Source organism: Impatiens glandulifera, chromosome 6 (assembly GCF_907164915.1).
Source record: "Impatiens glandulifera chromosome 6, dImpGla2.1, whole genome shotgun sequence".
Taxonomy (NCBI): domain Eukaryota; kingdom Viridiplantae; phylum Streptophyta; class Magnoliopsida; order Ericales; family Balsaminaceae; genus Impatiens; species Impatiens glandulifera.
The window spans coordinates 26514015-26586103 of NC_061867.1; the positions used below are offsets into that span (position 1 = coordinate 26514015).

Consider the following 72089-nt stretch of genomic DNA (forward strand, 5'->3'; position numbering starts at 1 on the left):
TTATTGATTTTCAGAAAAAATCAATTGACGACTCTATTTCAGAATAAATAATCTTTCAAATTAATTTAAACAACGAATTTCTAAAAAATCAAATTATAATTTGATTATCGCAAATTCCCAAATTATTTAAACTTGAGCTCCATATTAATTAAAATTAATTATTTTTAATTAATTTCAAAATCTGTTTGGGATAATTTAAAAAAAAATTAAAATAATTTTTTATTTTAAAAATAGGATTCCTGACACACAAACCGATGTTGAAAATTCTCAAATCTTGAGCTTTTCTGTAGAAACTGAACAAATGATTTTTCTGGGGTTACACTCTCTTATTCTCTATTTAATTCTGATGCACCATGACTATAACATAGACACAATATTAGAGAGAAAATGGTATTAAAACTATACGCATTATAGGATTGGAATATTTTATATATCTATATGCATGAAAGGGCGTAGATAAAACATGTAAAATTTGTATTTTTAATCATTTGTCAAATATTTGTAGTAAAGACCACTCTCGAAGTGGGTACACGGGACACAGCGTTGAACAACTTTCACATGTATAATCAAGCATCAAACCATAAACAAAATCTCAAAACCCGTGTTAATACACGCGACACTTTATTTTTATAGTTTTAAAAAATTGGGTGGCGACTCAAAAAACACTAAAGTTAGTTCTCGATATTGGATCGAAATTATGCGTTATAGTTATATTACAATTATAATAATACTATGTAAAAGAATATTAAATTATATTAAAAATAAAATTATAATAATTTGTAAGCTAAAAATGATACATATTAAAAAAGAATATAGTAAAAAAGAGTGATTATTTTTACCTTTTTTGACAACAAATATGGAATGTGTGAATAGGGATGGCAACAGGTACCCTACTCGCTAGGCAGTGAAGTATTCATTCTCGAACCCGACGAGTATCTGTATTTATATCTTCATTCATGATTCGTCGGGTACCCATAGGGTACCCCATTACCTGATTAAAGTGTGAAATTATATTTATTATATTTTAAATATACTAAATATTAAAAAAAATATTATATTTTAATTAACACATTTAAACTAAAATTATTTAAAATTATTATAAATTAAATCTAATATCTTAATTAATATGTTAATATAAAATATAATTGATCAAAAAATATTAATAAATATTTTATCCTTAAATAATAGATAGTTAATATCCATACTATATAATATAAATTTATTCATGCTACAAAAATATAAATAAATTTAAAACGGATAGAACATAATACTTAATTAAACACAAACTTCAAAATATTAAAAAATCATCATGGCAATTTTCTAAAAAAAACATATCCTTCTTAATAGTCTTGTAAATATTACAGAAATATGTTAGCTTTGTTGCTACGAAAACGAAAAAAGAAACTACGAAATAGATATTGAAGATTAAATTAATAAATAAGTATAATATGATTATAAAAGTTGAAGAATAAAACATAATTTTATTAAATAATAAATAAAAGTAAAACTAGTAATATTAAAATTTTAAAAACACACCTGAAAACATTACTTGTATAGTTAGTTATGTTTAATTTGTTAAAAAATATAACAAATTTTTTTATTAGAGACTTGGAGTTAGAACAAAAACTATAGAAAATATTAAAAATAGAAATTAAGATGAAAAATGAAGAGTGAAGATTAAGAGTCATGACTCATGAGAGGGAAACACTTATTACAAAATTATGTTAGCGTGATCTATAATTTTTGATAAGGGAGAAAATAAATAATATATTTATTGTAATGATGGTGAAAATGTAAAATTTAAAAAGTCATTTAAATTTTAACAATAAATATATATATATATATATATATATATATATATATATATATATATATATATATATATATATATATATATATATATATATAATATTCGGATATCGAGTTTAGATTTCCAATATTCTCTATTCCTGACCTCGAACCCGATCAGGTAACCTTTTTCGCTCCCCAATCCCAACCCCGAACTCAACTATTGAGTACTCACGTGTATCGGATATTCATTGTCATTCCTAAGTGTGAAGTTTGTCCTATAATTTGGGTTTAAGATTGGAATATTCTATATTTTTAAATGCATGTTAGGACATGAATAGAAAGAACATGTAAAATTTATATTTTTAATAAATTGTCAAATATTTGTAGTAAAGACTACCATTTTGGGTGGGTACAAGGGACATTAGCGCTGAAAAACTTTCACATGTGTGATCAAACACCAAACATAAACAAAATCTCAAAATCTGTGTTAATACACGTGACACTTTATTTTCCTAATTTTAATAAAATTGAGTGGCGAGTCTCTTAAAAACATGCTAATCCAGATTTACATTTGACTGAAATTAGACCTTACCATCATAGTAATTACTATGTAAAAGAATTTCAAATTCATACAAAATAAAGTTATAATAAGTTGTAAGAAAAGATGATACATATTAAAATATATATAAAGAAAAATAGTTATCCTTTTTTACCTTTTTTGAGAACAGATATGGAAGGTGTGAAGCTTGCCATACAATTTGGATTTAAGATTGGAATGTTTATAAATGCATGTTATGAATCTTATGACGTGAATACAAATAATATATAAATTTATATTTTTAATAAATGACTAAATATTTATATTAAAAACCACCCTTCAGGGTGGGCAAATAGGACATAGCACTGGAAAACTTTTACATGTGTAGTAAAGCATCAAACCATAAATATAATCTCAAAACTCATGTTAATTCACGAAATTAGGCATTACAACTATAATAATTGCTATGTAAAAGAATTTTAAATTCATATTAAAAATAAAGTTATAATAAGTTTTAAGTTAAAATGATAATATTTTTAAAATATATATATAGAAAAAAAGTAATCCTTTTTACATTTCTTGACAACAGCTATGGAAGGTGTGAAGTTTGTCCTACAATTTGGGGTTAAGATATTTAATAGTAGAGTTAGGGGATAAAATCGTTCGACTGAACCGATGAAGCTCGGCGAGGGCCTATTTTTTACAGTTCTTATAACTAATTATATTTACTTGCAAAAAAAAGAACAATTTATGATGATGATGATTATGTTATCATTAATAATAAATAAATTAAGATTAGAGACAAAGTTGCCATGTAATTGTACACAAAAACATGTCTCCTATCACTCACTGTACTGCTTCATCAACTAAACTTTGACCAATATCCAAATTGCAATAATTTATTTAAATATACATAATGTATAATATATAAGAAAAATTAAAAAGTTATGAACCTTAAAAAATATTATATCATTACTTCTAAAAATTGACAAAATAAGAAATTAGAGTGAAGATGTTTGTATTTTATATAAAAAAAAAAATCTAATTGAATTAGGAGAAACTTTTTTAAGTAAAGTTTAATTTTTTGACAAATTTTTAGCCAGAATACAAAATGTTGTATTGATCTCTCTAACCATCATCAATAATTTGAACATACATATATAAGAAAAAGGTCCAAGATTGAAAATGAACATAAAACTTCAATGTTATATAATTGAAAAGCTTGTATAATATGGATTTCATGAAGTAATCCACTCACATATGCCATTTCAACATCAATTTCATGAAAGAAATCACTCATATGTCAATGAATCAATGTCAAAATCTAAATTGATCAGTCATATGCCAAATGGCTTATATAGCTTGAACATGTGATATTTGTAATGCTATAGCAAATATAGAAAAGACAAAACTTGAAGCTAATCAAATTAGTTTTCTTTAGTTTTGTTACATTATTCATCATAATAATTAAACAAACAGAAAAGTGTATATAACTTGCCTTTCAGTAAAACCTCCCAATTCACTAAGATTTGGTGGTGCTCAGTAAGTGATCGCCAACTGTCAAGAACACATGCACTCCAAGAACCACATCAACAGCAGGTTGGTTCTCAATCTGATGAACCTTAATCTGCACAGCAGTTTTAAGTGGTTCAATACCAATCAATGACAACTTATTCTTATTATTATTAACCCTAAATATTCATTAAAAAATGAAAAAGAAGAAATTAACCTTTCCCTTTCCAACTTGGAACTCAGATTTCAAATTAGAGTGATCCCTTGATAGCAAGTAGACCATAAGGTTATTAGCAAATATAGCATTCCCTGCCACAATAAAACACATCAATTTATATTAAATATTGCAAAATAACTATAAAAAAAAATGTTGAGAATGATATCAATAACCAACCTCCATATAATGAAGCAATCGCATCCGAATTGAATGTTAATGCTGGTCTTGCCAAAACAATGGAAAATGATAAATTAGAAATTCCATGGAAGTTTTCCTCGGCAAGGATAACCTGCACATAATAAACCATGTAAGAAGAAGTTTATGTCGAAAGCGCTAAAATAAAGGACAAATTTCAGAATGATCCAAACAGGACTTCTACTTACGGCGTGAGAAGGAATCAAGGAAGAGGGAAGCAAACAAGAACCGAGTGCATCTCTGATGTTTAGCTCCTGAACATGAAGATAATTATAATTAACATAGAATTTTTCAACACAAATCCCTTTTTAAAGGCATTTTAGAAGCTTAAAGGACAAGAAAAAAAAATCTACATCGTCATTCTAGCAGCATTAGATTAAACTACAACTCACTACAATGAAGAAGAAAATTAAACTACAAAAAATGGGGAAAATGTTCTACAGGTTCACAACACATTCTGCACCTTTCCTTGTTGAAAGGAAATACTGTTCAACCCATTAAGTGGGAAAAGGCTTATTTTTTTTGTGATATCATGGTTCCGGACCAGCTTTCTCGCACTTAATCAAGGTGCTTGAACCTGATACTTTAGGCTAGTAAATCCCTTATTCCAATCCTCTTTCCATCTCAACTACCTTTGTTAACTAAAGCTAATGTGTACCTGAGAAAGCAAAATCTGTCGTAATACTGATTCATCTTCATCTAACGATTTGAAGTAAACCTCCACCAAATCAGTTGGTTCAAGGGTTGATTTCTTTCGTAATTTTTGGATCCTATTGACAACCTGCAAGACAGAAATCAAAACCACCTTTAAGGTCACTTCCTTTATCTATGGTAGGATGTTTAAGCATATATTTGTAAAAAAATAAAAATAAAAGAAGAAGCTTCAATCCTACTACCTCACGAGCAACCCCAGCCTCAACTAGTCCTTCATCGGGACGCAAATCAAGAATTACCAAAACATCACCTGTACATAACAAAGAAAGCATATTAGAAGAGCTCAGATCATTATTCTAGGTTATAAAAATACATTTACGATTCCCACCATCTCCTGCAGCATCAATCTGCTCCTCTGTCATACTCTCTGGTCGCTTGAACCCCCTGATAATCTATGTCCAACAAATGAACATACAGAATTCAGAAAATCTTCAGAACCTATCTTTTTAGTGCAGCAGTACAGTAAAAAATACTATTCACAACTAAAATAAGGGAGAAGCTGTTAACATCCAACAAGACAAGAAAATCTACCTTAATATCAGTCATCGCCAAAGTGTGTGAAGCAACAGTTAGTTCTCCAGCTTTCTCGAAAGCTAAAATGTCTTCCTGCGACATTGCTTTAACTTCCTTTGAAACAATCCCCATTGATTTCCCAAGTCGCTTACCCAACACACTGGGAAATAACCAATTCCATCAGAAAATGCAGAACCAAGAGTTACAGCATTGCACTAAACTCAAATAGACTAAATGCAATACCTGAAATCAGGCTCTGCTCTTAAATAAGCATACTTCAAAGGATCGTTGCATGGAACAAAGGATATGACATTGAGTTCCTCAAGAACATACTGGAAAAATGGTATATCGTGAGGAAAACAAGAGAAAATAGGATATTATAGTATGCATGCAACATTTGAAAAGATGAACATCCTAAGTGGATTGCCGGTATTTTTGCTTAAAGGAATAAGTTCCAAAATTAATGTGCTTCCACCAAAAGGGGGTTAATTGGTATTTTGACAGTGAACTTTGAATTTGCCTTATGAAATCTTTTGAATTTGAGCGAGCATCCACAAACAGTGCTAATCTTTTCAAGTTAAGGTCAGTTGGTATAGGCTGCCGCCGTTTCTATGAGTCTGGGGTAAAATCAAAAGGTTTAAAATGTTGAAGGGGTAACAATGAGGTTGGATTTAAGGGGGGAAATAAAAATGAAGATAAAGTTCAGGGAGCATGACACAGATATATCTCTCCAAGAAGCATAGGAATAAAAAAGACCATCCACAATAAGGAAATTTAAAAAAAAAAAAAAAAAAAAAAAAAACAGGCATGAAAGGTGTAACCATATGGGAATACACAAAAACCGTAAACAGAGGACCTTTTTGGAAGGAGAAAATTAGTTGTGGTAGACATTTCTACATCAGCATCCATTTGGAAACTTAGTCCATCCAAATTAAAAATGTCTGGATATCCAAGTAATAAATGTCAACATATTCCCTTGATACCAAATGACAGATTTTAGTGCATCCAACAAAAAAGAAAAATTTATTAAAAAAAATCCAAATGAGCTCAATCTTTTTCTGCATGTGGAAAGGCTATTACATTTTATTAGGGAACATATTAAAACATGTTTGTATTCATGAGCACATAGACAAACAAAGATCAAGTAATATTTCTGTGCATGTTGTACAAGATTAACAACCTCTCTTAGTTTTCCAGCAATGTCATCAAGAAAGTCAGCATCGGGATGTACTACTATCATCTCCCTGAAATAAAGGAAAATCAAGTAACAAATGAGAAAGATATACAAGAGTTGCATAACCATAGAAAGATAAGAATATTACTTTAATGGTGTTTTCAGAGGCTTGTTGTGGCGCTCACGAATATTTCGGCCAAGATCAATGATAGTCTGCATCCTATTAACACTTTGTTCAATACGTTCCCCTCCCTAAAATTTGGACCAGTTTGAATCAATAAATTGAGTAGAAAAGAAGATGATAAAGTATGTCATATGGGCATAAAAATCATACTTGATGAATAGCAGCATACCGATCTGGTATGCGAAAATACAGCACTATTTACTTTGGAGTCCTACTTAAATCTACTTACTAATTTTATTAACATGTTTTCTATGTAACTAGGAAGGAATTAATTTCTGCAAAAAGCTCTATATTAAAACCCATCTATGGCATTGTTCTTATGAACTTACAGTTTTTCTGATCTGAGCCTTGTTTGATGAAGGGTTATTTGAATTTAATCCAAATAAGTCCCATCATCATTCAAATTATAACTAAAATACCCTTAATTTTTTATAACATTTTAATATTAAATACAAAGGATATTTAGTCATTTAACCCAAAAAATCCACTTCTTCATCAAACAATATTTATTCCAAAAGATAGGTTTATTAAAAAAACATACTACATCAAACAAGCTCTTAGTTTAATCTCTCTAATAATTCTTAGATAAATAAATAATTGAAGCAGTAGATTGAGGTAAGCTAACTCAAGTAAGGATCCAACTAGGTCTTCAAAAACATAGCTAAAGAAATAATCAAAATGTAACCCTCACATCCTATTAACATGGACCAGTAATTCTTATTAATTACGCTATATTATATGAAAGTATTTCATATTATAAGTAGGAGTCTTTAATAGAACTCTTCCAATATTTATATGTACCATTTCGTATTTCTTTCCTTGAACACTAGGAAAACTGCAGAAATGAATGCTTTCCTCTGAACCAGCACAAGCTTTTCGCAGATTCTGGTAAAGAACTTCAGTGAAGAATGGTGTGAATGGAGCCATTGCCTTGCAAGAAGTTAGAAGCACCTACAAACCAAAGACATCCATCATAAAATGCCTCAAAATGAAAATAGTATACTTATATCAGACATGATAGAAATATGCACATGTTGGCAACAATAATGATAAGAAAAAAAAAGTGGGAAGTGTCACATAACAAGCACCAATATATACACATGTGATATGTATATCCCTAAAACTCTGAAAGCGATGACAAATGTGTGAAACTAAATCTTGAGCATACATCTGGCATCTTCAAAGCAATGCTCTATGAATAAACACAATCAAATTTCCTACTGATAAGGCAGAGGAAATCAGACTGTCAACCTCATGACTTCCTATAACCTAGAGAAGTTGATGTTTAATTAGAATAAACATGGACCGGCAGGGAAAAAAATATTTCACAGGAACTCCATGCACCAATAAGCTGCCTAAATATTGCAATCTAGGTCAAATCAAGCTAATATACTAAGCATGATAATATGGTGTGGAAATTTCAAACTAGGCCTTATTCCAAACAACAAATTTGTATTTACAAGAGACAATGACTTCAAGTGGTTGGAGTTGTGTCTTCCCATCAAAAAGTTCATTTATGCCTATCATGGAAGTTTTTCTTTACTTAACTAGTCTCATTTATTTTCCTATAAATTGTAGTTCCATTGTAATAGTTTAGAATTTCAAATCAATCACAAATATATCAATCTACTCTCTCTCTCTTCCTTTTTCTACACATGGCTTGCAAGAACATCAGAAGTCTAAGGGCTTGCTAGGTGTGGGTAATTGGAATAAATTCAAATAATCCAACATTTCATCACCAATTAATTAATTCTTCTATCAAATCATTCAAATCATAAACTAAAATACTGAAGCATCCAAACATTATTTTTATAACAATTTAAAATATTAAATACTAAGGATATTTTGGCCATTTGATCCAAATAACCCACTTTTTCATCAAATAATTTTTTTTTCCTTTCAAATAACACTACATCAAACAAGCCCTAAGCAATAAATTGAATTCTACATCCAGAGTACTGTGATTTGATAAACTCCAGCAATGAGAAATTTATCAAGAATTTACCAAGCATTGAACAATATCTTACATAATACAAAGTTGAAAGTGCCATCCTGCAGTCTTCTTCTCCAGTACGACCTTTTAGCCTCTTACGGTTGAAACGTACATAAATATTAGTGAGATTGTCCAGAAACTTCAATAGATAAGGAACCACCTGCAATGAGAAAATTATTCACATTATTTAGTTCCTATATACAAATATAGAACTGGTAAAGGCAATACCAACTCTTCTTATTGCATATAAATATAATTTGCATAAATGTACTAAACACTATATATCGCTTACTGTATATAGTCTATACGCATCCATTTCTTTTCGAACAAAAAGAACCAAACTCTGAGTAGCCGAATTGATCCACTGATCAAGAACATTAGATGATTGCTGAATAATAGCTTGATCAATAAGCACAAAAGGTGCAGATCCCTCAACCTCCAGTCTCTTAGCATTCTGAACCAAGAACCTGTATGCATTGTACCATGGTAAGAATACATCTTTGACCTGCAAAGACAGAATAGCTTATATTAGATAAAACAACATGAGACAAGTTTGTGCAAGAGTAGCCATAGACATAATATTTACAGAAGGCATAAATATGGTAATTAAATTGAGGATACTTACAACACCATAAACACCATCCTTCTTAAAACGTAAAGGTTCTGCACGCACAACAGGGGAGTTGATCATGTATAATCGTAGAGCATCCTGCACAATATAATACACAAGAAAATCACAGCTCAAGGTCATATAGAAATCAATGAAAAACCCAAGGAGTAATAATCCCCACACCCGAAAGGAATGAGTGGTTCAAAACTTAGAAAAGCAAGACTTTGCAAAGACAAAACAATGAGTAACCATGTATCTGAAGAAGATGCAATAATGTCATATCTTATCCACAACTATAAAAGGGGAACTCATTCTAGAAAACAAGCAATAATACAGTTTAGAAAAATATGAATAATGAAGGGAATAAATAACTTACAGCTCCATAGTCATTTATAACATCCATAGGTGATGGATAGTTCTTCAATCTTTTACTCATTTTTTTTCCATCCTCAGCTAGGACAAGTCCATTGCAAATAAGATTTTTAAAAGCTGGTTTTCCAAATAATGCAGTAGACAGGACCATGAGAGTGTAAAACCTGTACCATAAAGAACACCATTTTTAAATTACATCAAAATAAAAAATTAGCTGAAAAGTTCACCCACTATTACTGATTTTTAAAGTATCCAAAGAATAAAGAAGACGGGCATAATCATTAAGGTAATACAAACTTTTAGGAAACTGGGCTTATGCCTGAGAAGTTTATAAGATATGCACTCAAATAGAGATCGATAGCATGCACCAGATAAGACAGGGACCTTTGGTCCTAACTTGAGTTCACCACCATTTAAGCTACCTCTTGGAGACATAAGAATATGGTTGAGTAAGGAAAGGGAGACAAATTAGAAAGTTGACAAGACATGACATTGACAACATCCAAGAATAAGGAAAAAACAAAACCAAGCAGAGAAATTTCACATGACATTGCAAAATATACAGTATGCAAAGGGAGAATGCTTATATATCAGCAAAAGTTTATACATCAACAGAAGTTAAGAAACTCACCACCCGCGAGTTTGATCCAGCCCCTCAGCAATAAAATTACCAGGAAAATTCTTCTCAAAGAGTTCAACATTCTCAAATGGATAATGGAGATAAGCATATGGCATTGAACCACTTTCAAACCAACAATCAAACACCTGATCAAGAGATCATACATATGTAAAATAAGAAATAAACATAGAAACTGATCAGTGAAAGTAGTAGCAGCGCAAGTTCAATACTGTTGGTCACTCTAAAATTGACTATTTGAGCAATTTAGCAAACTAGCTTCCTTAGAATCAACAAATTCACACATCAAAGAAGGCAAAGCATTTACAACAAGAGCAAGGTTGCAAGAAAAGATAAGCACTGGTCCTAACCCTTTCCCCAGACCAATATAATTTTAAACAGTTGAGGAAAAAGTAACTGAGCCAACGAGAGAAATATAGTGAGTTCATTAAATACTCTATTTTTCTGAAAATCAGAAAATGTTGGGAAAATATTGTTTGTGACTATCTGAGATGTTCAATCAATGAAACACATGTGAAATTATGTGTAGCTTTATTCCAGGACTTCTGACTCAATGGGTATTATTCATGTGTATCTAGTGGTGATTGTGTTTCCAAAACCATATATAAATATAGCTTTTTTTTATATTGGGGATAAGCTCACTCACTAAAACACATGCTTTCAAGCAATTTGTACCTATTTCCGAATTTAAGTAACAAATTTTGTCAATCAAGTTCCACTGAATGTAGAAATAGTATTACAGTTTCAACACTAATTTTTTTTTCATTTAGTGTACAAATTAGAATGAGACCAACAATTTTGCATCCATAAAGTCATCTTACTGACACCAAAGCCATAGCTTTCACAAGTTGCAAAGCAACTATGCAATGTCTCAGAAAACAATTTGTTATCCAACTATGATAAAGGCAATTTTTACACCTCATTACAAAACCCAGCTTTAGTAATTGCTCAAAGTTGAAAAAAGAAATTCATATATCTGTACTTAATGATTCCCTATTATATCTCCTTAAACTAGTTACATGCAAATATGCAGCAATGCTCAACATTTTCAAGTCCCCAGGGCAGGAAACTGAAAGCACCATTACTGGTCTAGTTTCTAGTTTCTTATAATCAGATTCTGCCAAAATAAAAGTTATAAACACAGTCACCTTTGAAATAAGGAAGTATACAAGCTATAATCATGATTCACATCAAACAAAGAACTGATGCCCTTACATCTTCAACTCGATGAAGCACACCCCCCCGACTTGATGGAATTGTGATGTGATCAATATTGTGACGATGCAGATCTGTCACCTACAAATAACAATACATGCAAATTAAATATAGAGAAAAGAAAAGTGCAGAATACTAACATATGCCAACTTTTATAGAAAATTGGAACTTAAATCAGAATCAATAACTACCAATCACATAGGAATGATAGAGAGGATTACAAGACAATGATGTCTAGACTAGTATCCAGCACACGTTCAACAAATAGAAAGTGAATATAATAACTGCAATTATATTTTTACAGAATGTGGTAAGAACCAATTTCAAACTTATCCTTTCAGCAAGTACACCAAAGCCAAACAAGTGAACTGTTTTGGTGTAACATTTCCTGCTTATTCTTTCAGAATATACTTCAAAGCCAAACAAGCAGATTGTAAAGACAAATAATATTAGCTGCTAAGATTAGGATTAGCATAATGAAGCATTTGCAAGGCAAAATTGTGCAAATCTATCATCTACCCAAATTTAATGATATCCTGGTCTATTGCTCCTCTACCCAACCAAATTATGCATCTTCATGGGAGGTTCATAACAGTGGAACAACCATATAGTTAAATAGGTAATCATATCAGCTTATGCCTCAGCCAAATCCTTCCTTTAACAGTTGATGGAGGAAGGTTTTGACAAACTTATGAGTGGGAATACAGAATAAAATATATTAGATAGATGAACTTCTTATGATATATTCGCAGGAAATAATTTCGAAGATGTTCGGAAAAAAAATAGTATTCCTCACTTAGAACTCTAAAACATTGTTCTGGCAAATTACATAATGAATGTCACTTCTCCACAACTTGCATCGTGCTAGGAAGAGCAAGAAGACAGAAATATTCCAGCCAAAAGAAAACATTGTAAAATTGAGGTTGCCCGAGAAGAAAATAAACCTTAGTGCCTGAAAGCTTCTCAAGCTTTTCAATAGAATCTATAACAACTCTTTCTAAACCGTCTTCACTAATCCATACAGGAAGTGGTGTACCCCAAAATCGGCTCCTGCTAACTGCCCAATCTCTCGCGTTCTCCAGCCAATTGTGGAATCGCTTCTCCTGTAACATGACATTGTGATGAAAAAGAAAAACAGAAAATATTGCATTAATTAAGAGGAAAAGTGTATTAGAAACAAAGTACGAGGTACTCTTTAAAAGCAAAGTCATATTTTAAAAGGTTAGGTTTATTACCAAAGCGGGAATCCATAAAAAAAATGGACTATACCAAGTTAGCTCATAAAGAGATCAGGACCTGGTTTATGTTTGGAAATTGGGAGAAAACAACCTTTTTTGTTGTTTAATGTCCATATTCCACAAACTTTGAAGATTAGATCAATTTTAATAAGATTGAGGCATAAGAAGTATATCTTGTCCAAAGAGGATGCATGTATAAATTAGCACATTTCATGATGGAGTCTCTATTTCACTTCCAGAAACCTTGCTCTCGCTAATTCAGTTGAGGCTATTCATATTTAGAAGGGCCAACTTAACTCAAAAATATCTAGAAGTAAATACGCAATATAGAATTAGTCAAAGCAATCATTAGAGGAGCAAACCTTCACAAAATCTGGAACCCAATAAGTTTGTTTGTTGTTTTCCAGCAACTGGTCCTTCAACTTCTCAACAGAGACAAACCTAAGAAGTTAAGGCAAAACAAAGTAAACAATGTAAAGTTTTTTCTAACAGATATATACACATGACAAACCAAGCAGAACGATGAACATAGCCCAAAAGAAGAAACAGAATCATTTCCATGATCTCAGATGCATGCATGTATGTGTGAAAAAGAGATACAAGCTCATGAATTAAGAGAATCCGAAAAAGTATAAAAACTTATGGAAACATGTTTACAAAGAAGATTAAGGCCCTAAAGGACTCAAACGGAACAATAAGAAAAAGACTGGCATTGATTATTTTCATATTATAGATTAAAAAGACCTAGAGGAAAGTATGGAATCATGCTCCCTTCTGTTTTATTGGGGTTCATGCCCACGAAATTATATTAATCTTTAAGTCCGGGACACACTATTTCACCTAAGTTTTCTTCCCTTTATATGGTTGCACTCGGGTGAGGCATTTTGGATCAATTCTAAATGTTTTCGCATATGGTAACTGTTGATAGAGCTTAGAGGTATGTTTGAACGCTCCTTGCGTTCTTTTTTCTAATGAAATGTTGAGCTTATTAAAAAGAAAAAAATAAATGATAGAGCTTAAAGGTTTTGCAATTTTTCTCTTAACGGTTGAAACCTCAATTATAATCTGTTCATTTTCTATATTTTACCTTCATCAAAAATAAAATCCATTCAATAGAACAATATGGCCACATAACTTAAAGAAGAATGAAATATCAAAGAATGTACCCATCCAAGAAGGAGAAAAATAGCATCACAAAATAAAATACCAGCTTGGAACAGCCCTGTAGATTAGAGGAGTGTCAGATCTCCAACAAAATGGATAAGGGTGAGTGAAGCTTCCAGTTTTCACAAGCCTGCCTTTCTCCTACAAGGTAACGAGAAACAAAAACAAGATAAATACATCTTTTACAAGAAATATATCATTTAAGATCATAAATATTCTAGATTTTGCTTAACAAAGAGCCAATAAATTCTAGACTTATCAACAGGTAACATAAGAAAGATCAGCTCCAATGCACTATATAAGTGATTGTCAATCTTATTTTATGTGAAAACAGCCAAAAGACTTCAATTCAGTGGCTCACGCATCATTTCAGTTTAATACAAATCTTTGCAGATACATGATTATTAGTTGTGTGTGTGTGCAAAATAGTGTAAATTTATGTAAACATATTATATAAAACTGGTACACATACAACTGAGTTAATGTAATCTATGAAATATGTTGTCAAATTTTGAAAATGGATGAAATGTTAGTTCAAAGTATATCTGTTCAAAAAGAAAATCATTGCCATAATAAACTACTTACAGTAAGCAACATAAACAAGCTTTTAGCAAATGAAATACAAACTTACCTTAACTGCCTGAATGATATCCTTATCTGCATCCTTGATATAGCGACCACAAAAATCTGTGATCTTATCAGTAAAGCAGCCATCATCATCAACTGCTACAATTAGGTTTTCACCCTGCAACATATGACATAAATTCCAATTTTTACACACAAAAAATGAAACAAATGAACACATCTGAAAAATAGCTGCAAGAATAGTTCGCATATACAAGTTGGGCAATATGACCACATTGAACGGGACTATATATAGGGATGGCAATGGAAGTAACCTCCTTACAGAATAAGTAACATCATAAAACTGAATAAAGTTCTTAGGCACAAAAATCAAGAAACCATTGACAAACCTTGCCAATTATTTGATTTCCAACACAAACACGGTAATCATCTTCACCAAAAGCAGGAGCCATGTGAACGATGCCAGTTCCACTATCAGAAGTTACATAATCATCTGCTAGAACTTTAAACGCCACCTCAGAGAACTCTTTGAAGTAATCAAACAACGGCACATACCTGCAGTGCAAAATCTCTTTAAAGTGTAATCATATCACAAGCACAATAACACGAACTTGGTAAGACACAAATAGCAGATCAATAATCTACATCTAGAACCAAGCATGAAAAACAACATTACACTGTTAATATCAGGTTAAAAGGATAATGTCAGCACACACACTCATGGATAATACGCATAAATTTTATGTTCATATCATACACAAGAACACATAAATGTCCGAGTGAAAATATATACACAGTAAGATATCAGCTCACACAGTTTGGTATCTATTTGTTCAAAATTGTCAGTTTCAACATTTAGTCTCAGTATTAATTTTAAAATGCCATGACATTCTAGGCAAATGAACAAAATAGTTACATTTTGCCTATAGCTTTATGCATATGAACTGCGATAAGTTTTTGTAAAAACACTTGGCAAGCTCATCATATGATGAGACCCTAGATGATGGTAACTAGTGATAGGAGGAGTAAGCAGAAATGTTTAATCAGAAGTTACCAGATTGACATGAAATCAATCAATACTAACAAAAGAAGAGGAAAGGAAAAGTGAAACTGCTCACTTTGTTCCAACCAGAGAAGACCCGGGAAACTTCTCCAAGTCTTCATATGTATCAACCACAACATTCTTACTCTTTCCACCTGAGGATCCCTTGGTCTTAGAGTTTGCGGATTCAGTGTCGTTAACAGAACCGTTAGGAGTACCCTTTTTGGCTTTCTCCACCGGAAGCTCAGAACGTCGAGATTCAGCAACCACGTAAATCTTTCCATTGAATTTGTTACGGACCTGGTAATATTTTTCAGATGAAGCTTATAAATGATGTGATGTACCAGATTTGAAAAATCAATAATAATACACAAAGGATCTGTAAGGACAGTTTGTAGAAGATAAAAGAGCAAACAGCCAGAAAAGATTATCATATACATTTACAAGCACGGCTCTTAAACTTGTGCTTTGGGAAGAAGTGATTCTCCTCATGATGCGATTCTCCTCATGAAACCAACTTTCCAAAGCATCTATTATCACAAAATCACTTTGCCTATGAGAGCAAACATCCTTCCATTTCATAAGGAAATTATGTTTGAAGCTGCTGTAAGAATATTAAAGTTACTGATGTGTTTGGTGTTTTTCATGAATATAACTGGTGAAACAAAATGGGATATATATAGTATAACTTTTCAAATGTCATACAATTTTTCCCTTCAAATACTAACATAAGTGAAGGCTTTGGAAACCTAGATTGTTTCACAGGATCAGAAACATCTCAATATGACATCACACTATCCAAGTCAAAGTAAAAATTAAAGTGGCTTGATGGTTGGGTTGTTCAATAAACAGTGTTGAGGTCGTAAGAATATACAATGCATTATTAAAAGTCAATAGACTTTAACATTTCAACAACAAAAAAAAAACTTGAGAAAAACTACTCAAAAAATGTAACACTAGCATGCATGAACAGGGCATATCATAAAAAATCGAGACTGCATTGAGATGGATAATTAAAACATCAATTCACAGGAATCCATAATAAGTTCAAAACAGAATAATCGTACAAGGCAAACTAGGGAGAGAAAATGGTGTTGTAAGTCAGAAATTTAAGAGATTTAATAAGCATTCTATCAAATAGACTAACAATAAGCAGCACCAACCTTTACGTAAACAAAATTTGCATTAACGCATAGAGCGAGATTGCTAGGAAGAGTCCAAGGTGTTGTTGTCCATGCTACAAAGGCTGCACCGTCTGGATCACCAACTATGGGGAAGGTAACCATGATTTCTGGGTCTGGTACCTCCTGCTCACATACAGTACTTGATTTTAGCCTTTAAACTAAATTTCAACCTTTACATGATAGAATTGAATGTAAAATCATGGTTTCATCGTGAAATCAACTTTTTATCCTCCTAAACAATAATGCTTCAAGTTATCAAGTATAATTAGGTTTTTATCCTTTGTGATTAACAATATTTTTTTGCAAAATCTAAATCAGCATCTGGGTTGAGACTCCAAAAACAAACTAGAGTACCATAGGATACCCCAGTAAAAAAATAAACCATAGATACTAGAGATTGCAATAGCACAAAATCGAAACTTGATGCCAATGAAAAGTAAGTACACCATTCTTTGTAAAACTAAAAAAAATCTTTAAGTCGCATAAGTAGGTGATTCTTCTAACGTAGGATAGCTAACAATAGACAGAATTTGCAAACACAATTGAAGTTTTACAACATAAGGAAGCAATAGCTAAACAAGCCAGACAGAAATTCATCTTATAACCTTGTAGTTGGAATTGGCTTCAAAATTAGAAAGTGGGGTTTTGCAGCCAGTGCTATACGGCATGACCTGAAAAGCACCAGACAAGGAAAGTTAAGTAACATGGAGAACCCGAAATAGATCTAGAGCTGCAGTAGCAAAAAAATTGTAAAGATTCGTAAACTCGTCTAGCTTTCCAAAATGTTACAAATTACCTTCACACAAAGTATATATCAGACCAAGACAAATATAATTTCTTGATCTACAAATTAGAAGTCCTCTACTGCTAGCTGTCATGGCTACTTAAGATTGTGCACGAATGTAAAGCAGATGAAATGAACAGCATTCCCTAAAATAAGACCATTACTAAATATCTATCTATCAGATAGCCTTCTCATTTATTATAGGATGTTTGTGTAAAATCAAGTTAACCTCGTGTATATCACTGGAGAGAAATTACATACAGAATATGAGCAAATTCAAATGGGCATACCTTGAAACCTCTGTATACAAGGTCCTTCTGAAATAGCTGGCCAAAAACCCACCAGACACTCTCCATAAACTTCAAATCCATTGTTTTATAATCGTTCTTGAAATCAATCCACCTACCCGTCCTTGAAATAATCTTTTCCCACTCAGACACGTACCTGGTGACGATGCTCCTGCACTCTTCATTGTACTTATCGATCCCCATATTGAGCACATCCTGCTTGGTCTTAATTCCCAGCTTGGTATCAATCTCGAACTCCACCGGCAATCCATGACAGTCCCAACCGAATCGGCGAGTTACATGATGACCGGTCATGGACTGGTAGCGAGTTACTATATCCTTGATTGTACCGGCCAAAATGTGGCCGTAGTGAGGAAGACCAGTGGCAAATGGAGGGCCGTCGTAGAAAATGTACTCGGGACAGTCTTTAGTAAGTTGGAGCTGAGTCTCAAAGGCCTTAACTTCGTCCCACCATTGGAGAATCTTTTCTTCCTCCTTGGCGAAAGAGAAGTCTTTTCCTTCGCAAACATCATCCATGGCTGAAACCCAACAGGAAATGAAGAACAAAAACAGATATTCAATCGGGGGAAGAAGAATGAAACAGGGCCGAGGAAGAACTGTTCGGACAAAGGAAGAAGAAGAAGATGGAAATCAGCAGCCGTCGGGAGGAGGGTTCTGGGGTTTGGCTATTTCAGTTTTGTTTAAGTCAGTTTTAAAATAATAATAATAATAATAATTACATGCCAATTTAAATTAAATATAAAAAAAAAAACATGTCATTTCGACGTGGCACTAAAAATTAGTCTTAATTGGACGTAAATGAAAATTGGAAAAAGTATTTTTGTTTTTTTAAAACATGTATAACAAAAAGATCTCTTAAAATCACTTTGGTCACTTAAACTAAGTTTTTCGTCAAAATCGAGAGTTGTTGAAATAGAAAATAAAAAAAATGTAAATAATAATTATTTTTAAAACATTATTTTTCAAATATGTTAGATGAAATAATATTAAAAACATAATTTTATTTTAAATATATTTATTAATATTTTTGTCCAAACTCAATTCTAACTTTTGAAAATTTGTGCTTTAATATTAAAATTGACCAAAAAAATCTTGGAGGAATTATATGTACATTTTGTTTAATATCAAGTGTTATATAAGTGATTAGTTTTCTTTTTCTTTTTAATTGCTGTGGTGTTAGTAAAAAATGTGGATTAATTATATGTAAGTACTAAAATAGTTATGTAATGATGTATTATCTTTGACTAATCAAAAGAGATTAATAGTTATATTTTTTTTTAAATGACTTGTTGTGTTTAATAAAATAATATTTAAAAATATTGAACAAACCCATGTTTTGAATAAATAATTAACGCAAAGCAAAATGAAATGTTTAGCAAATTTTAAATTTAATTTATAAAGATGGTTAGACTTGTTTTTAAAAAATTAAAAGTTACGTGTTTGATTTGTATCATAACTTCGTAATCATGTTAGCCTAGCATGTTATATTAAAAAAAAGATTATAAGAAAAATATAAATTAATTAACAATTTTTATATATATTAGTACTAAGAAATTAATTAGTTAAGTTTTGAATGTATACATTTTAATATTAATTTTTAATTAAAAAGTCTTAATTTTCTTTTTCTTGGTTCCATTTGACTCAAAATGAAAAATTAAGACTTAATTAAAAAGAAATTAAAAAGTCAAAATGATTAAGTCTTAATTTTTATATGTTAGGTGTTTGACTTGTTTTTAATATTAATTAAGTCTTAATTTTTAATTTCTCAAAATGATTAAAATGATTTGAGATGTTATATGTACAATTTTTTTAAATGAAAAATAAAAGAAACATTAATAATTTGTGACCTTAAAACTTAAAATAATAATAGGCTTAAAATATATATATATATATATAATTATATATATAATTATTATAAAAATAAGATGAAATTAAGTTTTTTGTTTTTTGTTTTTAAATGTGCAAAGAAGAAAGAAATATAAATATAGATATAAATTTAACTTAATTAAGGAACTATAAAATTATGATAATTCTCTCTTTTAATTTAGCACAAGATGTATATTTGTCGCTACACAAATTTCGCTTGCGTTCTAAAAAATATTGGGAAGAATGTTTATGTACTAAGTTGGATGAAAGTGTCAAATTTGTTATTTAAGTTGTAAAATTTTATTTATGTATACAAACTTGACAAAATTTATCAAATTTGTTAAATTAACCAAATAAAAATTAACGGAGTTAATTTTGACAGGTGTAATTGATGACTCAGAATTTATATTATTTTTTAAATCCAAGTCATCCTACACATGTGTATATAAATTAAAGTAAAAATTATGAGTTAATTTTTTTAAATTAGTCTTTTCTATTTTAAAATTCAAAACCCTAAATCTAAAAATTGACTGCAGCTAAATCTCTCATCTCCGATCAACAGATCCGTAAATCTCTACAGCCAAGAAACACCCTAACCAGCCATCCGATTAGCAGCAATCACAAGCCTAAACCAGAATGGAACGAGTTCATCTCCTTCCTTATTCGAACAAGGAGAATCATTGTCAACCAACGATCTACAGCAGTAAATGACGATCGAATCTATAGATCCGTCACAAACTTGCAGCATCCATTTCACGCACCATCTGTTTGATAAAACTCCTAACATATCTCACTGTATACTGCAAAATTATAACAAAATCGCTTGGATTTGAATTGGATAATTTTATCCCGGAGACAATTTCAGCAATTTCTTTCTTTAGAGATAAGATTTGATCGTTTTTGTAGGTTAACTCCGACTGTATTTCTAAACATTGACTGTATTTCTAAACAGTGAGTTCATACATCTCCATCATGTTCTTATGCTCTTGAATCCCCGCCAACAAAATAGTAATTTGAGGTAGAATAGAATTAAGATCAAGATATTCATTGAGATAACTTTATTTAAGTTGAGAAATTTGATTGAGTTCTTTTACTCAAGCTTTATGGGTGGACTGAATCGCCTCCAAGTTGTAAGGAAATTTAACCGCCTGAAGTTCAGCGGAAGCAGATTTAACCGACAAAATGGTAGCGAGGAGTTTCGCTGCAAAAGCTTCCATGAAAACCCTATTGTGGCCTTGGATCCATAGAAATCGTAAGAACTATGGGATTAGGGTTTTGTTTGATCTTGCTGACGGCTTTGAAATTGAAAAGTTATTTTTGAAAGGGATGAACTGAGTTTATTGGAATCCATGGATGAAATCACGAACATATGAATTCATAGTTCTTCTCTTTAGAGAAGACTAACACGACAAGTCATAATTTTTTCTTTAATTTATAAAAAATAATAATATAAAATCCTAGTCATCAATTTGACCTGGCAAACGGTTAACTCTGTTTAATTTTGTTCCGTTAAGTTAACAAATTTGACAAATTTTGTCAAGTTTGTATACATAAATAGAATTTTATAACTTCAATAACAAATTTGACACCTCCATCCAACTTGATACATAAAATTGACATTCTTCTCAAAAAATATTATAATTAAATAATATTATAATATATTTGTGGTGTTAATATTATAAGAGACAATGAAAAGTGACTCATGCAACAAGCATCACCGTCCTGGCCGGCTCAGCTGGTTTATAAGTTCAAATAAGTAATTTTGTCCTATAAAAAAATGATGTGGATTAATTTTGTATTTTGTAAGTCTTGATTTCTTGGATGAAAATCTAAATTTATGATGCTCATTTGATTTATTATTTATTATTGATATATGATCCCAAAATTATTTTGTGTATAATATTTTATTACTTAACTATTATATATAGTAAATTCACTCATAATCTTACTAATTTATAGACTTATCAAGTTGGAAAACAGGATCACTCCTTTTTTTTTATCAATTAACCAAAATGAGAGAACAAGTATACAGGTTTTTTTTTTTCTATTTAGTACAGCATAAGTTAAACTTGAGAGCTAAAAAGAATTCTCATTTCATATATGTGATGTATAGGAAAACAATTATAGCATAAAAAAAATCCATAAGAATAACTTAAAAAGAAGAGGACTAATTATAGAAATAAATTTTAGTTCATTGCATAATCTTAAAAATAATATACATGATATTGCATATATATTGTTATCCTAACAACATAATGAATTACATGGTCTTCCTCACACTTCCATGCTTATATATTGATATTTATATCTCTTTTATTGGGCTAAACTTCCCTCTTTTATCAACAAATAGTGTGTTTGAAGTTAGATTTATCCCAAATAATATATTTAGAAAAATATCAAAATTTTAAGTCATAACATGAGATTTTGTCATTGGACAGTATTACATTTCAATTATAAATAATTGAATTATGATCTAAACTTTTGTAAAGAATGATAAATTTGTACTTTTGTAAAAAAAACTGATTTTAGGTTGAAATTTGAATAAAAAATAGAATAGTATTACTTTAACTAACAACCTCATGTGATCTTTTATTGCTAGAAAATTTGTTTGACATAATTTTTAAAAAAAGAAAACAATTTATTTAGATATTCTTACTAATAAAACTTAACATTGAAAATTATAAAATTTTAAATAAGAATATTTTATAGTTTAAATAATTAATACTTTAAAAAGAGAAAATCAAACCTTACCTAAAACCGCTAACCTTAAGGTTTATTTTAAAATAATATTAATTATATATAATTAATTTTAAAAAAACAATAATAAACAAACAAAATAAAATAAAAAATCACAATTACACGTATCTATTTGTTTAAATAAATAATTGTTTTTGAATTTATTTATATAAATTACCTCTATTTCTTTAAATCATATAAAATTAAAAATCTTAAAATTTTAACTAATGTAAGAATTTACCCATCTTTAATATTCTTTAAGCTTTAAATGTCCATTCATAAAATTGGACATTCATAAAATTTTAAGAATAATCTCATACTTTAACAAATTTGAAACTTTCCAAATAAACGTTTATTCAGTTTAATTTTCTAACATTAAGAAAATACCAAAAGATTTGTTTCTAATAACATGTTCTAAGATAAGTTTGGTTCAAAATTCTGCTGCAAACCTGAAGCCAAACTTTATGCACAAATTTAGTTTGCTCTCCAAATGAGCAAAAGTTCATCTGATTTAACACATTTTATTTGTCAAAATAACAATGATATATAAAAATAATTTAGATCATGAAAGCTAAAAAAATCTTTGTACAAAATGAAACCAAAAATCACATTATACATATAATATGATCATGATCACCTCCAATTTTAAAAGGGGGTAAGAGATTGTGTACAAAATATCAAATTCTAAATAGTCTCAAAGAAAACAATTCATTGGATAATCCATACAAGGCAAAGTACAATTACATATAGTAAAATCTTAGTCATATGGTATTTGAATATAAGCAGCATCGCAAACAAAAGGAATATCAGCATACATACCAGCCAGCGCACACCTTATGGCTTCCAAAACCGTAAATAGGTAAGCAAATGCAATGGCAGTCCAAAGATGCATACCAACTTTACCCCAATAAACAGCCAACGGCATCCAACGACTAACAGTTCCTATAACCTGCAAGGAAATCTCCAACAACATCCCCATCACAACATGAAACCGAAAAAAGTGAGGCCATTCCTTTTTCCTTACGATACCAAGATATGCCACAAAGAAATACGCCATTAAGAACCAGCTAGGAAGTCTCCCAATGGCTTCAAGAAACGGGTATGTTAAGAATTCAAAGTTCTCCAAGAATGGATGGAGATGATATGCTGTTTCAGCGTACATCCATGTTTCATGTAAAGGCATTAAATATGGAAGGCAAGCTAAAGTTCTCCACCACCATTTTGGCTTTGTGGTCATTGCTGGATATCGGAAGCTGTATGGGACATCTTTCGAAGAAGCTCTTGGAGGCTGAAATGAACTTACTTTCCTTTTCTTCGGTAAGATGGGGACTGTTTGGATAAAGCTACCATAACTGCCACATAAAAGTGGTGTAGATGCTGCACCGAGATTTGAGATTTTCTTTCCTGACAATAATCAGGAATGTTTTAAGTCCAGCTAGTTCTGAAAAAAAATAAAAGGAAGCAAGTTTTGCTTTCTGAACTTCAAGAAATGGCAGCAATTACTTCAAGTTGTTTTGGCTAGCTCTGTTAATGTCTTGAGGCACTTTATGAAGAAGATTTAAGATTTAAAGAGAGATAAAAACTGTGTAGAAGCGATTTAAAAATATAACAGAGTTACCCAATAAATGACGACGATAAGTAATTTGAGTATTTTTATAAGTAGATGAAACTAAACGAGCCCGACACTAGTTAAGGAACAAAAATAGTCTTTTGTGCAAGTTCAGGAAACAAAATGAACTTCTATATCAAGTTAATCTATCCAGTCCTAGTTGTGTTCTAAGTTATCTAGAGTTCATTATTTGAAATAAACAAGGCCAGATTTGCATTGCGACAATCAATTATCACAACAATTGGAAAGAGAATCATCTCAATAAACATTTTGCAAGAGGCATAATACCGGTATCAATTAGCAATTCAATAAGAAACGTTAAGATCACGTGTTCAAAACTCGATATACACACTATTTAATGATTCTTAATAGTATCAGGTATCTCCTTGGCGAAAACTCTTTTAATTCAAACTTTAGCATTTAAAAAAAAGTATATAAAACATGTACAACTATACAAGATGAAAGTCTTTTATGTATAATAAATTTGGAACAAAGGGAATATATGATTTTTTTTTCCTTTAGCGATTATAGTAAATAAAGTACAAATGTATGATCAAGGAGTTAGGTTTGTTTTGAGAACCAAAGAATTAGCTTCTATAATATCCAAGCTAGCTATTAATTTTGTCTCAAGTAATATCAAATCTAATGGAACTAAAGTAAAAATGTTTAACGGATTAAGATGGACCAACTTTTTCTTTTCCATGAAGCAACATAACAACAGAAGTTTCATCATACCTTCTGATGGACAATGCCTTGGCTTCAGATGAGATCCAAAACAGCTTCTAGTTCCCAAAGGCAAGAGTTTGGAAGGCAACCAAGCACTGTTTGTAGATCGAAACTGATACAACTTCGGATTAGGCCTCTGGTTTAGAAAGGATGTCCCGGACATCAAGGAGCATCCACTTAACATATTTGCACACCTAAAGAGAAATCCCTATAGGATCATAGTTATAAAAACATCATTACAAAACAAAACATATTAGCGATACTTTCAAGAATTAGAGCAATAGCAAATTCATGACCAAATTTCTGCACGATTTGCTTCCAAATGTTAATTGCTACATATATAAGGACATCAATGTTCAATTGACCCTAAAATCATTACAGATCATACTAAACATGTTTATTTACATATAGTTTACACCTGGAAATTGAAATCATAGAGATCATCATGTTAACAGCCTAACAAAAGTAACAAATCTTTTATTTCCGTGGAGTAGATCTCCAAAATAAGAGATCATAAGGGAAAACATGTTTGGAAAAGTCAAATAGTATTCTATCTTGTGGCCTGCACATACTTCACGAATTTACATTAGAGGAACATTTTTAACCATGTAAATGTATGTCAGCATATTTTTTCCATCACACAATTTGCTTATAGAGTATCCACCAGGAGGGAAAACTTGTGGTGTCTCGATCTGTGATCGTCACTAGAATCAGCAAGAAACTTAGGGAGAGCATGAGGAAAAAGCAGAAGATAAAAGATTAAGACTGAATCAGACAAAGCTCCTTTCATTCAATAGATTTGGCTTTACCCAATTGCAGTTTACTTTCTAATAGGACTTGGGTGAGTTATATAGCTTTCAACCCCCTGTAACCAACTGATTCTAGGTACTCTACATATTGGTCTATTATATCTACAATGTACCCTCATATATGGGTGGGTCGTTCCATAGAATGATTATATTCTAAACCATATCCATCATCAAAACATATTTCCAGTTACAATGCTGTTCAAAGGAGAAGTGCAGTTTTGAAAACCAATCCCATTAAAGGACTTTCCAGTTGAAAAATAAACATCACACAAATGAAACCTGAATAGACAGCTGAACAAAAACCAAAAGTTACAATAGTAGATCTAATATAAACAACTTTTAGAAGGCCTCATCCAAAATAGCTTAAGATTCGGTTGAAACCCAAATGAATAACTCATCCAGATATCAAAATAAAAAATTGAAAGACAGACAGAGATGCAGATCTACGAGACATCGTGAATGATAAGAAAATGTAAATATAGATGTTGCGCGCGACCGGCAGTTATGAAACTTAGAATGGGTAATGAAGATATGTAAGAAATGAACATACTGTTTGAATCAAATTTTCTTCTCTGACATGTTGTTTCACTTTCTCTCCTTCGTCACAGAGACAATTTTATGTGCAGACTCACCGAACTGAAGCTACGAAGTTGCGGGATAAATCGACTCCCAATCGACCAGGCTATGGAGGTAGGAGGAGAAGAGATAGAACTAGGTTAGGATTTTTGGAGAAAAGATAGAATTATGACTGTTCAACAATTGAGCCTTGTTTGTTTGATAAATTAATTAGATATCCAAATATCATAATTATTTATTATATATGGTAAGTTATAAAAAAATAATAATATTATATTCTCTCATTATTAATTATATTATATATAATTTAATCATATAAAAGTATATATTATTTTATAAATAATTTTTATATTATTTAAATATATAAATATAAATATTTTTATTTATAAATAATAATATTATATAATTTTATTTATAAATCACACTTAACTTAACTTATAAATTAATAATAATCGTTCATTTCTTTTTTCTAATATATATATATATATATATATATATATATATATATAATAAGAAATAAAATAAAAAATAAATTAATTAAAAAAGAATGAAATATTCAATGAGCTTATGTAACTTCTATTTACACCAATTAAACGTTATAATTCAAAAAAAATTAGGCACTATTTATTTTTCTATTGAGGAGTAATAGGGGAGAAAATTTGGGAGAGAAAATATGGGAGAGTGTGTCAACACATTACTATTAATGTTGAAAAATGATAAAGGGTGAGAAGAACTGAGAGAGAAAAATTGTTATTTTTTCAAAATCAAATTGTGTCGCATCATTCATTCTTTCAAAATCCATCCCTTAATCATTTCTCCTTTTTTTTATTTGACAACATATTTTTATTTCTTCTTTCCTAGACTCAATTCTTTCGTGGTGGGTAAAAAGTATAATGACTCTAAAATTTCATTTTCAAAAAAAAAAAAAAAAAAAAAAAAAAAAAAAAAAAAAAATTAAAACTTAAATTTATCATATGCATGTGATTTATCATAAAGAAAATAAACTTACACCTTTCTACTGAAATCATCAAAAAAAAAAAAAAATTTACTCAATGTTGTTTACCCACTAGGCAGTGAGTAGATTTTTCCTCAGGAGTGCAAATAGTTGGCCGTCCATTCACCATATCTTTAGCTTGCATATTGAAGATTTTTGAAGTTTATATGCCCAAGTCTACTATGTCACATCAGTCTTCTGACTTCAATAAAGGCTTTAAGACAAGATTCTATTTGAATTTCTTTATCCTCCATATTAATTCTAGTTCATTTAGTTTAAACAATATGTTTTCACTCAAAATAAATTTTACTTTCATCATTTCCAACTAGAACAATCAAGCCTTCTTTTGTTGAAGTTGTCCCATGCTCAACAAATTACATCTTAGTTCTGAAGCATAATATACATCAACTATAAATTGTCTTATGCCATCAATCTTTAGTTAGATAATTTCTTTGCCCTTAATTGCAACTCTCAAATTGTTTCCAACTCAACAAAATGCTCAAAGTTAGTGTCCAATTGTAAGAACCACCTAAAATTTTCACACATGTGATTTGAACAACTTGAATCTAAATTTAAAAAATACTAGTTTATCAATTTTAAATTGAAAACTACATGCAAATTCAAAACAACATAAAACTAATTAAACATGAGTGAAATATCAACAACAATATCCTCAAACAAAAGCTTAAGCTTGTGATATTTAAGAATGCAAAGACAATCATGATGATCCAAATGTCATTCATTTTCCAATAATGTTCAAAAGTAAAAATAATAAAATCTAAAGTACATAAATATACATATATAAAATAACAAGAGTTGTTCCTAAAAAATTGTCACGGATTTTGGGTTATCTGCATTTGAACTATGTTAAAATAATTATAAGTTTTAAATAAATTTAATTCAAATAACATTTAATCAAGTTGTGTTATCCAACACCACATTAACTACTATATATTTACTCCAACTACTACATTTTCTACAGACATTTAACAAGTAATCTTTTCCCAAGGCTTCATTTCATTTGTCTCTTGACAAGGCTTTTCAACACAAGACGGATTTCCATTAGATTTCCTGCATTTATTTATGCGAATAATCAGATACCAAGAAGATTCATCAATGACAGTTAAATTCTCAATACCTGACATTAATTCAAATGAATGTAGTCAATTAGAGTAAATGTATAGAGAACAACAATCACCTTGGGTAGCGATTTTCTTTTAGCTTCAAGTTCGGTGAGATTCTTAAGAACAAGATGAATTCGTTTAGATAAATGTCCATTCTGGTTTTCGACATCATTCACAAGAGAAAGTAATTGATCTCGGTATGCTGCACTTAACTTCTTCTTGGCTCGTAGTTCTGTTGTTAGCTCTTGAATTTTTCTATCCTTCCAATCCTACCGCCAAAATTCACAAGTATCAATTATTGGATAGATACCATAAGTGCAAACGTTATTGATTAATATACATAAATATCTTCTCATCTAGAACATGTGATGAGAAAGAAAGGACAACAAAGTATCTATCTATAAGAACAATCACTCATTTGAGAACACTTTGTAACAAAATTTCCAGATCCAAATAAAGTTGAAAAACCACCAATGAATTTCAGGATGCAAATTCAGATACTGCTTACTGAGATACACACAAAATTGTGCAACTTTAGACACCTCTTGTGGATGATCTAACCGTTCCATTACCATGAAATTTGAACAATTTGTAGACTTTTTAGAACCTATCTAGATCTAGGCTGGATTTCAGGATGCAGATACATTTGGTATGAGATACACTGAAATCACGCACCATTTAAATGCCTCATGTTCACAATCCAACCGTCAGATTACCATGAAGTTTGCACAGTTTATAGAGTTTGTAGATATCTCCTAGTCGTTTTTTTTAGCCCTCGTTGAGCCCAATTGGACATGCCTACACATTATTTTAGGCATATTTGAATCTGCGTTGGACTAAGTTATGATACATTTTGTTTCCAAACAATATCTCAACTGGATCTAGATCCGCCAAACCCATATGAGAAAACTAGATGAAATGGTGTTTCCAAATCAACCATAGATGGAAACCTAGGGTTTTGAGATTGCACATCTAAAATATTAATAAATAGATGAACTAACTAGCTGGGTTACAAGACTTCTTGTGATTTTTCATTTGAAACCCTAATATATAAACCGCATAAGTATGTTCCAAGCTATTAACATTTGCTTAAATCCGAGGTGAAATTAAGAAACTATAGACAATATTATAACTGTAAGAATAAAAAATAGAAAAATTTCAAGAATCTTACAGGAGGTGGACATCCTGAAGGCAAAGAAGCAACCAAGGAATGGTTGTGTTCCTTCACAAATCTTGCAACCACCCATCTCCCAGGCTTTTCTCTCTTGATTAGAATCATAGCCGTACAAAGATCTCTCTTGTGATCGCGTTGATGTTTTGCTGCAACTTTATCTGAATTTTGATTATCAGAAGGAGAAGGAGGACGAGGAGGAGACATTCGGCATCCAAGTCCACGAGAAATAAGCGATCCATCGCGTTCTGATTTGCGCGACGAAAGAACGCGGGTTGTAAAGCCCATACGCATGGCGTATACATTATAAAACGCTCTAGCTACTTCTTCTGATTCGAATACCATCCCTACTTGTGCTTCTTCTATGCAATTTGTTTCAGATGAATCTGCCTCTTCTGTTCTTCCAGTTTCATTATCCATCTTCTGTGTTTATGCAGGAAGCAAGAGAATAAACGATAAGAAATAAGATAAAAAGAAGTGAGTTGAGATGAAACCAAATCCAGAGTGAACATTCCACATAAAAACCTGTCTTTTACGAGCCCTCAGCCAATTAAAGGTTCAACATATCGAATTCTAGGGCTGTAGAGAAAGTCGAGCTCAAATGACAACCAATTGCAGACGCGCATGTACAAACAAACACACATGAAGGTAGTGAGAACTTACTGCAACATACAGAAGATACATATACAAAGAGTGCAAGGAGACCTCGATCGCGCGTTCAATTTCTGAGTTTGAGCCCTTTGAACTTTGAAATTTTGTTGTTTTTCCTCTCTCAAGAATGAACTAGTACAACTTTCATTTGGCCTGAATTTGTCTTCTTTAGAATAGTAAGAATATTTACACATTTTCCTATGGATATAAAAGAATATCTAAATGCATTAATATAAATAAAAGTACTCAATAATTTTTGTTTGTTTGGCAGCAAAGCCTTCCGATGTTTGGATTCGAGCTTGTTAGACAATAAATTCTGTATCTGGTTAAATGGTTAACTGCGTTTGCGGACTATGTGCTTAACCTGTGATCATATTTTTTAAATTACCAAAGTAGCCCAGTGGTAATAGCCAGCTAAAGAGATAAAAAAAAATCAGTTTGAAGCGTTTTGAGTTTAAACGAAGATCATAATTGTGGGGTGTCTAGTTCTTCTTTAATTCCCCATAAAAAAGAGAACAGAGTATATAAATATATATTATAAACAGTAATAGGAAAATAAGATCGCAAATGGGATCCTCTATTACGGATCCGTACCTGCTACCTTCACATGGAGGGGCAAAACGATAATTTTTTAATTAATATCGTTTTGCCCTTCCCTGTGAATGAAACATGGATATATTTCGTAACAGTGAATTGATTTGAGAAAATGGTGGTGAATAGAGTTGTTTAAGAAAGGATAATCTATGAAATCAAAGACTTTGTTCAATAAATAACCTTTTTATATAAAAAAAATAATTGGGTGATAGAAGGGGGAAATTTGAGCAAATGACCCTAATAACAGGGTGAAATGCGTTTGGTGAGAGTGGATAATTTAAATAGCGCTGGTGACCTCCTTTTTTTTTCTAACGAAAATGCCCTTATTGCGTCATGCATCCTCCAGTTGCGTGACGCACCCGAGTGCATTGTGAAAAATCCACAATGCCCTTGCTATATAATTAAAAAAATTCCAGTTCTTTCATTTCTTTTCATTTCTTTCTTTCTTGTTCTCTTTCTTTACTTCCCATTCTTCTCTTTCTCTCTAAAAAGACGACCCCCGACGACGATCCCCGACGAAGACGGCGGAATCCCAACGAAGGAGATGTCCGCTGCTACTGGCATTCTTCCTCTTTCCTTTATTTCTCTCTTTCAACGCATTGTTTGTTAGGGTTTAGTGTTTAGGGATTGAGTAGGTGAATGCCACCGTTGCTGGGAAATCCGAGTGCGTCACGCAGTTGCGTAATGCAGTTGCGTAACACAGTTGCATGACGCATCTGTGTAACGCATCCCAGACCATTTATAGTTATTACTTGCATTTCATTGTTACGGTGTCTCTCGATTGATAGTATCATTTTTTCAATTGCAGCTGAAGTATTTGCTGACGTATTTGTTGTGTACAATGGAGAGTGGAAAATTGCAGCCGATGGTACTAGGTCTTTCTCTGCAAAATCATGCAAAACTATGGATATACCCCAATGTACTACATTTGCTGAATTAGTTGATATAATCTATGAGACGATTAACGTGCAAAAGTCTACATATGATTTAGTGATTAAAGTCATGTATGATCCTTCTGCAAAACTTCCCCCTATTGTTATTGAGGGAGATAAAGATGTGGGCATCTATTTATCACAGTTGATTTCGGGTCAAAGTTTGTCACATTCGTCACCACTTTGTGTCTCATTAGTAGAGAAGTACCCAAGTCAAGATAGTACACTACCATTACTTACTAAAAAAACTATATCTGACGTTGTTTCTCGAGTTGTTTCTTAATAGATTTTATTTGGAAGTGAAAATGAAGGAGGAGGAGAAGAAGATGAACGGGCTCATCATTAACTGATTAATTATGAACGGGTTATTGAATTTAATTATGAACGGGTTAGTGACTTCCAAGCTACTACTAGTCCTGCACCAGCAATTGCACGCACGCCGCACCGATCATCAATACCTACACCATCTAGTGCAAGAGCGTCAATGGGTACACCATCTAGTGCAATAGCGTCAATGAGTACACCATCTAGTGCAAGAGCGTCAATGGGTACACCATCTAGTGCAAGAGCGTCAATGGGTATATCATCTAGTGCAAGACCATCAATGGATACACCATCGACAGACCCGACAGACGTATCACCGACAGACGTATCACCAACAAACCCTTCATTTGTATTGGCATTAACTAGTGAAACCGTATTGGGAGTTGGTATGTTATTTGATACTAAAAAAGAACTTCAACTAACGCTATATAAATATGCGATGACTTATCATTTTGAATTCAAAGTGAAAAAGTCTCGAAAACATCTTTGGTATGTGAAATGTATGGATGAGACATGCAAGTGGAGCTTACGTGCTGTGAAAGGTAAGTTTTCCGAGATGTTTGAGATTCAGAAATTCAATCGATAACACTCATGCTCAGTTTTGTCGAGGCCGGAGAAAAAAATGCAAACACCGGCATGGGTTATTGGGCAGTGCATGAAGGGTAAGTACATGGACCATCACCATAACCACCTGCCTAAGAAAATAATTGAAGACATGCAGTCAGCTTATGGGATGTTTTTGACTTATAATAAGACTTGGAGGGCAAGGGAAACGGTTTAAATGGCAGTGCGAGGAACGGTAGAGGATTCCTATGGAAAATTGCTTTCATACCTATACATGTTGGAGAAGAATAATCCGGGTACCATAACAGATATCCAGACAAACGAGCTCGGCCACTTCAAGTATATGTTCATGTCTCTAGGCTTCTCAATTAGGGGTTTCAAAGTCTTTTGTCGTCCTGTATTGTGTGTTGATGCCAGTTTTCTCAAGCATAAGGTGGGAGGTCAATATTGGTGGCTGTTGCATTGGATGCCAATGAGCAACTGTATCCTGTTGCATTCGGCGTTGTTGATTCAGAGAATAATAACTCGTGGACTTATTTTATGCAAAAACTTAGAGAAGCAATTGGATTAGTTGATGATCTCGTCTTCGTTTCCGATAGACACCCAAGCATCGCCAATGCTTTGTGTGCTGTTTTTCCAGAAGCAGACCACAATGCGTGCACATATCACATAAAGATGAATATTATGGCCAAATTCAAAACTGATAATTGTCATGTGGAGTTTGATTTGGCTTCTCGTGCGTACACTATCCCCCACTTTAATCGGTTTTTTGACAAGATCAGGGTTACAGATCATAAGATTGCTGCCTATTTGGAAGAAATTGGGTTTCAAAGATGGAGTAGAGCATATTTCCCCGGTAAGCGATACAATCAACTCACAAGCAATTATGCAGAGAGTTTGAATAGCCAGTGCAGGGAAACCAGAAAGTATCCAATTTTAGCAATGACTGATTCTTTAAGAACAACATTACAAGTATGGTTTAATGATAGAAGAGAAAAAGCGTCAAACCACCAAGAATTTTTTATCTCCAACATATGAAAAGTTATTATGTGATGGTTTGAGAAGGCTAGATTCTATACTGTATCATCCCTTAACCGATTCGAGTTATATGTGCATGACAATGAGGCACATTTTAAAGTCAATTTGAAGGACAAGGACTGCACTTGTAGGGTATTTGAAGTCTCCGGTCTTCCTTGTACACATGCACTGGCTGTTGCCCGTCACAGGAATGTGGTTCCTTATGACTTATGCTCAAGGTATTTAATCGTTTTGAACCTATTTATTTAACCTATTTTTAATCGTTTTATTTTCCTTCTCATAGGTATTATACAACTGTATCTTAGTTGAATGCATATGCGGAGACATGTTATCCGGTTGGTGATGAAGAAAATTGGGATCTTCCCGATATTATCAAACAACGCGTGTGTCTAAAACCACCCGCGAAGGTTAAGAAAGGTCGGCCACAAACTAAACGTAGGACATCCTAAGGTGAGGTCTGTAAGGTCCCGAGACGATGCAGTTCATGTGCAGGTCTAGGACACAATAGAGCAACATACAAAGTAGTGATTCCTGCACCATCTACTACAAGAGCAAGAGCATCATCTCAGCAGCATGAGCCATCATCATCTCAGCAGCATGAGCCATCATCATCTCAGCAGCATGAGCCATCATCATATCAACTGTACGAGCCATCATCTCAACTATACGAGCCATCATCTCAATCGTACGAGCCATTAGCTTAGAATGAACTTGTTAGTGTTAATGTTGTTTCTGGATATCAATGTTGTTTTTGTAGACTTATTACCAAGTCAAGTGTTGTGGTGTTAATGCTGTTTTTGTAGACTTATTACCAAGTATAGTGTATCAAGGATATCAATGTTGTTTTTGTAGACTTATTACCAAGTATAGTGTATCAAGGATATCAATGTTTTTGTAGACTTATTACCAAGTCAAGTGTTGTGGTGTCAATGTTGTTTTTGTAATACAGGGTGCATTTTCAGATAATACAGGGTGCATTTTCAGATAATTTTGCCTACTTCCATTTTCTGGTGTTTGCATTCAGTCTTTGTAATACAGGGTGCATTCAGTCTTTCGGGTGTTAGCTGGCTGATGGAATCTCCAAAGCAACTGTTAAAGGTTTTAACTGCATGACGCAGCCTGCGTGACGCAACTGCTTGATGCATGACGCAACCTACATGACGCAACTTCAACGCAAATGCCTAACAACTTATTACATTAGTGCAAAACCTAGAAACAATAACATATATAACATCAACAACGTTTGATATCATTACATCAACCATATTACAAAAGTTTGGGATTAACAATACAAAAATTTGATATCATTATGGTTTTACAAGTCCATGAAATAACCTGACCGCCCACTTTTCTCTCTAACCTTTCATCTCATGTGAGGTCACTTCTGCTAGATTCAGGTTTGTAGTCAAGTACTCTATATACATTAGTACAAAGACACCACAATCTCCACTCTTAATTGCTTTGGGGACTTCTAACTCTGGAAGTCTTGTGTATGGAAAAACGGAATCAGGGTTAAGTAGAGGAAATCTTCGTTTTTCTTCATCAGGCAATGCCTTGTCAAATATACACGGAATGATTTCGCACATCGGTTGCACAAATTAATCAAGATTAACATAACATCCAGGATCGTAGTCATATACGTCTACGCGCCATTGCTGTAGACGAAAAACACAAAGTATCTAGTGGACGTCTTTGATGTTCAAAGGAATATATATATATATATATATCATCGCATACTTTCCAACTGGTCATAAAGCTTTTTTCATTGACCTAGAAGTATTCTAAAAAGTTTTCAATGTCATACTCAATACGACTTTCCAGAAAATTTAGGTAACCAGCAGTGAACCTGGTGTGGAGCCATCAATCTGCAATTGTGAAATTATTCTTATATGTCTTTGGATATAGCCAAGATCTTCTTCTCAGAATGAAGCAGGCTGCATCGATTTCCTGTACGAGAGAAAAACATTCAAAATACAATCTGTAATTGTGAAATTATTCTAATACATGAATATTACTTACCTGATTTTGCAGCCAATTGAACCTTTTCAGCACTCGGCGAAATAAGTCCTTATCAACTAACGTAGTATGGAGCTCAATTTTTTGGCCGTCAGTTTTTGGATCTTTAAGCCATGTTTGCAATTCAGTCAGAAGTTGATCGTCATATTTTAGAAGGGGATTGACGGTGATAGGATCTTTTAACTTGGGCAGTTTTAGATTAGTGTCGGTGAACTCTGGATCATTCTTCGGCCTCCTATTCCTTCTCGTGACCAATACGATTTTCTTAGGAGGAGGAGGAGTATTGCATATTTTCAGTTCATCTTTGTCAATTTCCTTTATCTTCTTCCCCACCTTCTTCTGAACAGTCTTCTTTAACGACTGCTTTCTCTTCACTACCTTCTCCCCTTATTCTTTGTTTTCCACTTCTTCTTTCTTCTCCCATTCTTCTTTGTTCTCCACTTCTTCTTTGTTCTCCCTTCTTCTTTGTTCTCCACTTCTTCTTTTTTATCCACTTCTTCTTTCTTCTCCCCTTCTTCTTTCATCGGTTCAAACTTCTGCACTTCTTCCATTTTCTTCTCAATAGGATCCTCAACAAGGTTCTCAATCGGATCTTCAACAAGATTCTCAATCGGATCCTCAACAACGTTCTCAATCGGATCCTCAACAACGTTCTCATTCTCATTCACTGCCTCTTGAAGAATGTTCTCTATCGGCGGATCATTCTCATTCTCAATCTTCTTCTGCTCCAATTCAACACTGTCCTGCAAAATGACTCCAATATTAACCTCCTCTTCTTCATCACGAATGTCATTCAGACAAATGTCATTCTCCTTTTCCTCCTCCTGCTACAAAATTGAAAAGAATTTAGATTCAGGTCAAGCAAGATGCGTCAAGCTAGATGCGTCAAGCATCAACCAAACAAAACATTTTTTTCTTTCTAATATTGTAAAAAAATAGAAAGCTCAAAAGGTTGGAGAATTACCTGGTTGTTGACATGGTTGGCGAACTGGTTGCTTAGAATGAGAATCACCTTTTCAAACAGAATAAAATAGTTTTGTTGATTCAATTTGATGTCTCTTATGTCTCTCTTCATCTCTTCGACATCTTTTTTCATCTCTTCGACATTCTTATTTATCTCTTCGACATACTTCTTTATCTGAACAGGACATGTCGGTGCCGGTGCCGGTGATGATGGAGGTGTTGAAGTTGCGGATGGGGGACTAATGTGACGCAGGCTACGACGCTTGGTGGCTGCTTTGCTGGGGGGATATATCATCATATTCAACCTTCCTCTTCCTCTTGGAAGGTTGGACAATAATAGGTTCTTCATCTTGATCTTCATCTGATTCAACCTTTCTTTTTCTCCCCCATCAGTAACTCCCTCAAACAAATCATCGAATGAATTGTCAATTTGTTTAAAATCCTCCCCACTGTACAAACTCGTCTCTGTGGAGGACTCTTCCATCGTAGAAAACACAGAGCTATTAAAGGCAGATTGTACCTCCTGAAATGTGTTATTCCTTTTGGATTGATACAATATTATCCTTGGGCGAAAAGGGCCATCAACATTCTTCCTTGTGGCGAATCTAGGGACAAAGTTTTGAATAACCTTATAGCTCCACACTTGTAGTGCTAGTACAAACCCATAAACGTTATAAGCAAAAGAATTAGTAACTCCACTCCCTTTCCTGAACAGATATACGGACCTGTGGTGTTTCATGTCCTGGTCAAGACCTCTCATGGTGAATCTAAAGGACAACTTTCCCCATGGAAATCGGAGGAAATCTTCAACATCTTCAACCATATGGATGATTTTGACATTTAAAATCCGTTTTGGGTCATATGAGAAGAGGTACTGGTTAATCAAGTAGATCAACCCGATCTTCCATGTGTCTTCCTTATCGGTGCATTTCATAAAACAAGATTCCAACTCCTACATTCGAATTGTCGTATTCCTTTAGAAATATTTTATCAGCAAGGGTGGACAACCTCGACATTCATCTTTGTATTCAGGCAATCTGTCGAAGTTGAGGCCTGTAATCAATGCGTACTCTTTCATACCAAAAGTATATTCCTCCCAATTCAAGTTGAAAATCATCCTATTCAAATTGGCCTTAACCTTCCGAAACAACAACTGATGTAAAATTGTTCCTGAGAACAACAAGTCTGGGACTCCTTTCAATAAATACTGAAATGGGAATTTAGAGCCCTCTCCATAAGATCCAGCGCTTCAAACCTATCATATATTTTTTTAGGGCTAGGACAGATTTCAATGAAATCCTACCAGGAAAATTATAAACCGTGAAGTCTGCCATCTACAAAAGGGAAAACAAAAACAACAATGTTTGTGAAAACCTTTCACAACAAATATAAGCAAAAGGAGAAGCAAAGCAACCGTCAATAGCTAGAAACAACCGTCACCTGCGTGACGCATCCTGCGTGACGCAACTACGTGACGCAACTGCGTGACGCAACTGAGTGACGCAACTAAGTGATGCAACCGCAAGACGCAATCCTAAACATAAACCATGCATTAACCATTTGCAAACAAGAAGCAACCAACCCTAAACCCTAACATAAACAATGCATGAACCATTTCCAAGCAAGAAGCAACCCTAAACCCTAACATAAAAAATGCATGAACCATTTGCAAGAATGAAGCAACCCTAAACCCTAACATAAATCATGCATGAACCATTTGCAAGCAAGACGCAACCCTAAACCCTAACATAAACCAACATAACTAAAACTAACCTGATGAAGTAAATGAATGAACGAGAAGACGAAGACGAGTAGGAAGAGACGTCGAGGCAGGTGCGTCGTCGAGCCAGGTGCGAGAGAGAGAGAGAAAGAGCATGAATAGTCGTCGAGGCTTATTTGGGTTTTATAAAAATCCAAATAAATTTGACGCATCGTATCCTACTTGACGCATCCTACGTGACGCATCCTACGTGACGTATCATACGTGACGCATCCTACGTGACGCATCCTACGTGACGCATCCTACGTGACGCATCCAACCAACCCAACCTGCATTCAACGATTCAGGGCGAATCAATGACGTTCTGTAAAGGAAATCAACATAAACAATCATATGTATAGAAAATCAACACAAACAATCACATATAAACGAAATAAACACAAAATATAAACGAATATAGTGGAATGGTCAAATGAATTGTCAATTTGTTCAAAATCCTCCCCACTGTACAAACTCGTCTCCGTTGAAAGTTCTTCGCAGCTCTAAGCCATTGAATATAGTGGAATGGTCGACGATGCCTCTTCGATTGGTTATTCGGCGATGAAAAAGAAGAGAAAGTCTTCTCCGCCACCATTAGGGTTCACGGCGGAGAAGACCTGGATGAGAGAGAAAATGAATCAAAAATGAAAAAAATATATGACTTTATAGGGTTTTGGGTGCGTCACGCAACTGGAGTTACGTTACGCAAAGGTATAAATGTCATTAAAAAATGGGGATCACCGGCGCTATTTAAATTATCCCCCTCATCAAACGCAATTTGGCCTGTTATTAGGGTCATTTGCTCAAATTTCCCCGATAGAAGGTGGATTTTTGTGTGTTAAAAATACATAAATAGTTATAATATATAATGAAAAATAATAAATAATAATTTAAAATAAAAAGTATTTTAATATATTTGTTAATGAATTGAGTGAAGTAATGTATACCAAAAGAGTTATTGATGTGATGAGTTTTGATTTTGATTTTGCTTTTTCAATAACTCAAATTGTAAAAGCCCTAACCTTAAATCGAAAGTTGTGAAGGTTAATTGTTATGTTAGCCTCCATCATTTAAAAAGAATATATATATATATATATATATATATATATATATATATATATAATTTTTTTTATATATATTATTTGATATGAATGATTTGTTTATTAATTCCTAATTAGTTTGGAGAAATTTGAGAATTGAAAACTTGCATTGCAGAATAAGTTTTGAATATCTTTAACTTAATGTGGGTGGTTTGTTTGTTAATTCTAAAATAGGTGCATTCTTAATTTAGTGAAACTTACTTATTTGGTTGGAATAAGCCTTATTTTGATGTCTATAGTATATTGTATTTTTTCTACATTTTTTTTTAAAATTTATTTTTGAAATATAATTATAACATTAAATCACACCCTTCAAAAAAAACAAAAATAAGTCTTGGCCTACTAATTATTAATCAAGAATTTTTTTTTAACCTTTATAATTTAAATGGTTATTTAATATTTAACCCAATGCGGAGTTTCCTAAGAAATGAGAAAATGTGACCCTATACATTATATTAAGTTAACAATTCATTTGTTCTATTTGATTTTTCTCTACTCGGCTTCTAGCCGAGTTTTCTCCCAAAACCTAGTTCTCTTGTTTTTGAGATCTTTCCGGCTCATTTGCTCTCCTCTACATTTTAAAGCTTGTATCAAAGTGTTGACGGCTCGCAATTCCCTTTCATTTGTGTCTCGGGATTTCTATACAAAAAATTATTTACTTTTCGTTCTCCGCCGCAATGGACTCCACGAGATCTGATAAAACGGGAAAACATCCTATTTCGTCTTATCCAAGTTCTAGAAGGTCACAGGTAACTCTTAAACATATTTATTTGATATTACTTAGATTATACTTTATTATACAATCTAGTTCTAAATATATTGGACGACCTTGGTACTTAGTGTGGAAAATATTTAAATTCTATTTAAGTTGAGTATGAGAGTAACTTGTGAAGTGTGTATGAATAATGTAATAAATTGCAAGTTAGTTTTTTTTGTTTTTCTTATGGAAGTACAAAAATTAGTCCTTATTAGATTTACTTTCTTCAAATAATGCTGATCTTCCTATTTTAGGATTCCAAATTGTAGATATTAAAATGTTGTTAGATGATAGTTGAGGGCATAATATGTCTTAGTTTAATACAACATCTCACATTATACTTGAATTCTAGAATTACTTGATATATACCTGATTAGCATTTGTTTAATTTTAATTTTAATTGATCTTTGTATTTGTAGACTGAAGGATTTCCAAGCAGGGTACTGATGATCTGTTATCCTTCTTCAGTCATTATTGATGAACACAAATTACATGAACAAGTTATATTATTTGGGGAGATAGAGGGCATACAGAGTTTTCCATTGGAGAATTACTCCTTGGTTAAATTTAGGAGCATCGAAGAGGCGCGACGTGCTAGGAATGGATTATGTGGAAAACTTTTCAATAATCCTAAAATAATTATCATGTACTCAAATAATGATAACCTTCCTCTTCCTCTTCCTCCTCCTCTTATTACTACTCCTACTCCTACTTCTACTCCTACTCCTACTCCTACTCCTACTCCTACTCCTACTCCTTCAAGTTCAAATACTTCCAACAGGAGAAGATTGTCACTTGCATCTTCAGAACCAATCAGTTTGAAACGTCCAAATGGACATCAACATCAACATCGTATATTAGTGTATAGATCTAGAAAAACATCTGATTTTGATGGATCTATATGGCGTGGTGTTATTTCCAAAGGTGGTTCTCCAGTTTGTCATGCTCGTTGTGTCCCTTTTGGTAAAGGGATCTTATCTAATGTGTAAGTTTTCTTGATCAAGTTATAGTTGACAATCTTAGATTTATGTGTATTATTTTCAAATAATTCACTATCCCATAAAAATCCAAATAAATTTATTAGGCTTGTAAATATAAGTTTGTTGATGTATTCAATATTCAACTCTTGACATTTTTTTTTTTATCTTATCAGTCCGGAGGTGATAAACTGTTCAGAGAGAATTGGGCTTGAGAATTTGACAAAATACTATGTAAATGCTGTTGGGTCTGATGTGGTCTTCTTGTTACCAAATTCTGGTGAAGATTCTCAATCATACTCAAATTTTCTGCATTATCTGGGGGATAAAAACAGGGCTGGAATAGCCAAACTCAATGATAAAACTACGTTGTTTTTGGTACCACCGTCTGATTTTCTCACAAAAGTTTTAAACATGGTCGGTCCTAAACGATGTATCTATGGGGTGGTACTTAAGTTTCCTCAATTTTCTAAAACAATTCCACCCAATCAATATATCAACAATGGACATCAATTGTTCAATAGTGCAGAAAGCTCTAAAACTACATCCACTCCAATAGTAGGAGGGAATGTGCAAACTATCTCTAAGATTTCGCCACATACTCATCCTCCAATTTCTCTTCCAATCCCCCAACCACCTCCTTTCTTTCCCACTCCGATACCCGAGCAGCATCAAAGTTATTATCAGGCACCACCACCACCACCACCACCACCACCACCACCACCACCACCACCACCACCACCACCACCACCACCACCACCACATCCTTTCCAGGGTTTTCCTACTACTTCTTCGGGACAACCTATGGTTCATCATTCTCAAGATCATTTTATGCATCTGCCAGCCATAGTAAGGTCAATCTCTTATGAACCATCTACTACAAATTCCATAATACCTTTCCAGGGTGGACATCCTTCTCAAGTTGACCAGACTCAAAGATTTCATGGAATTCCTCATAATGAACACAAGGAATATGGTGTAGAAGAGGGGAAAAATGGACAATCTCTCCATCAAAAAACTAGAGATTCTGTTGCATTCTCCAATTCGGTTAATCAACCTCACAATGTTGTGTCATCATCTGCTGTAAATGTCACACCTGAGGTCCCAAATCAGGTTCAACCTTCACCCCGTGGGGTAAGTCAAGAGACCCTTCAGATTGCAACTAGGATACAACAACAAGAGTCGGGCACTCAAACTGGGCAAGTCCCTCCTAGTAACTGAAGAGATTCTCAAAAAAGTACATACTAACTCTTTCTTCCTTATTTTTATGACTCATTTCAAGTAATTTTGTGTTGTAGATATTAATCTTCTCATATGGATTTAATAATTGATAAAAATATATCATAATTATTATAGGCATCATTATTTATGTTAGAAATTTTAGGACCTCCTATTAGTTAATATTAGAGCATAAGGAGAAGGCTGAGCATTTGGGGAAGAAGTTGCGGGTTTGGGAGAAATGTGAAAAATCATTTTTAAAAGTCAAGTTTTAAGTGTTATTTTTATGAGTTTGAGTCTTTACACCTACACCATTTAAAAAAAAATTCATGCCGTGTAAAATTGTTTTCAAGTTCGAGAAAAAGGAAAGTAACTTGAAAATAGTATTGTTATGTTAATTGACGATTAAGTTGATAAATTTATTCCTGTCTATTTATCTACTTTATTGTCATAATATTTATTAAGATATTGATTTTGATATGATATATATCCGTGAAGTAATGTATAGATTTGAATGTTGTTATTCATATTCAAAATTTCTATACGGTGAATTTGAAATAATACATTTTGAACGATGTCAACTCTAAAATGAATGTAGGTGGCGTGATAAGAGCCTCGATATGCAAGAGCTTGCGAAATGAATGTGCGAATAACTTTAAAATCTGCTTAAAATTGGCACTGGAATCAATAGTGATCGGAAACACAAGTATGTCGTCAAAACTTTTTAGACTATTATCTTTTTTCTCATCTTTATTTATAGTGACATAAGGAACTGAGTTTATCTTTTAAGTACTTTTGAATGTTGTTATCACTTTTGAATGTTGTTATCGTTCTAGACATGAATGAACTATGTTTTTTAATTTAAACTATTTAATCTTTTTTTATTGTCATCTACTCACCCTGGGTTATTTTTATAGTAATTCTCAGTCTATCACTCTCTTTTTAATCTCATAAGTTTGTTCGATATCTAAAGTTTTTGCTGACTATGCTTTTTGCGAATATATATTTGGCGTTCATAAATTTCTTAGTGATACATTACATTTTTAGTGTTAATACTATCTAAATGTGAATTGATATAAAAAAAACTCATTTATACCAATTAAATAAAGGTTTGCAAGAATGTTATATTATATTAAAAAACTTATCTTTATTTACTTTGGGATTATTAAAATTACACTTTTTTTCTAACCTTTGAAGGTAAACTATATTTAATCAACTAACATATATCCCACATTTGCACGTTTAAAAATATAAACAAAATATAATTTATTTAAATTTATAAATTGGTTTTAATTAATAAAATTAAATTCAATCCAAATTTAATGTTTATTTATATTTTTAAATTGATGGAGTATATAAAATTTGAAAAATGCATTATTAAAATATCTTCCTGCCATATTTAAACATTCGACTATGCCTTTTGACATTTGCTCACCCTCTGTGGAGGAACTTTTAGATTTTCTCAGTAATGTTTGATTTACTCAACCCTCTTTGGATGAACCCTTATGTTTTTTCACAAATGTTTGTGTTACTCGAGTCGACATTCTCGCTTCCGTTTCATCTACAAATGTCGCGCACCCCTTTAGATTTTCTCAGTAATGTTTGATTTACTCAACCCTTCTTGGATGAACCCGCGCACCCACATATAATAATTACTTTTAGAGGGATTCAAACAAATGTTCGCGCACCCCTTTAGATTTTCTCAGTAATGTTTGATTTACTCAACCCTTCTTGGATGAACCCGCGCACCCACATATAATAATTACTTTTAGAGGGATTCGAACTCTAGTCTTAAATATGAAATATTAACACTTAAACCGTTAAACCATTTATGATTATTGAAATAATTTTATAATTTTGTGTATGTATATGTATTTTATAAGTTACATTTTGAATAAATATCTATATTTTATAAAACTTTTCATACTAATGCAAAAATATAATAAAAGTAATTATATCTCCTATCCTAAAATTAAATAAAAATATTTTCGTTAATAATGATATTATATATATATATATATATTTTTATATATAATAAAATTAGTTAAATTTCTTAACTTAATTTTATTTATTAAGTCTAAGACACAATAGTACATATTTTAAAATTATTGTCATTTTTTGTTGTTAAATTTATTTTGTTTTTTTATGTTTTTCTTGTGCATCCCAACATTCCTAATATTCGATACATATAACATTTTTAACTCTTATTTTTAACCGTTTCAAATTTATGGATGGGTCAATTCACGATTCAACCCAAATATTCATTTACTCTCACATATATATATCCAAATTAACCATAACTCTTGACCCGACAAATTCAAATTAAGTATTATATATATATATATTATATTGTTATGAATGTCGCGCGTTCATCAAATAATGTGTAGAATTTAAAATATAAAGTCCTATTAGCTTAGTTGGTTAAAAAGTTGTACTTGTTTTTGTTAGCTTGCAAGTTAGAAACATACATATAACATTTATAATTTTATTTTTAACCGTTTCAAGTTTATGAGTGGGTCAACCTACGATCCGACCCAAGTATTTATTTACTCTCACATATATATCCAAATTAACCACAGCTCTCGACCCGACAAATTCAAATTAAACATTATTATATATATATATATATAGAGAGAGAGACTATATTGTTATGAATGTCGCAGGTTCATCAAATTTTGTGTAGAATTTAAAATATAAAGTCTTATTAACTTAGTTATTTAAAGAGTTGTACTTGTTTTGTTAGGTTGCAAATCTGAAACATACATATGTTAAAATAATGGGTTAATATTGTATAGTATTTATATATTTAGGGTGTTATGTATTAAGGCCCATATATATATATATATTAAGGCCTATATACATTAGGTTTTAAGCCTCTTATCTCTATATATAATCTCCATCTATTGGAGATGCTGTAATAATGGAAAACCCTATTATTAAATCCTTTCATTCGTAACATGGTATCAGAGCTATGGAATTAGGGTTATGGTTTCTTTTCCGTTTTCCCCTTCATCTCTAATTACTATTGGGTTTGTTCTTGAGGATTGCTTGCATTTATTCGCCATGTCAGAAGAAGGTAAACCTAGTTCCAAAGATAGTGACGGTGGTGCTAGTTAGGGATATCATTTAAACTCGTCCCTTGTTCTTAGTCTCGTGAAATTAGATGGGCCGAACTATCTTACATGGTCGCAAGCTTGTTTACTTTCGATTCAAGCGAATAGAATGCATAAATTCATTAACGGGAAGTCTAAAAAACCCAAGGATGATGATCCGAGATTGGATGATTGGGAATCGGACAATGCCATGGTGAAAACGTGGCTCTTTAATTCTATGGAACTAAATATTCGGAAGAGCTATATATTTCTTGCCACTACTCAAGAAATTTGGAGCTTGATAGATAAGACGTACTCCCATTCTGGAAATTATTCGAAGGTTTATGAGATTTGAAAGAGAGTTCGGGAGACAGTATAGGGTAACTTGACACTAGCAGAGTACTACTCTAAGTTGACTGGGTTATGGACGGAGCTAGATTATTATCGCATCTTTAGAGCAGAATGTACGAAAGATGTAGAAGCCTATCAAAGGATTGTAGAAGAAGATTGTCTGATTGACTTCCTAGCTGGGCTAGATATCTACTATGATCCCAATAAGGCAAAATTGATCGGGAAAGTTCCACTCCCTGATGTTTCGACTTCCCATGCTCGTATTCAGGGGGAGGAGACTCGACGACATACTATGGTTCCTCAATCGTAACACTCTGATCGTTCTGCTCTTGTTGCTACATATGTTCCCATTACTACCCCGTCAGTAGCACCTCCCTTTGTTGATGTGAGTCCACCTCTGTGTGATCACTGCCAGAAGACGGGGCATACTCGTGATAGGTATTTTCTCCTACATCATCACCTTCGTGGCCGTGGTCATGGTCGTGGTCGCGGCCGAGGTCGTGACTCTAAAGGACATCGTTAGTATAATGCTCACCTTTCAGTGGAGACACAAATTTCTGGTATGGATACTCCTCCACCTATAGCGAAGGTTCTTTGATAGTTTTGGAGATGAGTGCTCTTCGCAACTTGCTAGCCAACTCTTCTGCTTCTTCCACATCCTCTCATCTTGCCCATTCCGGTATAGCTTCTGCCTTAACAACCTCATAGTCTTCTTCTAACTCTTAAATCATCGATTCAGGAGCCTCTGACCATATGACAAATTCTTCTAGCTTGTTTAGCTCTTATTTATCTCAACAGAATACAATTCGGGTTGCAGATGGATTCCTTATACATATTCTAGGAAAATGGTTTATTCAGCTTTCTTCTAAGTTACCTTTGAACTCTGTCTTGCATGTTCCATCATTCACTTCAAATTTGTTATCTGTTAAACGTATTACAGAGTCTCTAAATTGCTCGGTAAAATTCTTCCCTTCTCACTGTATTTTTTAGGACATAACAACCAGTTAGACGATTGGTGGGGGTAAAGTTTACAATGGCTTATATGTCTTAGAGGATGTGCCTATTTCTTCACCGATGGTCCACCAAGTATCAACTAACTCTCCGTTAGAGTTTTTGCATTCATGGCATAGACGTTGTGGTCATCCCTCATTTGGTGTATTAGAACATCTTTTTCCTACTTTAACTAAGAAATGTAGTAGGTTTGACTTTATGTGTGAACCATGTGAACTTGCGAAACACAAACGTTCCAGTTACCCTATTAGTAATCAAAGAAGCATGACTCCATTTTCTGTCATTTATTCTGATGTTTGGGGCCCGTCTCGGGTTACTAGTCGTTCCAGTTATAGATGTTTTGTCACTTTTATTGATTGTCATACGCGTCTCACCTGGATTTACTTACTTTGTCACAAAAATGAAGTATTTGAATGCTTTAAGTTATTTCATGCTATAATTCATACACAATTTCAAGATGTTATACAAATCTTACGGACCGACAATGGTACAAAGTATACTAATGGGGATTTTGAGTCTTACTTTTCTTCTCATGGTATTGTGCATCTTACTACACGTGTCAAAACTTCTGAGCAAAATGGGATAGCAGAGAGAAAGAATGGTCATCTTTTGGAGGTTTCAAGGGCTCTTATGTTTACTATGCATGTTCCTAGCTTCCTATGGGGAGATGCAGTTTTAACTGCATCATATTTAATTAACTGTCTTCCCTCTATTGTTCTTAAGTTCAAGACTCCAACATCATTTCTCCCACATACTTCAAAACATCCTCTCCCACTTTGTGTCTTTGGATGTGTCTGTTTTGTTTATAACTCTGCTCCATCGCATATTCTTTGTCCGAGAATGCAGAACTGGGTTGTAGGTGATTGCAATAGCACTTGTGTTGTCGTAGAAAATTGGAGATTCACCAGCCTCAATCCCATAGTCTCTGAGCTGTTGTTGAATCCACAGAACTTGAGAACAACAACTTCCAGCTGCAAGAGACTCTACTTCAGCTGTAGACGTGGCGACCGACGTCTGCTTCTTGCTGAACCATGTGATTAGACGATCTCCAAGGAACTGGAAAGTTCCACTTGTGCTTTTTCTATCAATTTTGCATCCTGCATAATCTGCATCTGAGAAACTAATTAAATTGAAACTGGAATCCTACAGATACCACAGTCCCACATTTTGAGTTCCCTTTAAGTATTTAAGAATACGTTTAGCAGCAGTAAAATGAGAAAGTTTAGGATCAGCCTGAAATCTATCACAAACACCAAAAACAAATTGAATGTCTGGCCTGCTAGCAGTTACATACAGCAAAGAACCGATGAGTCATCTATATGCTGTTACATCGACACTTTCGCCACCTTCATCCAATTTAATTAAAGAACTCATTGGAGTAGCTGCTGCAGAACAATTCTCCAAACCAAACTTCTTTAGCAGTTCTTTGGTGTATTTTGCCTGATTGATAAGAGTTCCGTTTTCTAGCTGACGGACTTGAAGCCCAATGAAGAATATAAGTTCTCCCATCATGCTCATTTCAAATATGTCCTGCATCAGGTTGGCAAATTTCTCACACAATTTGGGGTTAGTTGAGCCAAAGATAATGTCATCAACATATATCTGAACAAGTAGTATGTGAGAATCTTTAGTAAATCTAAACAGGGTTTTATCCACTGTTCCAACAACAAAGTCATGATCAAACAAGAAGTTGGTTAAAGTGTCATACCAAGCTCTAGGAGCTTGTTTCAGACCATACAATGCTTTGTCAAGCCTATAAACATGATTTGGCAAAACATGATCTACAAAACTAGGGGGTTGCTCAATATATACTTCTTCACTTAATTTTCCATTTAAGAATGCACTTTTCACATCCATTTGAAAGACTTTAAAATTCTTAAAAGATGCATATGCTAGGAAGATTCTGATTGCCTCTAGTCTTGCAACCGGTGCAAAAGACTCATCAAAATCAATACCTTCCTCTTGTCTGTATCCTTGAGCAACTAAACGAGCTTTGTTTCTAATGACTAAGCCATCTTCACTAAGCTTGTTTCTAAAGACCCATCTTGTTCATATGACTGACTTGTCAGTTGGTCTAAGAGTAAGATACCACATTTTATTTCTAGAAAATTAGTTTAACTCCTCCTGCATAGCATTGATCCAATCTGGATCAACTATAGCCTCACCAATTTTCTTAGGTTCAATTTGAGAAATAAATGTAGAATTGACTATTTCATCCATCAATTGACGTCTTGTCCTTCGAGGAGAAAAAGGATTTCCGATTATCAGTTCTGGTGGATGATTTCTGTTCCATCTGAAGTTTGATCCAAGGGGATTGGTCATCTGAACTGGTGACACCGCGACATCCAAACTCTCAACTTCTTGTTGAACAGGAGTTTGCATGTCTGGTTGAATTTCAACCGGATCAGCCACTGGATCAGATAGAGCCATCCTCTTGTCCAAAGTTTCGTCTTCTTCACTTACAGACTCAAGACTAGTCGCTTTTAGTCTGTCAGCAAGATCAATGGGTTCATTAGATTTGCTCTCAACAGGCTCATCAAAAACTACATGGAGGGATTCTTTAACAGTCTGTGTTCTTTTGTTGTAAACACTGTAAGCCTTGCTTACTGATGAGTATTCCAGCATGAATCCCTCATCTTCTTTAGCATCAAAAGCGGTCAAATAAACCTTTCCATTGTTATGGATAAAACATTTACACCCAAATATCTTGAAATAAGAAACTGTGGGAATTCTCCCATAATACAGTTCATAGGGAGTTTTATCAAAAACGTTTGTTGATTATTGACCGGTTTTGTGTATAGCAAGCAGTACTAATGGCTTCCGCCTAGAACCTCTAAGGTACATCTGATTCAGCAAGCATAGATCTCGCTGCTTCCTTCAGAGTTCTCACTCTTCTCTCAGCAATGCCGTTTTGCTATGGAGTTCTGGCACTAGACAACTCGTGCCTAATTCCAGTCTCCTCAAGATAAGATGATAGGTATCTGTTAGTAAACTCAGTTCCCTGATCACTTCTAATGCATGTAATATATAAAGATTTCTAATTCTGAATCCCTTTAAATATCCTAATCAAGTTTTCAGCAGTTTTATCTTTTGATGGTAAAAATGCAACCCATGTAAAACGAGAGAAATCATCAATAACGGTTAAGACAAATCTCATTCCTCCTATACTCTTTACAGGAATTGGACCAAAAAGATCCATATATAAAGTTCTAGGATACGGCTGAATTGTGATTTTCCTTTGCTTTTGAACGATGATCTGCCCTGTTTGCCTAACTGGCAAGCAGTGCATATCTTGTCCTTTGAAAACAGAAGTTTGGGCAAACCAATAACTAAATTGTTTGAACAAATGTTGTTGATGGTTTTAAAAATTTAAATGGTTCAAACGTTTATGCCATAACCATTTCTGGTCATTCTTGGCAATCATGCACATAGGATCAGAAGACTCTTTTTGCCAATTCATTTTATATGAGTTTCCTACTCTACTTCCAGTCAATACAATATTTCCATCTTGATCTTTAACTAAACATGCATGAGTTTGAAAGTCTACTGATAAACCGTTATCACATAATTGACTAATGCTAATCAAATTATAACACATATTGTCAACAAGCAACACGTCATTAATAGTTAGGTTACCATGGATAATCTTACCCTTACCTATGGTCTTACCCCTCTTGTTGTCACCAAATGTGATCTTAGGTCCAAAGCAATCTGATATATCAGTGAGAAGCCGTCTGTTTCCTGTCATATGCCTGGAACATCCGCTATCAAGATACCATACAGATTCCTCCAGTCCTTCGTTTATTTGTACCTACATAAATAAATATTTACAATCTTTTGGTACCCACTTTCAATTGGGTCCTCGGTCAATCAGTCCCTTAGGAATCCATATTTGAGTTATTCTGATGGATTTCCCATTTTGAGTTGTGATTAATGCGTATGTTTTTGACTTAGCAGACGACTTTCTGCTAGCCACTGACCCTTTAGCTTTTGAAAAAGATTTTCTTTTAAAACTCTTTGACTTAGAATCAGGTTTTAAATTACCAGATTCATTAGCTTTTTCTAGCTTATTTTTAAGCCAGCTAACAGTCGGCGGAACATAAACTATTTCATTTTTGAAAACAACTTCTTCATGAATAGGATCAGATTCAATGTCAGTCATACTTCCTTTGACAAAGTTTATAGGCTTAAACTTGTCAGTTGGAGAATTTGCCTTTTTGTAGGACAGATTAGGGTCATTGCTGTCATATCCCAATCCAGATCTAGATCCAGTAGGTTTCAACATGCTGATCTGATATTTGACAGCATCTTCGGATCTTGTCCATGCACTAACAACATAGTTTAGCCTCTTGTTTTCAGATAAAAGGGTTTGAATCTGTTCTTTGAGCATCTCATTCTTAGATGAGATCTCTGTTAAGTTTTCATCAAAAACGTTTGGTTCAGATTCTTGGTTTGAGGAAATAACAGTTGATTCATATTTAACTTTCATTTCATAAAAAGAGTCAGTTAACTTCTTGTACTCAATAGCCATTTCATTGAGTGCATTAGTTAACTCCTCATTTGTGAATTCTGGTGCAGAGACATTATTTACCTTGGATTGATCATCTGCCATCAGACATGTGACAACTTCATTCTCTTTTTCAGCAGGAGGCTCCTCTGAATCACTATCAGCCCAATTGGATTTGTTTTTACTGCATATGAACGCTTTCTAGTTCTTCTTTGCTTGAGAGTTTGCACCGTAGATCTGATTAAGCTTATCCCACATCTCTTTAGCAGTGGAACAGGACTTGATCTCACAGAACATATTCATGTTGAGCGACTGGTACAAAATATTCTTAGCAGCATTGTCCAGGTTGTTGGTTATCTTATCTTCAGTAGTCCACTCACTTCTTGGCTTCGAAATCTTTATGGGGCCATCAGTAATAACGCTCCACATATCATAGTTAATAGCAACCAAGTGAGCTTGCATCCTTATCATCCAATATTCGTAGTTGTCCCTTGACAGAAGAGGAATTTCATTGATGATAGACATGCTTCGGGTTATTGATGCTTGAGAATAGAAACCTTGCTCTGATACCAATTAATAGGATCGGCTTTATCGATAGAGACGTGGGTCTGACTAAGGATGAAGGCTTATGAAAAACGGTTTGAAAGAAATCCTATTAGGGATTTAATTCGCTTTCTATTCTACGCAAACACTTGTAAACATTTGAAACGGATTCAAGGCGGAATTGTTTACATGGGTTTGAATCACAAGATGAAATATGAAAATATGACAGAAATGAAAGAACACGGCAGTTTGTTTATGGATGTTCGGAGAAACTCTCATACGTCACCCCTTCTTCCAACTACCGGAAGGATTCACTATAATATGATTCGAATCAAATACAATTTACACACACTTAGCTCACTATTGAACATAACACTTTCTGTTCAATTACAAGATGAAGAATATCACTCAGATAAAGGTGTTTTTGATTCTAGCTCTCTCTTGATTCACACACAGTACAATCAGAAAGCAGCTTCAAAGTATGAATGTTCAAAGGCTTGAATTCAGTAAGCAAGAAGATGGAACACTTTTTCTCTCTGTAAAATCCGATTGCTTGTTCGTTATATTAGGCAAATTATCCGTCGTCCTTTAGATTTGTTAAATACTGAGCAAGAGCTAACGGTCGAATCTTCAAGTATGATACGTGGCACTCTTCCATTGGAAAGCCTCCATTGTACACAACAGGTTCTGAGCACAAGGATCGTGGCCGTACATCACTAGTAGTGCGCCGAATATTCCATCAGGGATGTACCTACATAACAAGTAATGTGAGGAAAATTCTCTTACGTGGTATTCCTTGGTTGGTTTCATATAGTTATTGTACTAATCTTCACTAGAAAGTGGAGCAGGAGTAGGGTACAGCTATAGCACGTGGGTAGGTGAAATGCTAGATTCAAGCATACTTCTTAAATTAAGCATTAGACGTATTTCAGTTAGACGGATTGTAAAATCAGTCTAATGAAATCACACATCTCCTTTAAAATAATAACGTCTATTAGACCGCCTGGTCTAATAGAATTAGACTTACGTCTAATTATCCAATAACCATTAAATGGTACGTCTAACTCCACTGAGTTAGACTACACGTCTAATTCCGGTTCTACCTCAGACTTGTCTGAAGGAGTTAGACGCACGTTTAACTTTCACTAATTAGACCACACGTCTAATTATCCAATAACCATTAGACGGTACGTCTAACTCCACTAAGTTAGACTACACGTCTAATTCCGGTTCTACCTCAGACTTGTCTGAAGGAGTTAGACGCACGTCTAACTTTCACTAATTAGACCACACGTCTAATTATCCAATAACCATTAGACGGTACGTCTAACTCTACTGAGTTAGACTACACGTCTAATTCCGGTTCTACCTCAGACTTGTCTGAAGAAGTTAGACGCACGTCTAACTTTCACTAATTAGACCACACGTCTAATTATCCAATAACCATTAGACGATACGTCTAACTCCACTGAGTTAGACTACACGTCTAATTCCGGTTCTACCTCAGACTTGTCTGAAGGATTTAGACACACGTCTAACTTTCACTAATTAGACCACACGTTTAATTATCCAAGTCTATTAGACTACACGTCTAAATTCGATGAGTTAAACTGTACGTCTAATTCTATGCATTGAATTCCAAAATCGGTCTAATGACCCTCATTAGAGCCAAGTCTTATGAAATATTGTTTCAATACACCTACATCAAAACTCATAAGTTATTTCATCATCAAAATCTCAGTGGTTAAATTATTTCAACACTTAGTCAAAATAATTTGACCCAACAATTCGAGAAAGGGATTAATAATGACCACAAAGATGAGATTAAATAAACTCTTTAAGATCAATGATGAGAAAATGACAAAGCCAAAAGAATAAAAAAACAGTCTCTACAACTACATGTTTTCAAGCTATTTATGATGAGGAATCTCAATAAAATGGGACATTTTAATTAACAAAGTCTACAAAAGATTCATTCTTAAAAGATTGTAGAAGTACTACCCTTAATAATCATTCCTAAAGACACATACACACTGCTAGATTAGAAAGCAATATAGGAAGAAGTAGTCAAAGAAAACTAAGTGGATAGCCACAAGAAAGCTACAATTAATTCACTCAGACCTTTGTCCTTTGTGCTTCTGTTACTCTAGTCTCTAATGGAATGTACCTATCAACTTTTATTAATGATTACAGAAGAAAAATATGAGTATATTTTATATATGAAAAATCTGATGTGTTTGATAAATTTAAGAACTTTAAGCTAATGGTTAAAAATGCATGTGAACTACCAACGACTTACCTTTGTACCGATAGAGGTGAAGAATTTACCTCCAAAGAGTTCAACTAGTTTTGTGAAGAAAGGGGAATCAAGAGGTAAATTCTTATTGAAAATTTACTTAAAATCCTTTTAACATCTTAAAATTTTTACAATCAATAGTTTATTTAAAATTGTAATATTTTATTTCAAATAATATTAGTTATATATTATTATTATTATTATTATATACAATTAAATATAAAATTAATTTAAATCACAATAATATATAATTTTTATATTAAAATAAATTATAATTACAAAATCAATTAACTAAGTTTATTTATTTAATTAAATAAATTATATTTTAAATATTTAAATATAAATTTATTTTATTTTCCGTAAAATCGTCTCAAAGTGTAAAATCGAAATAATTTATAAACTTTTAATATCCAAAGATCATATATTTAAAATAATAAAAATTGAAGTAATTTAAGAATTTATATAAAAAAAATAATAAAATTCATTTATAATCGTAATTAAGAGTTATATCGAGATTTTAACTCAATTTGAGTTCAAATTGAATAAAAAAGAAAAAGAAAAGCCATGATAGAAAAAATTAAAGCATTTGTCAATTGATGTTACTAGAGTGAAAATTTGCAACAAAATGAAAAGCAAAAGTGGAATACAAAATAGACCAGCATTTTAAGCAAGTCTAACACCAATTAATCTTAAAACATGAAAACAAGTTTGTTTTCTTTTGCTAAAAAAACACAACAAAATTACCACTGAAAAAGGAATGAAAAGATATTTGGTAGAGACGGTGATAACACTCTAAAGGACCCTAATAATTACCCATGAACCTAGCCCAGAATTATTCCCATGTCACAAAAGAAAATAAAAGTTACTTTATCCATGAATGTCTTCCAATTGCAATAAGATCTGATAATTAAACAAAAAAAAATTGAGGCAAATGAATTGGTCAAGCTCTTACTATTGGGAAATGAAAAATGATTGTGCACCCACATGACATAAATAGTGCTTCATAGAGAATCATATAATAAGGTTCATGATATATTAGCGTTTTTCAAAGATTTGCAAACCACAACCCCAGTTGATGTTCGCATTGAATGCTCCCCAAGCATGGCAATGCTCGATGAATCTGTCTTAAGATGAGGCTGAACTTGCTCCCATATCTTTTTCTTATGAACCTGCAATGTTTTGTTGGTTTTTAACTCATATCTTACATTGAACAGTTCAAATAAACGACTAAAACTCATGCAAGCGGACAGTAAAAATACAAAATGGGAACCCATATATGAATAAAAAGCATGAGCACATGTGGCCCAATTTGTAAACAATTTTTTTTCTTGTCTGACGTGGATTAAGATGAGATCACACTTTGAAAAACAACATAGTTACACATAATTAAAAATCCATTGACAGTTTCTAGTCTTGATTTGAATTTAGTTCCAGGAACATGGTTTACTTGGTTATAAAGCATTGACCAAAGCCTTGAAGGGTTATTTGGGTCTTGTTTGATATACGTTAATGAAAATTATGTTATGTGGGTAAAATAATATTAAAGGTATAATTATAATAAAAAAGTAATTTTTTTTAAATATAGAAGTGTTTTAGTTGATGATTTTAATGATATGCTTGATGAGTAGATTGTTAATTGGATAGTGAGTTATTTGATTTAATCCAAATAACCGATATGTCATCAAAATCATCAACTAAAATATTAAAATACCTTAATTTTATTTTTATAACATTTAAATATTGAATGCAAAAGATATTAGCTTTAATCCAAAAGCCCTAAATAATCCACTTTTTCATCTAACAAGATTTTTTCTTCAAAATCGGTTTATATATATATAAAAACCATGTCAAACAGGCTCCAATATTTCAATATCTGTAACCCCCCTTATCTTTGTCTGTCAGAAATTCCAACAGGATCATTGTATATAAAGCATGTATAAGGCAAAGGCTAGACCTTTCAAACTCGATAGTTATTAGGAATTCTAAGGCTAGACCTTTCAAGCTCAATGTATATAAGATGGAAGCTATTAGGAAAGTGAATTGAGTAGTTCCTAGTGTTTTTAAGGGAAATACAGTTTGAAACCATTCTTTTTATTTTGAAAAAAGAAATTTATTTCAGAGTTATTCTTCTGAAATGATTTGCTTACACATTAAAAAAAAAATCGTCGTTTACAAAAAATTGAAAACAGAAGCCATTACACGATTTAATCCCCTTCCACCACACAAAAAAACTTAACTCTCCAATTCCTAGAATGTCTCATCCAAAAATTATTCCAATCCAGTCCTAGTGTTCCAATGAAACCAAAACAACCAATCACATCCAAAATTTGAGAACATTCTGAACTCGTTTATTTACAAAGGTAGCCAAATTTGAATATGAAGATAGAAGTTGTACCTGGTTTGCTGTGACGACCTCAGGAAGGTTTTCCTTCTCATCAGACGAACCAAACCATATCCTTTCACCAGGAGATGAACCCTCCGGAGGCTCGAGAAGCTCAACAGTTTCATGCGAGGCATCAGATGCTGCCATTAGCATTCCAAATGATTTGACACCACGCATATTCCTTGGCTTAAGATTAGCAAGTACAACTACCATCTTGTCCTACATGTTAATTGAAGATCAATCAAACAAGGAAAATACAAATCAAGATCTAAAAGTTTTATTGATTTAAGTCACACAAGACTACAAAACACTTAATCTAAGTAAAGTTTCACAGCTTGTGTCACTATCTCAATTACAGTCATGGAAATGAAAGCCAAACTGGCATCTAAGACTAGCCAAGCATATTTCAAAACGAACTCATGACTAGAGATAGATTGAAAAAGTTCATGAATATTTCAGATGTTACTTGTTCAACCTGTCAAGGCATGGATGAAACATGGGATAATCTCCTTTGTGATTTCATATTCTTTTGTATTATTTGGAATTGTGTCATTGCGAGTATGATGATTAGAAGGGAACCAAAGGAGTGGAATGAAATTAAAGAATGAATTGTTAAAAAGACTAAAGTTAAGAGTTCCTTCTTTGATATCTTCAAATGTTTCTTTGGGACCATGATATATGAGATTTTGAGAGAAAGAAATGCTCGAATGTTCTCAAGAATACAAAGAAGTGAAGATGAAACTTGGAGGGATATAATCCAAAGCAGTTTGGCACTCGTCCATATATGGAAAGGTTTTCCAAGTATATTTCAAAACTGACCCCTTTGCAAGCAATGAGGTGTGGAAAATGTTGTAATTATGAGGAACCATGTGAGAAAAAAGACATAACTGATGATGAAGAAGTCTTTGTTTGTTTGGTGATTAAAAGAAACAATGTTTTTCTTATTTGTTGTTTGTTTTGATGTTTGGAAATGGTTTGTGTTTCTAATTTCTTTATTTTGTCGTGTAAAGTCTCTTGGGTTTTTTATTTTTAATAATATGGTTTACCATTTTCCAGAAAGAAAAAAAAAACTGGTTATTTCAGTATTGACTGTAACCACTCTGATACCAATTGTTGTGTCCGACCTGAGATTGAGACTCATATTGGACGAGATCTGAACTGTAACTAGAACTAGCTAGAAGTTTAAGGAGAATATGAGGGAGATGTATAAGAAGTTGAAGAAAGGAAAGGATAGATTCAGATGAGGAGAGGAGAAGAAACCAGAAACAGATGGTTTACACCAATATTTTTTCCTAGCAAGGGGGTTGGTTATATATATACACACCTCTAAATAACTAACAGCATTCTAATAACTACTTTATTAATGATCTTTCTGGGTATTTTATAGGCAGCCGCAAAAGGCTTCCTTTCCCACAGATTCGTGACAATCTGTTCATAGGATATCGAAAGTTACCATGAAGCAAACATCCATAAACAACAAAGCTCCCATGAAAGAGGGTAATTAAATGTCTATCTAGCCAAAGAATAAACAAGAGGAACTTGTAGTGTTGCTAACTTAATCCCTTCTAGTTTCCATTTCCTTAACATCCAGAATAGCTGCATAAGCTGATTTAATGAAAAGAAGCACAGAATGCAGAAAATAAAGGGTTCTAATCTAGTTCCGCAGCCAAGAATCAGGAAATTCAGCAAAAAATAAGAGTAGACCTGAAGGAATTCAAGCGGAATATATTTAACAAGGCCGCTGCAAATTATTCTAGGTTCAGGCTCTCCAACATCCACCTCTTCAACGTACAAGGAATCAGCCTCCTCGTGTCTCCATGCCTTCAGAATCCGTCCCACCCTAAGTTCCAACGTGTTAGCCGCGTTCTTTATCGCGTTTTCTCTTTCTTCGCTCTCATTTTCTGGTGAAGGAGAGCGGGATTGTTCGTTTGTAGGGGACACGGGAACAACTGTGTCCTGCACAGAGGATGATGAAGTACAGAACAATTTTGTTGTATTCCCGTTAGGACGATTTACGGCCAAAGGGATTGATATCCGTCTGACCGGGTCGACATATCCAATTGCGTTAACTTTAAGATTGCAGTTGCTTAAACGAGATTGAGCCTGATAACTGCGGCGGAGAAACAGCGTAGAATTGCCACCGGCTTTTAGAAGGTTAACCGCCGTAATAGTAGCCGCCATTACAGATGGCAAACTTGATCTGTTTTTCGCTGCGGATAAGGACCTAATTAACTAAATCAATGTTTGGACTTTGGAAACCGCTCTAACTGGGAATTTGAGCAAAATGACCCTAAAAATAGATTTACAATATTGCGCAAATAAACACCTCATAATTTTTTGACGAAATTATCCTAACGTGACGGGCATGTCTCGCAACAGAATTTTAATTTTTTTTTATATAAATTCTCATTTTTTTCCATTTCTTTATATCCGTTCTCTTTTTTTTTCTCTATTCTCCGCGTTCTCTCCAAACTCTAACAATGAAACGAATGACAATGACAATCAACGACCGACGAACAAAACGACGGACAAAACCCGATGCTCTCTTCTATCATGTGACTTATGTTCTTTTTTTGATTATAGCTGTATGGAATGTTTTTGTGTTTAATTTTTAACAGATTTGAGATTCATGTGGATTCGAGATGTTGTTGGTTGTTGGTTGTTGCTTTACTTTGTAAGTAGTTGGTATGCAGATCGGCGACCGACGAACACTTTGAATGCAGATGAGGTTGGATGCTCGTCTTTCGATGATTCAGTCCCGTTTCAAGATTCATGTGATTCGGTCCCTTCTCGCGACGACTCGATTGTCTCACGAAGGCGCGATCGTCTCATGACAGGCAGGGACGGACCTAGGAATTACCGTTAGGGTGGGCTTGAAAAAAAAATTAAAATTAGTTTAAATAATTATTTTTTTGATGACATTGAATAATATAATGAGAAAATTATAAATTTAACGAGGAATAAACATGAGTTTAGTTTTTTTTTAATTTATAAAAGAAAATAATAAAAAAATATAAAAAAAAATGAATAAGTCACTTCCCTTTACCACTATAAAAAAAATATTATTTTTTATTATAGGCTAGATCCACTCCTACTAAAGAGAGTCATTATTATATATAAGGTAATATTAAAACATATATATTACAAAACCGAAATAAATTTAATAAATCAAAATTTTAATTAAGTTTTTATATAATTAAATAATTCAAATTCAATTTATAACAAGTAAATAATAATAAAATACTTTCCAACACTAATTAATTTTTATTGAAAGACTTTCTTATATATGTTTTTATTGAATGTCTAATTGATTCATTTCATCGTTATGACAGATTTATAGAAAAATAGAAAATAATATTTAAAAAAAAATGAATAATATGTAACTGAAAATAATCCTAAGATATAATTTAGAAAAAGGTCATAGTAGATATTATGTAAATAATAATAATATTATTATTTTTGATAAATTGGAATATACTATTTTAATATTAATTATTTAAATAAAATAATTATTTATTATAATATATGATTTGAATACAATAAAAATAAATAAATTAGAAAGATAAAAAGTATCCATAAATTATAAAAATATTAAAAATTATATGAGACAAATTCTAAAACATAATTAAATCCAAATAATCATTGAAATTAAACAAAAATAAAATAAATATATCTAACCTCAAATAATGCTAAAAAAACTTCAAATTCCTTTCTCAACATAATGCACAATCCTATGAATTATATATATATATTTATATAATAAAAAAATTATGAATGAGCAAGGGGTGGGCTTAAGCCCAACTCAGCCTCTTGCTCCGTCCCTAGTGACAGGTACGATCATCTCGCGACAAGCACAATCGTCCCGCGACATGTACAATTGGCTCGCGATGGCACAATCGTCTCGCAATAGGCACGATCGTTTCGCGATGGGCGGTCCCTTCTCGCGATTGGCGGTCGCGTCTCGCGATGGGCACGATCGTCTCGCGACGGCCATGGTCATCTCGCGATGGAAGTCGAAGAGGTGCGCGTTTCTGCACGCGCCATACTCTATTTATAAGTATGACACGATAAATAAGTCATTTCTTAACTCCGTTGCGACGACTCGTTTCTCACTACTGCCTACCTCGATGACTCTTCTAGCTCGTCTTCTCGTTCCTTCATCATCTTCATTAATCATGTTAGTTTTAGTTTTTGATTTAGGGTTTATGTTTAGGGTTTCGCGATGGTCGGTCGCATCTCGCAAAAATATATTTGTTATTTGCTCTTACTGTTGTATTTGTTGTTGGTTTTCACCTACATTGTTGTTGTTCCTTTTGTAGATGGAAGAAACTACCATTCGTGACTTTCCTGGTAGGATTTTTTGGAAATGCTCCCACACCCTCAATAAGATAGATGACAAGTTGGATAAAATGGATCTTATGGAGAGGACTCTAAATACCCAATTCAAATATTTATTTAGAGCCCCGGGCTTGCTGTTCTTAGGAACAATAGTCCATCAGATGCTGCTTAGGAAGGTAAGATCAAAATCGAAGGAGATTATTTTCATGGTGAATGAGGAGGAACTGGTATTTGGTACGAAGGAGTATGCCAAGGTTACATGCCTTAACTTCGACATATTTCCTGTGGTGAACGAAGAAGAAAATGAATGCCGAGGTTGTCCACCTCTCTTGATGGAATATTTTAACAAGAAAATGATTGTACGAAAAAACGTGTTTGAGTTTTGTTTTATGTCATGCACTGATGAAGATGCATGAAAGATGGGGCTGGTATGCCTGATTTGCCAGTACCTATTTACATTTGACCCAAGGAGGATTGTACTTATCAAAATCCTCCACATGGTAGAAGATGTGGAAACTTTCCTCTGATTTATATGGGGAAATGTGTCCTTTAGAGCCACCCTAAAATGTGTTAATAAGAACATGAAATATCTCAGTTCTATATATTTTTCCAAGAAGGAGGCGAGAGGGATTAATGATGCTTTTCTTTATAATATTTATGGGTTCGCACTAGCATTTCAAGTGTGGACATATGAGGTCATCAAAAGTTTTGTCCCTAAATTCGCCAGAAGGAAGGAGCTTGATGAGTCTCTACGCCCAAGGATATTAGTCTCTTATTCCAACAAGAAGAACACCATGTAGGAGATAAAGTCTAACCTTCAGAGCACATATCTGATTAAGATGAAAGAGTCCTCCATAAGGTAAAGCTTGTATAGTGGGGTAGACTTTGAACAAATAGACAATTCAGTTGATGATTTGTTTGAGGGATTTACAGGTGGGGGAAGATCAAGGCTGAAGATGAAAATGATGATGAAGAACCTACTCCAAAACTTGCCAAGAAGAGAAAGGCTGAAGATGAAGATACTACTTTGAAACCTGCCAACAAGAAGAGAAATCTTGATTATGATGTAGAATCTACTCCCAAACATGTTCTCAACCTGCCAAGAGTCTTAGTCCCCCCCACTGCGATGTCAAGTCCTACATCACCTGCACTTGCATCACCTGCACCTGCATCACATGCACCTGTTGTTGGATGTAAATGTGATCAGCTGATGGAGGATAGCTGATGAAGGATGTAAAAGACCTGAAAAGAGACATAATGATCAACAAAGAAACTCAACACAATCACCATAATCATATGAGAAAGATGGTTCTTAGTATGGCCAACCATGTGACCATAAGAATAAGAATGTCCATATTATTAGCCAAACTAGATAAGGAGGATAAGAAGAAGAAGAGGAAGAAGGGGATGAAAAAGGAGGAGAAGAAGGATGAGGTAGAGAAAGAGGATAAGAAATTTGATAAGGGCGGTCCGTCGCGAGACGACCGTACTCGTCGCAAGACAATCGTGCCCGTCGCGAGACGATCAATCCCGTCGCGATGGCACGATCGTCTCGCGACGGAAACGATCATCTCAAACGGGCACAATCGTCTCGCGACTGCACCATTGAAGTAATACAATAGACTTACCAAAATGTTTTTCCATTTTGTAAGAGATAGAGATGAAGACGAAGGAGAATGAGAATGAAGATGAGAATAAGGAGGAGATGATGAATGAGGAGAAGGAGAAGGAGAAGGAGAAGGAAGATGAGAAGAAGGAGATGATAAATGAGAATGAGAATGAAGAGAAAGAGAAATAGATTGAGGAGAAGGAGAATGAAGATGAATAGAAGGAGAAGATGAATGAGAACGAGGAGAAGGAGAATGAGAAGATGAAGGAGATGATGAATGAAGATGAGAAGAAAAAGAATGAAGATGAGGAGAATGAGAAGGAGAAGAAGAAGAATGAAGATGAGGAGAAGGAGAATGAAGGTAAGAAGATGAAGGTGATTGAGAATGAAGATGAGAAGAAGGAGATGAAGGTGAATGAGAAGGAGAATGAGGAGAAGGATGAAATGGTGTTCATCGAATATGTGCGACAAAATAAGAAGAAACAAGAGAAAGAGAAGGAGAAGGAGAAGAAGAAGAAGAAGGAGGAGGAAGATGATGGTGTTGGTGATGATTTAAAAAAATTCAATACTCCTCCTAAAGCAACATTTAGGAGAAATAAGAGGATGAAAAAGCTGAAGATAGATGACTTGTTCACCAACCCTTCAGGAAAATAAGTAAATAAAAATGATTCAATAACAATCAATCCCCTTAAAAAATTAATTTGAAAATCATTTGCTGGATCAAGTACAAATATGGATGAAAGATCCAGATACCGACAAAGAAAAAAATGATCTCATTACTTGCTTTGTAGGGAAGGAAATATTTGATAGAATTTGGAGTCTGTCCTTTCAAAATACCAATTAAAGTTGGAGACAGTGTACGCATGAAAAGCCAAATCGAACTTCGCGTGACAGTTATTGGTTTTGAATTTGACCATAATATTCATCTTTATGTGATATGTGCACGTACCGTGGTCTACTTTTGGAAAAACTACACACAAGGAATGGACGATGCTTGGGTGTCTATTGGATACGAAGATGAGATCATCAACTAATCCAATTGCATCTCTTAGTTTTTGTATGAAATAAGTGTATGAGTTATTATTTTCTAAATCAACAACGCCAAATACAACAAGATATAGTTGCTCATTTGCATCCAATCCTATAGCCACCAATAGTTGGCCTCCCACCTTGTGCTTAAGAAAACTGACATCAACTCACAATACAAGACGACAAGAAGTTTTGAAACCCCCAATTGAAAGGCCTAGGGACATGAACATATACCTGAAGTGGCTGAGCTCATCTGTCTGAATGACTGTCATGGTACCCGAATTATTCTGTTCCAACATGTAAAGGTATGATGATAATTTTCAATGGGAATCCTCTACCGTTCCTCGCACTGTCATTAAAATATTTTCCTTTGACCTCCAAGTCTTATTATAACTCAAATGTATCCCATAACTTGTCTGCATGTCTTCAATTATTTTCTTATGCAAGTGGTCATAGTAATGGTCCATGTACTTACTCTTCATGCACTGCCCAATAACCCATGTTGGTGTTTGCAGTATTTTCTCTAGCCTCGACAAAACTAAGCATGCGTGTTGTTGGTCGAATTTCCGAATCTCAAACATCTCAGATAATTTACCTTTCACAACATGTAATCTCCACTCGCATTAGTCCTTGCATATTTATATAACCTCAATTGAAGTTCTTTTTTATTATCAAACAACGCACCGACCTCCAATACGGTTTCACTACTTAATGCCATCCCAAATGAGCGGTCTGTTGGTATTGATAATGGGTATGTCGTAGGTATTGATCGGTCTGTCGATGGAAATGATGCTCTTGCAGTAGATGGTGTAGGTATTGATGATCTCCCTGTCGATGGAAATGAAACTCTTGGAGTATATAGTGTAGGCATTGATGACCGCTGAGGCGTGTGTACAACTACTGGTGCGACACTAGTAGTAGTAAGCAAGTCCTCATAATGACGCAAAAAGTTTTCTTCTCCTGCTTTATTTTGACTTTCAAAGACTCCTGTTGAAACATATTAGGAACAACTCATAGTATACCTTTTTGAGTAAGTGGTAGTATACTTTCTTTAGTTAGATATGTAAGTAGTGATATTTTTTCTTGAGTAAGTGGTGACTTCTCTACTATAGAGACACACAGTGGTGACATAGTGCGACCCAAAATCAACCGTGATAAATATGGGCCCACATCCTTATCTTGATAAATAACAAGAGAGGGAGAATTTAACATACTTGGAACATTATACTTGATTTGAAGAACTAAATCATATATAGATTTTTTGCAGGTTAAGTGTTGTGATAGATTTTTTAAAAAAATATTTTTTGATCAACTAGTTTGAAAATTCTGGGACACTCTTTAAAAATTTTATTTTTGAAAACGTGAGGGGAATTAATTTTAATGTCAAAAAAAAAAAATTTAAGTTTTAAAAAAAACGAGGCTTTATAAATAATTCCATATCTTACCTTCCCGTCGAATCTGGGAGAGATTGGGAGTTTTTTAATGGTAAGTGTGTCATAGGCCTTTTTTAACTTTTTTTTTATTAATTAACCTCACGACTAGAGAGTCGCCACCTAATTTTTAAAAATTAGAAATTTAAGAGATGTGAGTTCGGCGTTTGGTTACGTGTGGGAAATGGTTTTTTAGACACTATGTCCCACAACGCTCTCTACTAATTAATTTAGGCCTTTCTTTAAAACATTTTTACGCTTTACATTTTAGAACTTTTCCATTTTAAGCATTAAAGGGTTTGCATGAAAAATAAATAAATAATAATAATAAAAAATAATAATAATAATAATAATAAAAATAATAATAATAAATAAATAAATAAATACTATTTAATCACAATTCTGATTAGTGATTAGTATTAATCTAAGTATCGCTGGTCAATTTAGCGAAATACTATTTAATCACAATTCTGCTTAGTGATTATATAGATTTAAGTATCGCTGGTCAGTTTAGTGAATACTATTTAATCACAATTCTGCTTAGTGATTATATAGATTTAAGTGCCGCTGGTCAGTTTAGCGAAACACTTTTTAATCACAATTCCGCTTAGTGATTATATAGAATCTCAGTATCGCTGGTCAATTTAGCGAAATACTATTTAATCACAATTCTGCTTAGTGATTATATAGATTTAAGTATCGCTGGTTTGTTTAGCGAATACTATTTAATCACAATTCTGCTTAGTGATTATATAGATTTAAGTGCTGCTGGTCAGTTTAGCGAAACACTTTTTAATCACAATTCTGCTTAGTGATTATATAGATTTGAGTATCGCTGGTCAGTTTAGCGAAATACTTTTTAATCACAATTTTGATTAGTGATTAGTATGAATCTAAGTATCGCTGGTCAATTTAGCGAAATACTATTTAATCACAATTCTGCTTAGTGATTATATAGATTTAAGTATCGCTGGTCAGTTTAGCGAATACTATTTAATCACAATTCTGCTTAGTGATTATATAGATTTAAGTGCCGCTGGTCAGTTTAGCGAAACACTTTTTAATCACAATTCTGCTTAGTGATTATATAGATTTGAGTATCGCTAGTCAGTTTAGCGAAATACTTTTTAATCACAATTCTGTTTAGTGATTTAAGTTCGAAGTTAGACTTCCTTAATTTTCAAAGCACTAACGTCTTCTTCAACGGTCTTGAAATACATTCAAGAATCGATTCCATACTTTCTTCCTTAGAGTGTGTCGAGAGGAAACCACATGTAATCGATGTTCTTCGAGATTCATGCTGTCACTTTTGGGGACTTGTCTTTCGCCGAGACATTTTGCCCTGAGTTTTTCGAGGGATTTGTTCGCTCGAATGCTTAATCTTTCAACCATGCGTCATGAGGTTGAGCCTCGCTTCTCAAATTCGGAGGTCAGTGTGCTTAAGATTCTATGGCCTTGGGCTCTTTTATACTCAGGGTATATTTAATAGAATCAGTACATTCTTGTTCTTGCATTGGCAATTTAGACAAAAGTCTAGATGAACAACAAATGGTGATTTCAATATCTCAACCTCTACGAGTATTTTTCTATTTTATTCGGCCTCTTTTCTTTATGACCGGGGTGTATCTGATAGATTCAAACACCTTGTTCTTGCTTAGCAATTAGATAGAATCTAAATGAACAACAGTATTGTACTTCATATCTCAACCAACACAGTCTTTGTTTAATTGATTTTATTTTTCTTGAAGTCTTAGATCTTTGGCACTTGACCTCCAATTGAGACGAGACATCGCCTTTGTTGATGACATGGTTCCGAGTTTGGGCATTCATCTTTTATGAGCTCCCTCTTAAACATCAGTAGTTTAAGCTTTTGTCTAGGCTCGAGATAGATCCGTTTGCGAAGCGCTTTACTCGGATTCCACTAGTTACATTAGTTCGTTAAGAGACATCCATTGGGGAGAAACGTATTTTCCCGCATCCCTACTTATTTCTTGCACTCGCTCATCAGTTTGCTTGGCATTAGAAAAATTCAGAGGTCTATCTTTTTTTTATCTTCCACAAATGCCCCTAGTTTCGACACAAGGGGTTTGATTGTTTTGGATAGATTTGTGATCCCAATTTCTCATTGGCTTGAATTCTGTGGGGATGTATTTTGTCCTAGCTCAAGATTTGGCTTGCTTGGGATTTGGGACCGTACTTGTGAAAAGTTGCATACGTATTCTCATAAAAGGAGAAATCAAGCTCGAATGTAGTTCTGAAATTGTATCACAGATAGATCGTGATTCTGCATTTCGTTGAGGAATTTTCTTAAGTTTCTGCTGGAGCTGCAATTGACTTAAGCTGGGGAAATTTTTTGAGATCATAAGTCGAAGAGAAAAAATACTTTAGCTTTGGGCGTTATATTTTCTCAAGTGGGACTCTGTGAGGATCTTGTGGTCATTTTTATTTTAATAAAAATGCCCCTAGTATTGACTAGGAGTTTAGTTTTTGAACATGTTTAGGACCGGGCTCATACAAGCTGCCTACGTATCCCATAGCTAGAGGAATTTAGGTCCAACGTAGTTCCATGCACATGCTTGTGAAAATGTTTGTTTGAATTCTTGTGAAAACGTTGAAATTCTAAATCGAAGAGAAAAATACTTTAGCTTTGGGCGTTATATTTTCTCAAGTGGGACTCTGTGAGGATCTTATAGTCATTTTTATTTTAATAAAAATGCCCATAGTATTGACTAAGAGTTTTTGGTTTAGGAGTCAACTCAGAGTGTGATTAACTCCCTTTTTAATGTATATGCAATGAATGTATGCGATGTGATGTGAAATGAAATGTTTATCAACTTCTTTCGATAATTGATAGTGGTGATCGCACCCTAAATGGGTTGCCTACGTACTCTCGAGAGAGATCAGGTCTGACGTAGTTCACAACTTATGAGGTTATGAACTTTGATGTATGTGTAATGAATGCATGTAATGCGAAATGTCTATTAATTTCTGTCGATAATTGATAGTGGTGACCGCACCCTGGATGGGTTGCCTACGTACTCTCGAGAGAGATCAGGTCTGACGTAGTTCACAACTTATGAGGTTATGAACTTTGATGTATGTAATGAGCAATGAATGCATGTTATGTAAAATGAAATGTCTATCAACTTCTTTCGATAATTGATAGTGGTGACCGCACCCTGGAAGGGTTGCCTACGTACTCTTGAGAGAGATCATATCTCACGTAGTTCACAACTTGTGAAGTTATGAACTTTAGTGTATGGGATTCAACACGCATGCTTTAGATGAAGTATCTTTTGAGCATGTCGACATTGAAGGGTGCTGAGAGTTCTTTTCCGTCCAAGGTGGTCAATCTCGTGGCGCCGCCTGAAAAGACCTTCTTGACGAGGTAGGGTCCTTCCCATGGTGTTTGGAATTTCCCTTTAGGGTCTAGTATCCGTAAGTTCTTCTTTAGAACTAAATCGCCTTCTTGAATGTTCCTAGGTTTCACCTTCTTGTTGAAAGCTCTAGTCATTCTTCTCTGGTATGCTTGCGTGTGACATAATGCGTCTAACCTCTTGTCTTCCATAAGGGCTATTTGATTGTACTGTGACTTACACTAATCTTCCTCCACTACTTGTGTCTCGAGTAAAACTCTTAAAGTAGGCACTTCGATTTTGATAGGTTGCACCGCATCCATTCCGTAGACCAATGCAAATGGCGTTTCTCCCGTTGACGTTCGAATGGTTGTTCTATATCCCCATAAGGCGTATGGAAGCTTCTCGTGCCAATCCTTGTATGTCTGAGTCATCTTCTTGATGATAGTGATGATGTTCTTGTTCACTGCCTCTACTGCGCCGTTCGTTTGAGAACGATAAGGTGAGGATTTGTGGTGTTAAATCATGTATTCATCTAGTACTTTGAGTACTTCTCCCCGGAAGTGTCCACCATTGTCTGAGATCAAAGCATGAGGAACTCCATAACGTGCAATGATGTTGTTTCGTATGAACTTGGCAACATGTGATGACTTGAGAACCTTGTATGATTGAGCTTCGACCCACTTTGTGAAATAATCGATAGCTACCAGGATGAATTCGTGTCCGTTTGAAGCGTGAGGATAAATTTTCCCGATGATATCTATTCCCCATGTCGAGAATGGCCATGGTGAAGTCATGTTGTAAAGTAGAGATGCTGGGGTGTGCTTCAAGTTTGCGTAAACTTGACATTGATGACACTTCTTAACATATTCTACACATTCTTGTTCCATGTTCTGCCAGTAATTGCCAAAGCGAAGGATCTTCTTAGCGAGTACTGATCCGTTCATGTGTGGGCCACATGTTCCTGCATGTACTTCCTCCATGATCTGTGATGCTTAAGGTTGGTCGATGCATAACATGTTCTGACCGTCAAAGGAGCGTCGATATAGCTTTCCTGCGAGTAGCACATAGTTGGTTGCGTATTGGCGTAGAGCTCTCCTCTCTTTCTTTTGGAAGTGTGAAGGATATTCTCCATGCTCAACGTACTTCTGTAGAGGTTCGAACCAAGGTTTGGGCGCCACTTCGGTGTTGGCAATCATCCTCTTCTCGAAGTCTCGTTTCTATTTCTAACGAATCTTCAAAGGCTTGATTTTGATTCCTTCCGGGATTTGCGTCATGGCTACTAACGTGGCCAAAGCGTCTGCGAATCGATTTTGACTTCTCGGAGCATGTGTGAATGTTACATGTTCAAACTTTTCTATTAGAGTCGATAAGTGTTGATGGTAGGGTTTGAGGTTGTCTCCTTTGACTTGCCATTCACCATTAGCTTGTGAAATGACTAAGTTTGAGTCTCCTACTACTTCTAGACGTCTCGCTCCTTTTTCATGAGCAATCTTCAAGCCAGAGATGCACGCTTCATACTCTGCCTCATTGTTAGTCACTTAATATTCGAGCTTGACTGAGATTGGGTTGTATGTTCCCATAGGATCGATGAGTATTATTCCGATGCCATAACCTTGTTTTCCTGAAGCTCCGTCGAATAATAGCTTCCAGGTTGTAGGGTTAATAGTCATCACTTCGTCGTCTGGGAATGCTAACTCCTCTTCGTCTTCAACTTCGATTGGTTGGTCTGCAAGAAAATTCGCTACAACGCTCCCCTTGATAGATTTCTGAATTGTGTACACGATGTCGTACTCTAATATCATCATCATCCACTTAGCTAATCTCGGAGACAAAAGCGTTTTCTAGAATAAATGACGAATTGGATCGAGTCTTGATACTAACTTGACTGTGTGGGCTTGCATGTAATGCCTTAGCCTCTTAGTGACCCAAGCTAGAGCCCAACCGACCTTTTCAACTGGCGAGTAATTAAGTTCGTAGCCCGTCATGCGCTTGCTTATGTAGTAGACTGCGACTTCCATCTTTTCCTCGTTTTCTTGGGCTAGTAGACTACCCATTGCGTTTTCCGTGACTATTAAGTATAGGATTAGCGGTATGCCTGGTCTTGGCGGTATCAGAATGGGAGGATTCTTGAGGTATCCCTTTATCTTCTCGAATGCGTTCTGACAAGAATCATCCCAAACGAATCTGTCATTTTTCCTTAAAAGTTTAAACAAAGGATCACATGTCATAGTTAACTTGTTTATGAATCGACTTATATACTGGATCTTTCCTAGAAAGCCTCGCACTTCTTTCTCGCTTCGTGGAGGTGGCATTGCCGTGATCGCTTCTATCTTGCTCGGATCAACCTCAATTCCTCTTTGCGTGATTAAGAAGCCTAACATCTTTCCTGCTATCACTCCAAATGTGCACTTCTTTGGGTTGAGCCTAAGTTGGAACTTCCTGATGCGTTGTAAGAATTTGTCAAGATTTTGGATGTGCCCTTCTCGATCTTTTGATTTGACAATCATATCATCGACATAGACTTCTACCTCCTTGTGGATCATATCGTGAAGAATCATCGTGGCAGCTCGTTGATATGTTGCTCCTGCATTCTTTAGCCCGAAAGGCATGACTCGATAACAAAATGTTCCGACTTCTGTGATGAACGTTGTCTTCTCCTTGTCTTCAGGAGCCATCAGTACTTGGTTGTAACCTGAGAATCCGTCCATGAATGATAGGAGTTGATGGCCTGCTGCATGATCCACTAGCACGTCGATGTGTGGTAGTGGAAAGCTGTCTTTAGGGCTTGCTTTGTTGAGATCCCGATAGTCTACACACACTCGGATCTTTCCATCTTTTTTTGCGACTAGGACTACATTGGCGATCCATTCTAGGTAATCTACCACTTCGAGGAATCCTGCGTCGAGCTGTTTCTGAACTTCCTTTTTCATCTTGTCCATGATGTCTGCCTCCATTTTTTGGAGCTTCTGCTTTACCGGTTTTGCGTCTTCATAAAGTGGTATGCGGTGTTGGATGATTTATGGATCAATTCCTGGCATATCTTTATAAGACCATGCAAAGACATCTTTGTTTGCTTTTAAAAGTTTAGTCATATTCTCTCGTTCTAAATCGTTTAAACTTTTTCCGATTAAAGCAATCTGAGGATCTTCTTTTGTGTTAAGATTTATTTCAATTGTCTCTTCCGCAGTGGATAAATTCTCCTCTTGTTTATTTAAATAATGCCCATCTCATAGGTTATTTTTCATTTAAATGTTTCATCGGAGGACATATAATCAAAAGTTTCTTCTTCATTGTTAAAAACATTTTTCAAGGTGCCTAGAGACTTAGAATTATCAAGATAATGTTCTGCATGTGAATGAAATTCAGAAATGATAGATTTTAAGTTCGAATTATTTTTAGCGAATGCATGTTTCGTCAAGTACGAATCTTCCTCCTTGCTGTATGTGACGTCATCAATTGGTTTTAACCTTAGGTACTAGGATGATCTTAGCGTCGATCAGATTTTGAAACTTCTATTTGAGAGGGAAACAACAATTAGTGGAATGCCCTCTAGTCTAGTGATATCCGTACCACTCATTTGTGAACTTGTCCATTACTTCTCTCCCAGGTTCCGATGTTAACATTTGAATCAAGTTCTTCTGCAACAAGTTCCTTAAGTCCTTCGACA

At 33.9% G+C, this 72089-nt stretch overlaps 5 protein-coding genes across 7 annotated transcripts; 1 reads left to right on the forward strand and 4 right to left on the reverse strand.

The window, feature by feature from the left end:
* Positions 1–3612: 3612 nt before the first annotated feature.
* On the reverse strand, positions 3613–18610 carry LOC124941158 (isoleucine--tRNA ligase, cytoplasmic-like). The gene is made up of 27 exons (XM_047481433.1): positions 17953–18610; positions 17484–17549; positions 16858–17001; positions 15771–15994; positions 15042–15207; positions 14699–14812; positions 14111–14208; positions 13266–13344; positions 12610–12768; positions 11666–11746; positions 10445–10578; positions 9818–9977; positions 9457–9540; positions 9124–9336; positions 8866–8991; positions 7640–7789; positions 6803–6906; positions 6661–6724; positions 5724–5812; positions 5499–5640; positions 5296–5359; positions 5150–5217; positions 4912–5034; positions 4442–4507; positions 4236–4347; positions 4059–4150; positions 3613–3956 (listed from the first exon to the last, which is right to left on the reverse strand). The coding sequence occupies exons 1-27, from the start codon at positions 18484–18486 to the stop codon at positions 3852–3854; spliced, it is 3561 nt and encodes a 1186-aa protein (XP_047337389.1). The 5' UTR covers positions 18487–18610; the 3' UTR covers positions 3613–3851.
* A 4555-nt stretch (positions 18611–23165) lies between these two features.
* Positions 23166–26457, reverse strand: LOC124942201 (protein TIC 20-I, chloroplastic-like). Its single transcript, XM_047482661.1, has 3 exons — positions 26267–26457; positions 24917–25115; positions 23166–23976 (listed from the first exon to the last, which is right to left on the reverse strand). Exons 2-3 carry the CDS (start codon positions 25089–25091, stop codon positions 23330–23332), a joined length of 822 nt encoding a protein of 273 aa, XP_047338617.1. The 5' UTR covers positions 25092–25115; positions 26267–26457; the 3' UTR covers positions 23166–23329.
* Positions 26458–28133: 1676 nt separating this feature from the next.
* Positions 28134–30375, reverse strand: LOC124942301 (protein FAR1-RELATED SEQUENCE 5-like). Of its 3 annotated transcripts, none has more exons than XM_047482775.1 (5): positions 30245–30375; positions 30107–30160; positions 29582–30004; positions 28485–28679; positions 28134–28357 (listed from the first exon to the last, which is right to left on the reverse strand). In XM_047482775.1, exons 3-5 carry the CDS (start codon positions 29999–30001, stop codon positions 28349–28351), a joined length of 624 nt encoding a protein of 207 aa, XP_047338731.1. In that variant the 5' UTR covers positions 30002–30004; positions 30107–30160; positions 30245–30375; the 3' UTR covers positions 28134–28348. The 3 variants fall into 3 exon arrangements, with proteins under 3 accessions (XP_047338731.1, XP_047338732.1, XP_047338730.1); XM_047482776.1 differs by having other exon boundaries at positions 30287–30303; XM_047482774.1 differs by lacking the exon at positions 30107–30160 and having other exon boundaries at positions 30245–30280.
* Positions 30376–40199: 9824 nt separating this feature from the next.
* Positions 40200–42477, forward strand: LOC124943426 (flowering time control protein FPA-like). The gene is made up of 4 exons (XM_047483931.1): positions 40200–40271; positions 40699–41264; positions 41433–41943; positions 42160–42477. The coding sequence occupies exons 1-4, from the start codon at positions 40200–40202 to the stop codon at positions 42475–42477; spliced, it is 1467 nt and encodes a 488-aa protein (XP_047339887.1).
* A 12723-nt stretch (positions 42478–55200) lies between these two features.
* On the reverse strand, positions 55201–58908 carry LOC124942881 (tyrosine--tRNA ligase, cytoplasmic-like). Its single transcript, XM_047483452.1, has 3 exons — positions 58362–58908; positions 56670–56876; positions 55201–55443 (listed from the first exon to the last, which is right to left on the reverse strand). The coding sequence occupies exons 1-3, from the start codon at positions 58836–58838 to the stop codon at positions 55300–55302; spliced, it is 828 nt and encodes a 275-aa protein (XP_047339408.1). The 5' UTR covers positions 58839–58908; the 3' UTR covers positions 55201–55299.
* Between the last annotated feature and the right edge of the window lie 13181 nt (positions 58909–72089).

Bases quoted from the DNA above. Each gene is read 5' to 3' on its own strand.
- LOC124941158 (XM_047481433.1), bottom strand. From the start codon at position 18,486: ATGGATGATGTTTGCGAAGGAAAAGACTTCTCTTTCGCCAAGGAGGAA. The intron at 14,813-15,041 runs GTTTGTCAATGG...CATATGTTGCAG, and splicing joins GAAATCAAATAATTGGCAAG to GGTGAAAACCTAATTGTAGC. The intron at 8,992-9,123 runs GTAAGCGATATA...TTCTCATTGCAG, and splicing joins ATGCGTATAGACTATATACA to GTGGTTCCTTATCTATTGAA.
- LOC124942201 (XM_047482661.1), bottom strand. From the start codon at position 25,091: ATGTTAAGTGGATGCTCCTTGATGTCCGGGACATCCTTTCTAAACCAG. The intron at 23,977-24,916 runs GTATGATGAAAC...GATTATTGTCAG, and splicing joins AAGGCATTGTCCATCAGAAG to GAAAGAAAATCTCAAATCTC.
- LOC124942301 (XM_047482774.1), bottom strand. From the start codon at position 30,265: ATGTATCTTCTGTATGTTGCA. The intron at 30,005-30,244 runs GTAAGTTCTCAC...GCATAAACACAG, and splicing joins TGTATCTTCTGTATGTTGCA to AAGATGGATAATGAAACTGG. The intron at 28,680-29,581 runs GTAAGATTCTTG...TTTTGGCGGTAG, and splicing joins CTTCAGGATGTCCACCTCCT to GATTGGAAGGATAGAAAAAT.
- LOC124943426 (XM_047483931.1), top strand. From the start codon at position 40,200: ATGGACTCCACGAGATCTGATAAAACGGGAAAACATCCTATTTCGTCT. The intron at 41,265-41,432 runs GTAAGTTTTCTT...TTATCTTATCAG, and splicing joins AAAGGGATCTTATCTAATGT to TCCGGAGGTGATAAACTGTT. The intron at 41,944-42,159 runs GCACCACCACCA...ATACCTTTCCAG, and splicing joins AGCATCAAAGTTATTATCAG to GGTGGACATCCTTCTCAAGT.
- LOC124942881 (XM_047483452.1), bottom strand. From the start codon at position 58,838: ATGGCGGCTACTATTACGGCGGTTAACCTTCTAAAAGCCGGTGGCAAT. The intron at 56,877-58,361 runs GTCTACTCTTAT...ATTAACATGTAG, and splicing joins TTCCGCTTGAATTCCTTCAG to GACAAGATGGTAGTTGTACT. The intron at 55,444-56,669 runs GTACAACTTCTA...AAAACATTGCAG, and splicing joins AGGTCGTCACAGCAAACCAG to GTTCATAAGAAAAAGATATG.